Here is a 72,089-nt window from a genome sequence, read left to right on the forward strand (position 1 = left end):
CAAATCTTGGTCCGCTGGCGCCTACACACGGGCGGATTGTCCGGCACACTCTGGTCCGCCGGAAAGTCCGACCGTGTGTACGCGGCATAAGATTGCCCTGTATTTGGCTCCATCCATCTTCCCATCAACTCTGACCAGCTTCCCTGTCCCTGCTGAACAAAAGCATCCCCACAACATGATGCTGCCACCACCATGTTTCACGGTGTCAATGCTTTGTTCAGGGTGATGTGCAGTGTTAGTTTTCCCCCACACATAGCGTTTTGTTTTTAGGCCAAAAAGTTCAATTTTGGTCTCATCTGACCAGAGCACCTTCTTCCACATGTTTGCTGTGTCCCCCACATTGCTTATAGCAAACTGCAAACTGGACTTCTTATGTCTTTCTTTCACCAATGTCTTTCTTCTTGTCACTCTTCCATAAAGGGCAGATTTGTGGAGCACACGACTAATAGTTGTCCTGTGGACAGATTCTCCCACCTGAGCTGTAGATCTCTGGAGCTCCTCCAGAGTTACCATGAACCTCTTGGCTCTTCTCTGATGAATGCTCTCCTTGCCCGGCCTGTCAGTTTAGGTGGACGGCCATGTCTTGGTAGGTTTGCAGTTGTGCCATACTCTTTCCATTTTCCGATGATGGATTGACCAGAGCTCCGTGAGATGTTCAAAGCTTGGGAGATTTTTTTATAACCTAACCCTGCTTTAAACTTCTCCACAACTTTATCCCTGACCTGTCTGGTGTGTTCCTTGGCCTTCATGATGCTGTTTGTTCACTAAGAATCTCTAAAAAACCTCTGAGGACTTCACAGAACAGCTGTATTTATACTGAGATTAAATTACACACAGGTGGACTCGATTTCCTAATTAGGTGACTTCCTAAGGCAATTGGTTCCACTAGATTTTAGTTAGGGATATCAGAGTAAAGGGGGCTGAATACAAATGCACGCCACACTTTCAAATATTTGTAAAAAATGTTGAAAACCATTTATCATTTTCCTTCCTCTTCACAATTATGTGCCACTTTGTGTTGGTCTATCACATAAAATCCCAATAAATGACATTTATGTTTTTCGTTGCAACATGACAAAATGTGGAAAATTTCAAGGGGTATGAATACTTTTTCAAGGCACTGTATCTCCTGCCAGCATGCAACAGAGAAGGACCCCTTGCTCTCTGTGTGGAAGCAGTGGTCTCTCTACAGAAGTCTGGCACACCCCCTACTGAGTCAGATATATAGCGGGAGGTACTTTTGTCTCTGTGTGGAAGCAGTGCGCCCCTGCCCCCCAACCCCCCCCCCCCCCCCCCCCCCGCTAAATGACAGAAAACCAAGGTTGAGGGCAAATGACTTATTAGTCAGTAGAGAGTAATGCCCTAAATTAGAGTGGTGTCACTCTGGTCTCTATACTGCATATAAGCAAGAGATTTCCCCACTATTGCCGCATACACACGATCGGAATTTCGACCCGCAAAAGACCGATGAGAGTTTTTCGTCAGAAAATGCGACCGTGTGTACGCTCCATCGGACTTTTGCTGGATGAATTCTATCCAGCAAAATATTGAGAGCATGTTCTCAATTTTTTTTATATATTTATCTATCTATCTATCTATCTATCTATCTATCTATCTATCTATCTATCTATCTATCTATCTATCTATCTATGGATTTTAACTTGTAAGCAACAAATGTCAGAAATAGGTTTAGGCGTGAAAGGGTTAAAGACCTTCTAAAAGTAAAAAAAAAAACAAAAAAACTTTTCTTTGCATATGTTTTTTACAGAACCGAATCCAATGACTTATTTTAACCCGAGCTTGTGGAGAAAAGAGTATCTGTGGAAAATCTGGAGCATTTGATCTCCAAATCAGAAAAGAGAGATTCAGCGCCACCTGCTGTGAATCGGACTACTGCACACCACCCGCTCCTGTTTGTAAGTATACAGCTGCATTGACATCACCTACCCAGAGTATGACTGGTGTGTGGAGTGTATTATGTAGTATTTGCCCCTACATCTCTTACTGGTACAGGAACATCTAAGAAAATATGGGGCTGCCATTGCTCGACTCTTAGTTGAATAGCAATAAAACTAGTATTTTGAGATGGAGAAGTTAACAATGGCACCCTACATATTTCTTTCATGACAGTTTTTTTTTTTTTTTTTAAGTAAAAAGAATTATGGAGCAAACAAGCAATAGCATTGATAATCATAAAAGCTTGGTGCACAGTTCATACGTCCATGGGGGGGTAGCAGACTAGCTTGCTTGTCCTCAAAGCAGCTCCTTCGGCAGACAGAAGGATATCTGTAAGATAGTAAATGACCACCAGAGGGCGCATCTAAGTGCAGCAAGTTGAGTCATTTACTGATCAAACAGCAACACATAAACTCACAATTAGTAGAGCGAGGCTTTGTTCACACTGTAGGCCGATGCGGCTCACAGCAGGGGGTCTGATGCATCCTGGTTCATCGTTTCAGGTCCAATTTCAGCCCGAATTTTGGGCTGAATTTTCGGACTTGAAACGGACCAAAAGGGCTCCACATAGGATGCATTAAGGTGAAAAAACACGAGGGTTTACAACGCCTTTAACATATAAAAGCCTATATGAGATTTCAGTGATTGCGTTTTACTTATTCTTTCATGTTTTTTTTCTTCCATTCTAGTGCCATCTTTGCATTACAATGAGAACGGTAAAACCTGCCCATTCTGTGCCCCCAATGAAGGCTTGGACTGTAAAGCCACTGAGAACGTGTCCTGCACAGGGGATGAGAATAAGTGCGCGTTATACCTTGTAGAATTGTCAGGTAAAAATCAATTTAAATTTTTCCAATTTTTGTTAAGGCAGGTCAATAAGAAATATTACATATGGATTTTTAATACTTACATTTACAGCCATCAGGATAAGCTCTGTGTTCATTTTCCGTGTCTTTGCCGGTCTATTCTTAGCTGCTCTGCTGAAAATTGTCATCTTTTTACAGAGCTCAGTAGTTCAATCTCAAATTACACACAGAAAGCTGAACAGATCAGAGGAGTGGCTCAGTTAATCAAGCCTATTATCTTGTGGTTTTTGCTTTCCTTCCAGATGTGAGTTTAGGTTGTACCACCTCTCTATCTGTTTCTCATTCGCTCTTTCTCTTTCCTTTATCATTTGTTCCCTCTTTCTCTCTGTATATCTTTTATTTTTCTCCTCTCTCTCTCTCTTTCTGTCTCCCTCCCTTATTTTTTTTCCTTCTCCTGACTTTACATTTGTCCCCCCCCCCCCCTATTTTTCTCTCTCTCTCCTCCCCCTTTGTCCCCTCCCTCTCTCCACCTCCCATTTTCTCTGTCTCTCTTTTTTCTCCTCCCATCCCATCACCCCCTTCCCCCCCTTCTCACACCTTCTTTCAATCCCCACTTTCTCTCTCCATCTCCTCCTCCCACTGTTTATTTCCCTTTCTTTTTCTCTCCTTTCCCTAACCCTTCTCTTCTCTCTTTCTCCTTTGACCCCCTTTCCCTTTCTTCCCTTCTCATCCCCTTTTCTCCCTATGCCCACCTCTCTCCCTCCGTCTCTTCTTCTTCCATCTCTTCTCTATCTCTTCTTTTTCTCCTCTCTCTGTGTGCCCCCTTTTCTTTTTCTCTCCTCCCCCTATTGCCTGACCCTTTCCCTCTCCTTCTCCATTTTCTTTACCCCCCCCTCTTTCTGCTTCTTACTATCCTTTCTCCCTTTCCTCTTCTCCCTTCCCTTTCTCTTGTAGGCCTCTTCTGGGGGGTTATGACAAATGGCCCTCCCCAAACAGGACATTAGGTTAAACCTGTAGGTAAAAAAGGGAACAAGAACCTTCGCTAAGTGGAAGTGCACATTTAGCCAGGTGTATATATAGTTATTTATGGAGATATCTCCAGATAATGTTGCAGAAAAGTACAGTTGCAGGGGTCCATAAGGATAATCATGATGTGGCAAGAACAAGAACAGCGATGATGAGGAGATCCTCCAACCAGCCTGGAATGCAGCTTCTCACCAACATAAATGATGTAACTGTAACTCAGAATCAGCCTATCTACTCTGTGTCTTAGTCTCTATTAGCTTCTAATCTGCCATGGAACTGGACCTCTAACTACTTGAGGGCCATCAGATGCCTAACCTGGCTCTTCAATGAACAGGATCACCTCCTAATATACAGCAAGGTGACCACTGGTATACTGCATGTAAGATAGCAACAAAAGGATATATACTGTGTATATATATATATATATACACTATATTGCCAAAAGTATTGGGGCACCCCTCCAAATAATTGGATTCAGGTGTTCTAATCACCTCCATGGCCACAGGTGTATAAAATCGCGCACCTAGGCATACAGACTGCTTCTACAAACATTTGTGAAAGAATGGGTCGCTCTCAGGAGCTCAGTGAATTCAAGTGTGGTACGATGATAGGTTGCCACCTGTGCAATAAGTCCAATCTGTGAAATTTCCTTGCTACTAAATATTCCACAGACAACGTGTTCTCTGGAGTGACGAATCACGCTTCTCAATCAGATGAACGTGTCTGGCTTTGGCGGTTGCCAGGAGAACGGTACTTGCCTGACTGCATTGTGCCAAGTGTAAAGTTTGGTGGAGGGGGGGTTATGGTGTGGGGTTTTTTTCAGGGGTTGGGCTTGGCCCCTTAGTTCCAATGAAGGGAACTCTTAAGACATCGGTATCTCAAGACATTTTGGACAATTTCATGCTCACTACTTTGTGGGAACAGTTTTGTGGACGGCCCCTTCCTGTTCCAAAATGACTGCGCACCAGTGCACAAAACACGGTCCATAAAGACACGGATGAGCGAGTTTGGGGTGGAGGAACTTGACTGGCCCGCCCAGAGTCCTGACCTCAACCCAATAGAACACCTTTGGGATGAATTAGATCAGGGACTGCGAGCCAGGCCTTTTTCATCCAACATCAGTGTCTGACTTCACAAATGCGCTTCTGGAAGAATGGTCAAAGCCTCTCATAGAAACACACCTAAACCTTGTGGACAGCCTTCCCAGAAGAGTTGAAACTGCAAAGGGTAGGCCAACCCATTATGAACCCTACGGACTGACACTGGGATGCCATTAAAGTTAATGTGCGTGTAAATGCAGGCGTCCCAATAATTTTGGCAATATAGTACCAAATCATCAGTCACAGAACCTTTAAGTCCTGTAATTTGCTAGGTAGAACCTCCATGGACTGGACTTGTTTTTCCAGCACATCCCACAGATGCTTGATTGAATTGAGATCTGAAGAATTTGGAGGCCAAGTTTACACTTCGAACTTGTGTTCCTCAAAGCATTCTTGAATTCATCAGACCAGGTCATCTTGTTCCATTGCTTCATGGTCCAGTTCTTATGATCATGTGCCCATTGTAGGCACTTTTAGCTGTGGACAGGTGTCAGCATGGACAAACTGACCTGTCTGTGGCTATGAAGCCCCATACACATTCTGACACCTTTCTATTGAAACCAGCATTAACTTCTTTAGCAATATGAGCTACCATAGGTCTTCTATTGGATTGGACTACACAGCCCAGCCTTCACTTCACATGAGCCTTGGCTACCAATGACCCTGTTCCCAGTTCCTTCCTTGGACAACATTTGGTCGGTCCTGACCACTGCAGACCGGGAACATCCCACAAGAGCTGCATTTGTTGCTCCAACCCAGTCATCTAGCAATCAGGGCCGGACTGGCAATAAAAACCAGTCCTGGAAAAAATTTCACACCAGCCCCATAGTATTTTTATAGAAGCCCAACAGCATAACGTCATTATTTTCTTGTTCATAAAAGGGAAAACCATGCATTTTAATATTAATATATATATATATATATATATATATATATATATATATATATATATATAAGCAAATTTCAGTTAAAAGTGGTCAAAGTGGAGCAATCATCAAGGGGGGACCCCAGGAATGTGGGGGGGGGGGGACTCTGGTGACCAGGAAGAATACACTAAGGTAAGGAGGTGGGGTTACTGATATAAGGGGGAATCCTTTATATCAGTGCCCCCTACATTATTGTATTCACTCCCCCCTTACATCAGTGACCCCCCCCTCCCCTCAGACTGGCCTGGCAACGCTGTCACTGACCTCTCAGGTGCACCGTGCAGGAATCAGTCGCCTTCAGCTTGGTGGCACTGGTTTTATCCTATAGTCTCCTCTCCACAGTCCACACACGTCTGACTCCTTCCCATCCCGGCGGTACTCTCACTCCGCTCCAGACTCCCTCAGACACTGCAGACATGATGCAAGAGATGGTCAGAGACTGCAAACATGATACAAGAGATGGTCAGAGACTGCAGACATCATACAAGAGATGGTCAGAGACTGCAGACATGATACAAGAGATGGTCAGAGACTGTGGACATGATACAAGAGATGGTCAGAGACTGCAGACATGATACAAGAGCTGGTCAGAGACTGCAGACATGATATAAGAGATGGTCGGAGACTGTGGACATGATACAAGAGATGGTCAGAGACTGTGGACATAATACAAGAGATGATCAGAGACTGTGGACATGATACAACAGATGGTCAGAGACTGCAAACATGATACAAGAGATGGTCAGAGACTGCATACTTGATACAAGAGATGGTCAGAGACTGTGGACGTGATACGAGAGATGGTCAGAGACTGCAGACATGATACGAGAGATGGTCAGAGACTGCAGACATGGTACAAGAGATGGTCAGAGACTGTGGACATGATAGAAGAGATGGTCAGAGACTGCAGACATGATACAAGAGGTGGTCAGTGACTGTGGACATGATACAAGAGATGGTCAGAGACTGTGGACATGATACAAGAGATGGTCAGAGACTGGGGACATGATACAAGAGATGGTCAGAGACTGCAGACATGATAGAAGAGATGGTCAGAGACTGCGGACATGATACAAGAGATGGTCAGAGACTGTGGACATGATACAAGAGATGGTCAGAGACTGTGGACATGATACAAGAGATGGTCAGAGACTGGGGACATGATACAAGAGATGGTCAGAGACTGCAGACATGATAGAAGAGATGGTCAGAGACTGCAGACATGATACAAGAGATGGTCAATGACTTTGGACATGATACAAGAGATGGTCAGAGACTTTGGACATGATACAAGAGATGGTCAGAGACTGCGGACATGATACAAGAGATGGTCAGAGACTGAAAGTGGTCAAAGTGGAGCAATCATCAAGGGGGGACCCCAGGAATGTGGGGGGGGGGGACTCTGGTGACCAGGAAGAATACACTAAGGTAAGGAGGTGGGGTTACTGATATAAGGGGGAATCCTTTATATCAGTGCCCCCTACATTATTGTATTCACTCCCCCCTTACATCAGTGACCCCCCCTCCCCTCAGACTGGCCTGGCAACGCTGTCACTGACCTCTCAGGTGCACCGTGCAGGAATCAGTCGCCTTCAGCTTGGTGGCACTGGTTTTATCCTATAGTCTCCTCTCCACAGTCCACACACGTCTGACTCCTTCCCATCCCGGCGGTACTCTCACTCCGCTCCAGACTCCCTCAGACACTGCAGACATGATGCAAGAGATGGTCAGAGACTGCAAACATGATACAAGAGATGGTCAGAGACTGCAGACATGATACAAGAGATGGTCAGAGACTGCAGACATGATACAAGAGATGGTCAGAGACTGTGGACATGATACAAGAGATGGTCAGAGACTGCAGACATGATACAAGAGCTGGTCAGAGACTGCAGACATGATACAAGAGATGGTCGGAGACTGTGGACATGATACAAGAGATGGTCAGAGACTGTGGACATAATACAAGAGATTATCAGAGACTGTGGACATGATACAACAGATGGTCAGAGACTGCAAACATGATACAAGAGATGGTCAGAGACTGCATACTTGATACAAGAGATGGTCAGAGACTGCAGACATGATACGAGAGATGGTCAGAGACTGCAGACATGGTACAAGAGATGGTCAGAGACTGTGGACATGATAGAAGAGATGGTCAGAGACTGCAGACATGATACAAGAGGTGGTCAGTGACTGTGGACATGATACAAGAGATGGTCAGAGACTATGGACATGATACAAGAGATGGTCAGAGACTGGGGACATGATACAAGAGATGGTCAGAGACTGCAGACATGATAGAAGAGATGGTCAGAGACTGCGGACATGATACAAGAGATGGTCAGAGACTGTGGACATGATACAAGAGATGGTCAGAGACTGCAGACATGATACAAGAGATGGTCAGAGACTGTGGACATGATACAAGAGATGGTCAGAGACTGCAGACATGATACAGGAGAGGGTCAGAGACTGTGGACATTATACAAGAGATGGTCAGAGACTGCAGACATGATACAAGAGATGGTCAATGACTTTGGACATGATACAAGAGATGGTCAGAGACTTTGGACATGATACAAGAGATGGTCAGAGACTGCGGACATGATACAAGAGATGGTCAGAGACTGCGGAAATGATACAAGAGATGGTCAGAGACTGCGGACATGATACAAGAGATGGTCAGAGACTGCGGACATGATACAAGAGATGGTCAGAGACTGGGGACATGATACAGGAGATGGTCAGAGACTGCGGACATGATACAGGAGATGGTCAGAGACTACAGACATACAACAAGTAACACCAGCGCTAAAACATGGCCATCTGTGGATGGGGAGGAAAGGGCATGGTTAATGACATGGGATCTGAACCCAGTGCAGCTGAATGGCAGCCATCGCTGGAGAGTATGGCTAAACAGTGTACAACAAAACAAACGGACCAGCGCTCAGTGGGTTGAGGAGTAAACACAGTCTCACAGCAGTTAAACATGATTAGTACTAGTTTATTCTGTAATGCATGTAAAAGAACAATCCTGTTGTCAGACAGGAAGGGATATGAGGAGGGTAAAAAAGAAATCAACAGCTTACAGTTTCACAGAAGATCCATGGAGCAAAAAGGAGCTGACGGCATTGGGGTTTACAAAAAACCTCCTGCAGCATGGGGGGGGCGCCAATACCCCTGCTGCACTGCGGCCGAATGAGGAACACACTCACCAGCGTGTGGGGAAGGGCTGGATGTGGTGCAAGAGATGGTTTAGAGACTGCAACATGATGCAGGATATGGTCAAAGACTGCAGACATGATACAAGAGATCAATGCAGCCTCACTGTGCCCATCAATGCAGCCTCACTGTGCCCATCAATGCAACCTTTACTGTGCCCATCAATGCAGCCAAACTGTGCCAACAATGCAGCCTCACTGTGCCCATCTGCAGCCTCATCAGTGCAAACAATGCAGCTCACTGTGCCCATTTGCAGCCTCATCAGTGCCAACAATGCAGCCTCACTGTGCCCATCTGCAGCCTCACTGTGCCCATCTGCAGCCTTGTCAGTGCCCATCAATGCAGCCTCACTGTGCCCATCTGCAGCATCATCAGTGCCAACAATGTAGCCTCACTGTGCCCATTTGCAGCCTCATCAGTGCCAACAATGCAGCCTCACTGTGCCTATCCGCAGCCTCAGTGTGCCAACAATGCAGCCTCGTCAGTGCCCATCCATTCAGCCTATCTGTGCCCATCAATCCAGCTCACTGAGCCATCAATACAGCCTCACTGTGCCCATCTGCAGCCTCACTGTGCCAGCAAGGCAGCCTCACTGTGCCCATTTGTATCATCATCAGTGCCCATCTGCAGCCTCACTGTGCCAACAATGCAGCCTCACTGTGCCAACAATGCAGCCTCACTGTGCCCATCTGTATCATCAGTGCCCATCTGCAGCCTCACTGTGCCAACAATGCAGCCTCACTGTGCCCATCTGCAGCCTCACTGTGCCCATCTGTATCCTCATCAGTGCCCATCTGCAGCCTCACTTTTTTTCTATGTTCAACACGTCCACTTTAGGGACAACATGTTCACTTTCTGCCTACCCACTTTCAGATGCCATTGTAATGACTTACTCAATGTTATTCACTTTACCTGTCAGTGGTCATAATGGTCATGGTTCGGCTTATCGGTGTATATAATGTATGTAAGCTATGGTCAACAATATTAACCACTTCAATACCGGGCACTTTCCACCCTTCCTGCCTAGGACAATTTTCAGCTTTCGCACTTTGAATGACAATTGCGCGGTCATGTCACACTGTACCTAAACTACATTTTTATCATTTTCTTCCCACAAATAGAGATTTCTTTTGGTGGTATTTGATCACCTCTGCAGTTTTTAATTGTTGCGCAATAAACGAAAAAACACTGACAATTAAAAAAAACTGATGGGCACTGATAAGCGGCACTGGCTGTACTGACAGGTGGCACTGATGGCACTGATAGGTGGCACTGATGGGCACTGATAGGTGGCACTGCATAGGCAGCACTGATGAGGAGCTACTGACAGGCATAACTGAGTAGCACTGATTGGCACTTTGATGGGGCACTGACAGGCATTTCTGATGGGGCACTGATTGGCACTTTTTTTGGGAACTGTTGTGGGCACTGATTGGCGCTGACATCCGTTTATTATAGGGACAGGCTGGCAGGTGTTGGGCACTGATTGGCAGCTGATGGGCACCTTTTGATGGGGGCTGTGCTGATAATCAATGTGCTAATTATCAGCACAGACCCCCCCCCTCTGACAGGGAGAGTTACCGATTGGCTCTCCCTGTCAGCGTGAACCGAAGAGAGCCGTTTACCGGCACTTCCTGGTTCATGCGATGATCAGCTGGGATTAGTCACAGCTGATCACATGGTAAGAAGCCTCTGTCAGAGGCTTCATACCACGATCTAAGTTGCCGTGTGTCAGGCTGACACACAGCACCTTCGATCGCCATGCTGCCCCCCCCCCCCCCCGCTCTGTTATCCTAAACATGCTTGCCGGCTCTGTTATCCTAAACATGTCATATGGCGTCCGAACAGGATAACACAACCACTTTGCCGCCGTCATTCTGCTATATGGCGGCAAGTGGTTAAACTATTAACATAGGAACACTTGCCTAATAACCCTTGCTTCTGGTCTGAATCAGCTATATCTTCTCCATGGCAGGACATGTGGTCCCAGACTTCCTCTCTTTACTTGCAGTGCCTTAAAAAAGTGTTCATACCCCTTGAAATTTTCCACATTTTGTCACGTTACAACCAAAAACGTAAATGGTAAATGGTGGTCAAATTTTTTTTACAAATAAATAACTGAAAAGTGTGGCATGCATTTGTATTCAGCCCTTTACCCTGATACCTCCAACTAAAATCTAGTGGAACCAATTGCCTTTATAAGTCACCTAATAGTTAAGAATCCACCTGTGTGTAATTTATTCTCAGTATAAATACAGCTGTTCTTTGTGGCGGAAAACTAACACTGCACATCACCCTGAACACACCATCCCCACCGTGAAACATGGTGGTGGCAGCATCATGTTGTGGGGATGCTTTTGTTCAGCAGGGACAGGGAAGCTGGTCAGAGTTGATGGGAAGATGGATGGAGCCAAATACAGGGCAATCTTAGAAGAAAACCTGTTAGAATCTGCAAAAGACTTGAGACTGGGCCGGAGGTTCACCTTCCAGCAGGACAACGACCCGAAACATACAGCCAGAGCTACAATGGAATGGTTTATATCAAATCATATCCATGTGTTAGAATGGCCCAGTCAAATATATACTTTTTTCTTTCAAAATTGTAGGTTTTGTTTTTGTTTATAGCGCAAAAAAAAAAAAACTCAGAGGTGATCAAATACAACCAAAAGGGGAAAAAAAGGACATCAATTTTATTTGGGTACAGCGTTGCACGACCGTGCAACTGTCAGTTAAAATAACGCAGTGCAGTATCGCAAAAAAAAAACGGCCTGTTCATGAAGGGGGGGGGTAAATCTTCTAGAGCAAAGTGGTTAAAGGTGGTTGTTGCTTCCCCCTTTATGTTTTTTCATCAGTTTTTATTCTTGGATATTTCAGCTGGGGGAAGTAGGGAAGCATCTATGCGTGGTTGTGCCTCGAAAGGTTTCTGTGACCAGGGATCCTGGAAGATGGAATTGGAAGGCGTTACGAAGAAAGTGTCTGATAAATGCGATGCCAGCACAGCATTATACTCTGACATTAACTGATGTCAAATGTCTTGTAGGTTCCCTCTTGTTTTTTTTTTTTTTTTACGTCAGGTAGACCCTGCTCAAATATTGGATTTACAGGGGAGCCCAAAATTCAGCATTAAATAAATAACCTGGAATACTGTCCATGTGTCTCTCTCTCTTTTTTTTTTCTTTTTTTTTGATGCTCCTGTTGGGCGTCACTGGGGTGCAGGGCTTACGGGGGATATAGTAGGAGTACAGGAGTCTCCTTCAGCAGTGGGATGCTAATGTAGAGCTACCCCCATAGGGACCGCTGATGATAGCTGGTTCTCCCCAAATGTTACAGAGGCTGCCCACCACCACAACCACCAGCCCATACACACCAGCTCCAATAACTGAGTCTAGGGAGGGTTGCCGCCTCATCCCTTTAAACCCGAACACATATTAATTACACAGGTTCTGTGGCTGATTAAGGTGGTAGTTAAACTTACTTAGTGCCTTACCTGCATTCAATTAGCCACAGAACCTGTGTAATTCATATGTGTTTGGGTTTAAAGGGATGAGGTGGCAACTCTAAGTCTAGGGAATGTCTTTTTGAAATGTATTGCTCGAAAAACTTTAAACAGGAAAGAAGTGAGAGCGTGGGATACTCCAAACTGCTTTTAAAGTCAGGAGGACTCTCTTCTCAAGGCTTGCATACACAGGTTTCACCAGGGACACGGGACAATGGTCAGTACTCTGAGACCCTTTTCAGAACTTCTGTCTCAGTCCATAGCTTCCTCTGGCCCTTACTTTTCCTAAAGCACACAGTCACCAGGAACCACAATTCAGGGTCAGGGCTCACAAGCCCCCAGGACAGCTGAACACTTTTCAGCTTCCTCTGGACACGGCCCAGTGAGGTAGATCTCTTATGGTGAAGTGCCACAACCAGCTCCTCTGAAGACCACAGATGAGACCTCACAGAACAGCTACACAGTCCACAGGCTGCCTTCGGCGGTGGGGGTTGCGCAACAGCCCCAGAGGCTTTGGAACCCTCCCTGCCAAAGAAAGAACAGTCTGTTTAGACCACCTGCACATGTATCACTTCCTAAGCCACCTTCTGGACACACCTTCCCAGGGATTGGCTGGGGCATGGTTAACCTCTTGGCGCCTCCCAGCCCTTTAAGAGGTTTATGTCGCTGGAAAGCGTGGCGCGGCTTAAGATCACGTGACCGCCACAAGGAGCGATTGGGAGCTTTCGGTAAAGCGACGGTAATTGTGCCAGGAGCGTGCAGCGCGTGAGCTCTCAGCACAGGTGTATTGGGGGCAATTAGCGCCTGGTCCTCTGCGCAGGACCAGATGCCGAGGGGCTGCATATTTGCGCACAAAGGTAAACAACGGAAACTGAGGCACAAGGACCCTGGAGCTACTAGGGACAGGATGGAAGTCACTGCGAACACTGGGGTATGGCGAATACACTGGGAGACATTGCAAACTGTCACTAGAAACAAGGGCGGTCTGGTGCAGGATCATTAGGAGTCTCAGGGTCATAGGGAATATCTAAGAAATTAGGATACTGGGGGGCACTAGGAATCTTCTCCACTAGGAATACAGGGAACACTAGGAATCTTCTCCACTAGGAAACTTGGGGAACACTAGAAATGTTCTCCTCTAGGAAACATAGGGGACACTGGGAATCTTCTCCACTAGGAAATATAGGGAACACTGGGAATCTTCTCCACTAGGAAACATGGGGAATACTAGAAATCTTCTCCTCTAGGAAACATAGGGAACACTAGGAATCCTTCTCCACTAGGAAACATTGGGAGCACTAGGAATCTTGTCCACTATGAGACATAGGGAACACTAGAAATCTTCTCCTCTAGGAAACATAGGGAACACTAGGAATCCTTCTCCACTAGGAAACATTGGGAACACTAGGAATCTTGTCCACTATGAAACATAGGGAACACTAGGAATCTTCTCCTCTAGGAAACATAGGGAACATCAGGAATCCTTCTCCACTAGGAAACATTGGGAACACTAGGAATCTTGTCCACTATGAAACATAGGGAACACTAGAAATCTTCTCCTCTAGGAAACATAGGGAACACTAGGAATCCTTCTCCACTAGGAAACATTGGGAACACTAGGAATCTTGTCCACTATGAAACATAGGGAACACTAGGAATCTTGTACACTATGAAACATAGGGAACACTAGGAATCTTCTCCTCTAGGAAACATAGGGAACATTAGGAATCCTTCTCCACTAGGAAACATTGGGAGCACTAGGAATCTTGTCCACTATGAGACATAAGGAACACTAGGAATCTTGTCCACTATGAAACATAGGGAACACTAGAAATCTTCTCCTCTAGGAAACATAGGGAACACTAGGAATCCTTCTCCACTAGGAAACATTGGGAACACTAGGAATCTTGTCCACTATGAAACATTGGGAACACTAGGAATCTTATCCTTTATGAAACATAGGGAATACTAGGAATCTTGTCCACTAGGAAACATGGGGAACACTAGGAATCTTCTCCACTAGCAAACATAGGGAACACTGGGAATCTTCTCCACTAGAAAACATAGGGAACACTAGGAATCTTCTCCACTAGCAAACATAGGGAACACTGGGAATCTTCTCCACTAGAAAACATAGGGAACACTAGGAATCTTCTCCACTAGGAACCATAGTGAACACTGGGAATCTTGTCCACTAGGAAACATAGGGAACACTGGGAATCTTGTTCACTAGGAAACATAGGGAACACTGGGAATATTCTCCACTAGGAAACATGAACACTAGAAATCTTCTCCTCTAGGAAACATAGGGAACACTAGGAATCTTCTCCACTAGGAAACATAGGGGACACTAGGAATCTTCTCCTCTAGGAAACATAGGGAACACTAGGAATCTTCTCCACTAAGAAACATAGGGAACACTAGGAATCTTCTCCTCTAGGAAGCACTAGGAATCCTTCTCCACTATGAAACATAGGGAACACTAGGAATCTTGTCCACTATGAAACATGGGGAACACTAGAAATCTTCTCCTCTAGGAAACATAGGGAACACTAGGAATCCTTCTCCACTAGGAAACATAGGGAACACTAGGAATCTTCTCCTCTAGGAAACATAGGGAACACTAGGAATCTTCTCCACTAGGAAACATAGGGAACACTAGGAATCTTCTCCTCTAGGAAACACTAGGAATCCTTCTCCACTATGAAACATAGGGAACACTAGGAATCTTGTCCACTGTGAAACATAGGGAACACTAGGAATCTTCTCCACTAGGAAACATGAGGAACACTAGAAATGTTCTCCTCTAGGAAATATAGGGAACACTAGGAATCCTTCTCCACTAGGAAACATTGGGAAGTGTTCCCTATGTTTCATAGTGGACAAGATTCCTAGTGTTCCCAATGTTTCCTAGTGGAGAAGGATTCCTAGTGTTCCCTATGTTTCCTAGAGGAGAACATTTCTAGTGTTCCCCAAGTTTCCTAGTGGAGAAGATTCCTAGTGTTCCCTGTATTCCTAGTGGAGAAGACTCCTAGTGTTCCCCACATTTCCTAGTTGAGAAGATTCCTAGTGCCCCCCAGTGTCCTAATTTTTTAGATATTCCTTATGACCCTGAGACTCCTAATGATCCTGCACCAGACCGCCCTTGTTTCTAGTGACAGTTTGCAATGTCTCCCAGTGTATTTGCCATACCCCAGTGTTCGCAGTGACTTCCATCCTGTCCCTAGTAACTCTTTGTGCAACTCTTTGTGTTCTTCCCGCAACCTGTATGCTTGTATCTGTTGTATCTTCTGAGCATTCCAGGGTCCTTGTGCCTCAGTTTCCCTTGTTTACCTTTGTGCGCAAATATGCAGCCCCTCGGCGCCTGGTCCTGCGCAGAGGACCAGGCGCTAATTGCGTTAATTGCCCCCAATACACCTGTGCTGAGAGCTGGTGCTTGGTACTTGGGTGTTCAGAACATCATAACCTGAAATCCTTCTATTTTTAGCCTTAGTCTTTGTTCCCTCTAAGCTCAGTCTTTGAAATATAAAGTATGTCTAAAGTCAAAACCTTTTTTTTTTTTTTTTTTGGATAGAGTCAGGAAGAGTTAGAACCCCAGTCAGAGCTTTTATTTTATTTTTTGTGTCCTCTTGGGGAAAATACCTTCACTTCCGGTCCTGGAGACACAACGGGAAGCAAGAGAAAATCAAAGAGAAATCCCTTCTAAGTTTTCCCAGGACCTTATTCCCCTTAAAGCGGTAGTAAGCTGCACCATTTTTTTTTTAAACCCTGCAAGGTAAAGGCGTAATGTGCTAATATGATAGGAGTTCAGCTTTAACCTGATCCCCTCCATTGGCAGTGTCATATAATCACACACAAGTGGGCAGGATGGGTCCATTTACTGGCAGCTAACTTACAGTGCCTTGAAAAAATATTCATACCCCTTGAAATTTTCCCCATTTTGTCATGTTACGACCAAAAACATAAATGTAATTTATTGAGAATTTATTTGATAGACCAACAGAAAGTGGCACATAATTGTGAAGTGGAAGGAAAATGATAAATGGTTTTCCAAGATTTTTACAAATAAATAAGTGTGGTGTGCATTTGTATTTAGCCCCCTTTACTCTGATACCCCTAACTAAAATCTAGTGGAATCAATCACCTCCAGAAGTCACCTAATTAATAAATAGAGACCACCTGTGTGTAATTTAATCTCAGTATAAATACAGCTGTTCTGTAAAGCCCTCAGAGGTTTGTTAGAGAACCTTAGTGAACAAATAACATCATGAAGGCCAAGGAACACACCAGAGATACAATTGTGGAGAAGTATAAAGCAGGGTTAGGTTATAACAAAATCTCCCAAGCTTTGAACATCTCACGGAGCTCTGTTTAATCCATCATCCGAAAATGGAAAGAGTATGGCACAACTGCAAACCTACCAAGACATGGCCGTCCACCTAAACTGACCGGCCGGGCAAGGAGAACATTCATCAGAGAAGAGCCAAGAGGTCCATGGTAACTCTGGAGGAGCTGCAGAGATCCACAGCTCAGGTGGGAGAATCTGTCCACAGGACAACTATTAGTCGTGTTCTCCACAAATCTGACCTTTATGAAAGGGTGACAAGAAGAAAGACATAAGAAGTCCTGTTTGTAGTTTGTGAGAAGCCATGTGGAGGACACAGCAAACATGTGGAAGAAGGTGCTCTGGTCAGATGAGACCAAAATTGAATTTTTTGGCCTAAAAGCAAAACGCTATGTGTGGTGGAAAACTAACACTGCACATCACCCTGAACACACCATCCCCACCGTGAAACATGGTGGTGGCAGCATCATGTTGTGGGGAGGCTTTTCTTCAGCAGGGACAAGAAAGCTGGTCAGAGTTGATGAGAAGATGGATGGAGCCAAATACAGGACAATCTTAGAAGAAAACCTTTTAGAGTCTGCAAAAGACTTGAGACTGGGGCGGAGGTTCACCTTCCAGCAGGACAACGACCCGAAACATACAGCCAGAGCTACAATGGAATGGTTTAGATCAAAGCATATTCATGTGTTAGAATGGCCCAGTCAAAGTCCCGACCTAAATCCAACTGAGAATCTGTGGCAAGACTTGAAAATTGCTGTTCACAGACGCTCTCCATCCAATTTGACAGAACTTGAGATATTCTGCAAAGAAGAATGGGCAAAAATGTCCCTCTCTAGATGTGCAAAGCTGGTAGAGACATCCCCAAAAAGACTTGTGGCTGTAATTGCAGTGAAAGGCGGTTCTACAAAATATTGACTCCGGGGGGCGCCATACAAATGTACCCCACACTTTTCACATATTTATGTGTAAAGAAAATTGGAAAACCATTTATAATTTTCCTTCTATCTCACATATATGTGTGACTTTGTGTTGGTCTATCACATAAAATACATTTAGGTTTTTTGGTTGTAACATGACAAAATGTGAAAAACTTCAAGGGGTATGAATACTTTTTCAAGGCACTGTATTTTTTAGTCCAGTCTGACAGCAGACGGGTCTCTGGCTCTCATCTGTGTTTTTCTAATTATACACATTACAATCGTCGCCTGCTGCAGTGTTTTCCTCGTTCGTCACATGAACAACCACGACTGTCAGACAAGCAGATGTCGCCCTCCGGCTGGGGGTGGGGGGGCATGGGGGGGGGCTTGCTGTAACCGTCCGCCTCCTCTCTGCCTCTCTCCCTGCCAGGGGACGTATCTGGAAGCTCTGCAACTGGCAAAAACGAACAGACAGGTGACCGGCGTGCCACACAGCGACCGACTAACGGCAGAAAACGACACGGCTCTTCCCCGCTGAAGTCATGGGATCCCTCTTCCCTCTCCTCTGTCTGTCTGCCCTCCTTTCCCTGGGTGAGTAACATAAAAATAAAAAACTTCCACAGCTAACCACCAATCACAGCCTTGGTTTTTTTTTTTAAAGCGACAGTTATTTTTAGATGAGGCCGATAAGATTTATTACAGTCACACAGCAGGAAATAAAGAGCCTTATCCTTCTGTAATGCCGGCCATACACCGGTAGAATTTCATTCAAACGTTCGTACGGAAATTTATATCGATCAAAAAGATCCTGACTTCTCTGATCCTCCCCTTTTTTCCTCTGTCCCCAATCCATCTCCTGATAGAACAGAGCCTTGGGGGGCACTCTGCACATGCTCAGTTTGGGGTGTATTGCTAGAAAGTTTTTTTTTCTTGGGAGGGTGCATGTCATCAGCATATAGACATGTGCAGAACCAAAAAACGTGTTTAGTTTCGTTTCGCTATTTACATAAATTTGTTTAGTTAAATTCGTTTCATTCATTTAATTTGTTTTCGGAATTTGTTTCATTTTCAAATTGATTCAAATTTTTCGAATTCGGATCAATTCGAAAAGTTTTCAAATCAATTTCAAATAATTTTCGAATTTTCAAACAGTTTTTAAATTGCTAAAAATGTTCTACTTTGAAAAGTTTTCGAATTCGAATATTTTTGCAATTTCCAAAGAGAATAAAATAGAATAGAAAATAAAGGAATAGACTAGAAAAAAATAATTTCTATTCTATTCCTTTATTTTCTATTCTATTTTATTCTCTTTGGAAATTGGAAAACTATTCGAATTCGAATTTCGTCCGAATTTTTTTTTCCGTTATTTCAGATTCGTTTAAATTTGGTACTATTCTAATTCGGAAATTCGGATACATCCGAAAAACGAAAATTCAGCCAAATTTTAATTTGGAACGAAACGAACGTCAGCACTGTCCAGACAGAGGGTCAGGGGTCATGCATTCTCATAGGACAGTCAGAGGTGAATGAAAACTCCTCCTACAAGCTTTAACCAGACACTGATAGAAGTCACAAGACTGCTATATACTGCTGATGAAAAAAGGTATTTAGCAGTTTATATTTACTAAAATAATTGTATTTACATGTTCTGTGTACAGTAGGAGACCAGATATAGTGAATGCAGGGTCCTGGGTTTAGTAACACTTTAATTGTGTGTGAATAAATTCTATTGTATATGGATTATTGTTTGTTTATTCTTATTCTAGATAGCAATTCTATGTTAGCACCTTTTTTGCTCCTGAGGAAGCAGCATGCACGAAACATGTCAAGCTTTTTTTTTGAAGGGATGGTGAAACCCTCTACCATTTGAACGTTGTATCAGTTTTCAATACTGTATTAGTCTATAGCACCACTTGCTGCCAAATCTCGTACCTGTACGTCACAGGTGTCAAACACAAGGCCCGCGGGCCAAATCAGGCCCTCCAGGCCATTTCATGTGGCCCTCGCACCTCTCCTGCAGCTGCAGGAAAGCTCCAGCTCCCCTCCAGACCCTTACTTTCTGCTTTCAAGCAATGCATCCAGCTTCTTCCCAGCAGCAGCATAAGGAAAGGTCGGTGCACTGTGATGTAAGGGAGAGTGGGGGGGCTCAACTTCTGATGGAGGGGTGGCTCTTGACATCTAATCTTACAGATACAACCGCCCCTTTTGAGGGCAATCATAATGCTGATGTGACCCACAATGAAACCCCTGCTGTACGTCATTTGACTTCAAGTGGTTGCACCGGAGTGATGCCTGCAGCTGCACCCCGGTACCATTTTTTTTTAGAGCTGACGGTCGGCTCTCTTGTAATGACAACTGATGCAGCTAAGCAGCCAATCAATTGTTAATACAAGCAGAGGGAGGGGACATCTCCCCCCCCCCACCACTTTCCACCGCTCACCTGGGCTCTCCTGTCCCACCGGTACATCCGCCGGCTGGCTGGAGACCCAAACAAAGCAGGAATCAGCTTTGATCGGGTCTCGGCTATGGTAACCCGGAAGCGACATAATGACATCACTTCCGGTTTACTCAGGATCCAACGGCGTCCGTTTTAAAAAATCGAAAGTATTCAAAAACGCAGATCTTGGCGTCTTAAGGGCAGAGGAGGGATTTTATAGACCCCAGATTCCTCCATAAAGAGTACCTGTCATGTGACTATTACTGTCACAAGAGATGTTTACATTCCTTGTGACAGCAATAAAAGTGATACAAAAAATAAATAAAAGGACAGTGTAAAAAATAAATAAAATAAATAAGAAAAAAAAAAAAAAAAATTTAGGCTGCCCCATCTCTCCGAGCTTGTAAGCAGAAGCGAACACATACGTAAGTGGCACGCACATATCTAACCAGTGTTAAAACCACACATGTGAGGTATGACTAGATGGAGCTGATGATCCTAGTAAGTAAATGTCTTGCACATCAGCTCCATCTAGTGGCCATAATAGAATATTTTGCTGATTCATACATTCTGTTTGAATAGAAAACATTCAACCTGGAGAGAAAATATCCGAGTAACCTTCGTTTTTGCTGAATGCTAATGCAGTCTCACAAAATGAATAGCTCTTCTAATTTTTATTTTTTTTTTAATACATCCCTTGGTATTTGATTTATAATAAATCACCGTTATGGTTTTAAGGGGGAGTACTAATTTTATGCGTAATTGTTTTAAGGGGGAGTACTAATTTTATGAGTCCACTAGGTGGCTCTGCTTTGCTCTTTTGTAAAGCTGCATGCCTGTCTTTCACTTCACCAGGCGGGATTCACTTGTAGCCATAGGGGTGTGTTTATAATAAAAAATCGCAGAGCTATCCATTTTTGTGAAACTGCATGTATATTCTTTATGTGTGAATTGGGGGGAAAAAACAAATGTTATTAGGCTATTTTCTCTCCAGGACGAATGTTTTTCATTCATAAGAGTATAAGCGAGTGAATCAGGATTCAGCCCTGGTTCACAATGCTGTGGCTTCTCATGCGACTTGCTGCGACGTTCGACACAGAAAGTCGCAAAACTTGCTACTCCAGTATTACAAGCTTTGCTCTCGTTTATAGTTTCTGTACTTGCGGTGCGCTGTGATTCATTCTGCTCTGATTGTACGCTGTTAATGACCGCACCTCTGAGTTTGGTATCATTATTTTCTTCTTGTAACATTTCTTGTCTTACAAGACAATAAAAATATGTAACTTAATTAAAAAAAAAAAAAAAAAAGAAAGTTGCAAAAAACACATTCATTTAAATGGGTGCCATCCTAATTGCTGAGACTCAAGTCGCATCGACAAAAAAAAAAGTCTCTGCACTACTTTTCCGTTTCTTCCCTGTGACATGAGTTCCATAGACCGCAATGTAAAAAAACACAAAAGTCGCAAAGAAGTCACTTTCTTTGTCTTATCTTTGGGGCTTTGGTTTGCGACTTCAGAGGGTTCCGTAAGTTTAACACAATGTGTCACGCTCTCCGTCGTTATGATTTTTCCAAAGCCAAAGTCGCAGGAAAGTTGGTTTGACGTTGCAATGCAAAGTCGCACTGGAAGTCGCAGGCCTTTGGGTGCCGCGGCAGTGTGAATCGAGCCTTAGCCATGACAGAGCAGGCAATACAAACAAGGTTTAGCATTAGCAGGAAGCCGGTCCAAAGCAAGGATATTCAGACGAGGCAGGAGGGTTCATGTAGACGGGAAGTGGCCGAAAAAAGACTGGAGGAGATCAGCAGCACTGCTTTGAGAAAAAAAAAAATGATGAAAAAAAAGCTATTTGTCTTATTAGCCACTTGCCCTCTGGACAGTTTATGACCTTCAAGCAGGGGTCCACCTATCTATCGTTTTTTTTTTTTTTTAGTTCATTCACAAACTTTTCTTCTCAGCATTACATACTCACATATTGTGTGTAATATGTCCGCCTGTGTCAGATTTAGTCGGAAAGAATAACTTATATTATTCACTGCAGGCGGTTTCCATCTTCATTGTGGGCATTTGAAGCCCACAAGCATTTATTTCCTGGATGTGGTGAATGCTGTGCTCCCAGCATTCACCGCTCGTTCCCGCACATGCTCAGTGGCATCCTGGGAAGCCTGAGACTAGCTCCCAGGAGTCTGGGAGAGGCTAGAAACACGCCTACTCCCACGGGAGGAGAACCAGGAAGTGCAAAGAAGAATAGAAAAATAAAAGGTAATTACAGCGATTTAAATTTTTTTAAACGGCATGTCAGCATCTAGGCAAGGAAGAGAATACATACAGATATTGTTCAAAATTTGGGTGGAACCCCGCTTTCATGACCAGGCCATTTTTTTTTTTTTGCGATACAGCACTGCATTATTTTAACTGACAATTGCAAGGTCATGTGACGCTGTACCCAAATAAAATTAATGGCTTTTTTTCCCCCCACAAATAGAGCTTTCTTTTGGTGGTATTTGATCACCTCTGCGGCTTTTTTTTTTTTTGTGTTATAAACAAAAAAAAAGATCGACAGTTTTGAGAAAAACAAAAATATTTTTTACTTTCTGCTATAAAACACACCCAATAAAAAAATGTAAAAAATTTAATTTCTTCATTAATTTAGGCCAATATGTATTCTGCTACACATTTTTGGTTAAAAACTCCCATTGATTAATTTGCGCAAAAAATTATAGTGTCTATATATATTTTTTTTTTCATTATTTATTAATTTTTTTACTAGTAAATTTTTTATTATTTCTATTTATTTCTTTCCTTACATTTTTTTAAATATTTCTTTTTTTTTTCTTTTTTAATTTATTTTTAAATGTAAAAAAACCTAATTTCTTCATCAATTTAGGCCAATATGTATTCTGCTACACGTTTTTGGTTAAAAAAATCCCGTTGATTGGTTTGCGCAAAAAATGATAGCGTCTACAAACTATGAGATATATATATTTTTTTTCATTATTATTATTTTTTTTTTACTAGTAAATTTTTGTATTATTTCTATTTATTTTTTCCTTACATTTTTTTTTTTTTAATATTTGTTTTTTTTTTCTTTTATAATTTATTTTCATAAAATGTAAAAAATCAAATTTTCTTCATCAGTTTAGGCCAATATGTATTCTGCTACACGTTTTTGGTTAAAAAAATCCCATTGATTGGTTTGTGCAAAAAAAATTATAGCGTCTACAAACTATGAGATATATTTTTTGTCGCGGCGGACAAATCGGACACTAAAGCCTCATACATACGATCGGATTTTCTGACAGGAAATGTGTGATGACAGGCTGTTGGCAGAAAATCCGACCGTTTGTACACTCCATCGGACAAATGTTGTCGGAAAACAAATAAAATTAGACATGCTATCTGCCAATAGAACCTAACAAAAAAGTGCATTCTATGCATCCAAAAATATAGAAAATATACCAAATCAAATCATTATTATTCAACCAAAAAATAAAATAAAAGCCTCATGCATGTGTCCTGCTTCTTAATATAGGTGGTCAACAATGCCAAGAGTTGGTGAAAGCAGGAGGTCCGTCATCCGGAGATAATTCCGAAAATCATCCGGATTATTCTCCTGGAGCTCCCGCAGCAAAGGCATATGACATAATTGGACACGATTAATAAAGCAACCAATTTTTGGTCCAAGAAATCCTCCTCCTCCTCCTGTTCCTGGACTGGACTTGGGTCAAAGCAATAACTCCAAGGCCAATAATAAATAACACGTTATCTCCTCTGATTCCCGCAACATGGCTGATTGTCGAACGACCGCTCAGGAACGAACTGAAAATCGCGAAATGAAAAGTGCGAAATGAAAAGTGCGAATCAACACTCACCAAACTTCTACTAACAGGAAATTAGCAGAAGGAGCCCAAAGGGTGGCGCTAAAGAGCTGAAAAACCACGTAGTACGTCACTACGTTCGTGTTTATTGGCCAACAATTCCTTGCCGTTTGCATGCAAGACAAAATCAAGGCACGCGCCTTCGGGCAAAAGCGGGCAAAAAGAGGTTTTATGGAAAATCCGATCGTGTGTACGAGGCTTTACTGACGCTTTTTGGGGACCAGTGACACTAATACAGTGATCAGTGCTAAAAATATGCACTGTCACTGTACCAATGACACTGGCTGGGAAGGGGGTTAACATCAGGAGCGATCAAAGGGTTAACTGTGTGCCTAGGGAGTGATTACTAACTGTGAGGGAGGTGCTTGTACTGTGGGAAGGCAGAGATCTGTGTTCTTGCTTAGCAGAAACACAGGATCACTGCCTTGCTTTGTCGCAGAACAGCGATCTGCCTCGTTTACATAGGCAGACCGTCGTTCTGCCTGTCTCCCGAACGATTGGCGGGTCCCATCCAATTTACAGCGGGAGTGGGTCGCCCCAGATCACGTACCTAGTATGTGATCTGGTGCAGGGCGGCCACCTTGCCGCAGTATATCTGCGTGGGGCAGTCAGGAAAAGGTTAAGCTTTGAGAATAAAACGTGGAAGCTGATTGGTTTCTAGGCAGAGCAGCACCAGATTGTGAACTAAAATCTGTTGCAAACTTTAGTGTCGTGAACATTTCTGATTGGCTGCTGTAGTAAACCGATTGCTGCTTCTTGTCTTATTAATTGAAAGTCTATTTTTATTTACTTTTATTTGTTTTTTTTTTTCTTTCTTTTTATTTCTTTTCTTTTCTTTTTTTTATTAATTGTATGTATTTTCTTATTATTTTTATTTTGTTTATTTTTGTTATTTATTTTTATTTTGTATTATTTTTGTTATTTATTTTTATTTTGTCATCATTTAAATAGGACAGCCCAGGAAAGGTCTAGAACAGTGGCTGGGCAATTTCCTGACCTTTAATGTCTTTCAATGGGAAGAATAAAAAAAAATGAAGTGTCCCTTGTACATAGTGTCTGGCTCGTCGGGAAATGGGTTGAGCAATTTTTTTGGCTTCATGCTGGAGAACAGTCTTGCATCTTTAAAAGATTTTACTGCTGGAAGCTGCATCACTGTCAGGACCCTCCCTCCACCCAACATCACTGCACCGTGTGCTCCTCACTGCATCACACCGACACACTGCCCAGCCCTGCTCCGCTCTGCACTCCTCACCATGGGCACCCTGGTAGCACTCACCTGCATCCTCTCCACCCTCATCACCGGGGGTAAGTTCTATGCTCTAGAGGGGAGGCCATGACTTTAATTAAATTGCTATAATGCAGGATTGCCTCTAATAAGTCCCTTAAAATGTATGACGTCATAGGTGCTGTCTTTATATCCTGCATCACACCCCCCCTTGTCAGGTAGACGGGTGTATTCGGTAAGGCAGTGCAGGGATCAGTGGTGTTGTGTAACCAATAGCAGACGCCCTTCTGCCTGGCTACAGCAATAAGAAGCTATAAGGGTTCATTTCTGATTGGATGCTGTGGGAAATCAATTGCAGTCATTTGTCTTATTACTTAATAGTCCATTTTATTTATTTGTATTTATTTTTTATTATTTGTATTTATTTTTCTTTTAATTTTCTTATTGTTTTTATTATTTTTATTTCTTTTTCTTATTTATTTTTATTTTGCTCTTTTAATTTTCATTATTATTGTTATTTCTTGAATTTTTGATAGTCATATTTATTTTTACATTTGTATTTATTTATTTTTTTATTTTTTATTATTTCTATTTATTTTTTGATAGTTATATTTATTTTTACATTTGTATTTATTTTTTTTATTTTTTATTATTTCTATTCATTTTTTGATAGTCATATTTATTTTTACATTTGTATTTATTTATTTTTTATTTTTTATTATTTCCATTTATTTTTTGATAGTTATATTTATTTTTACATTTTGTATTTTTTTTTTTTTTAATATTTCTATTTATTTTTTGATAGTTATATTTATTTTTACATTTGCATTTATTTTTTTTTATTTTTTATTATTTCTATTTATTTTTTTCCTTTCATTTTTTTTTTCAATTTTTTTTAAATGATTTCTATTTATTTTTATTTTTTATTTTCAATTATTTTTGTTTTTCACTACGTTTATTCAATGTCTGTTTTGAGAAATCTTTGCTTTCCTAAAGATTGCATGGTGTATAACACGAAGACAACCTTGATCGGTTGCAGCGAGCCTTTCATCAGTCCTTCTAGTTGCAGGCGGAGGATTTGCATTCTCTTTTCTCTTCCCGGGGATGCTCTGGATCTGTGTTGTATTTTTAGCCTGTGCTGAGTGATGGGGATTCTGCTCATGGCGGTCCCCCCTCTGCAGATGTACGGTGCTCTGCATAGGTGACGGGCTGCAGTCTGCTAAACAGCCCAGACTGCACCAATCACTGCCGGGAAAAGGGAAGGGCTCCGACACCAAACCTGAAATACACCCAGCAAGTCCCAACACCGAGACACACATAGATCGATCATTAGGATTGGCTGGATGCCGGGTCTGGGTGACTTGTGATGGGAAATTATAATTAAAAAAAAGTCATGCATGAAAGTGTGCATGAGACAATCATATAAACATGAGAGAGAGAGAGAGAGAGAGGGAAGGAAGGCAGGAACAGAGAAAGAGAGAGAGAGAAGGGAGGAAGAGAGGGAGAGAGGGAGGGGAAGAATGAAGAGAGAGAGAGAGTAGGGAGGGAGAGAGGGAGGGAAGAAAGGAAAAGAAAAAGAGGATAGAGTAGGAAGGAAGAGAGGGAGGGAAGAAAGGAAGGGAGAGAGAGAGAGAGAGAGGGATAGAAAAGAGAGGGAGGGAGGGACGGAAGGAAGGAAGAGAGAGAGAAGGGAGGGAGGAAAGGAAGAGAGGGAGAGGGAGAAGGATAAAGAAGGGAGGGAGGAAACAAAAGAAGAAAGAGAGAGAGAGGGGAGTAAGAGAGGGAGAGAGGAGGAAGAGAGAGAGAGAGGAAAAGAAGGAAGAGAGAAAAAAAGAGAGAGAGAAGGGAGGAAGAGAGAGAGGGAGGAAAGGAAGGGAGAGAGAGAAGGATAGAGAAGAGAGGGAAGGACGGAAGCAAGGAAGGAAGAGAGAGAGAAGGTAGGAAGAGAGGGATGGATGGAAGGAAGAGAGAGAGAAGGGAGGAAGAGAGGGAGGAAAGGAAGAGACGGAGAAGGATAGAGAAGAGAGGGAGGGAGGGAGGAAGAAAGAGAGAGAGAAGGGAGTAAGAGAGGGAGGGAAGGAAGGAAGGAAGGAAGAGAGAGGGGGAAGAGAGAGAGGGAGGAAAAGAAGGAAGAAAAAAAGAGAGAGAGAGAAGGGAGGAAGAGAGGGAGGGAGGAAAGGAGGAGAGAGAGGAAGAGAGGGAGGTAGGAAAGGAAGCAAGAGAGAGAGGGAAGGATAGAGAGGGAGGGAGGGAGGGAAGGAAGGAGGAAAGAGAGAGAGAGAGAAGGGAGGAAGAGAGGGAAGGAAGAGAGAGAGGAGGAAGGGAGGGAGGAAAGGAAGAAAGAGAGGGAGGGAAGGATAGAGAGGGAGGGAGGGAAGAAAGGAATGAAGGAGCAAAGGGAGAGAGAGAGAGAGAAGGGTGGAAGAGAGGGAGGTAGGGAAGAGAGGGAGAGAAGGAGAAAGATAGAGAAGAGAGGGAGGAAATGGAGGAAGAAAGAGAGAGAGAAGGGAGGAAGAGAGGGAGGGAAGGGAGGAAGGAAGGAAGAGAGAGGGGGAAGAGAAGGAGAGAGGGAGGGAAAGAATGAAGAGAGAGAGAGTAGGGAGGGAGAGGGGGAGGGAAGAAAGGAAAAGAAAGAGAGAAGGAGAGAGAGTAGGAAGGAAGAGAGGGAGGGCGGGAAGGAAGGGAGAGAGAGAGAAGGATAGAAAAGAGGGGGAGGGAGGGACGGAAGGAAGGAAGAGAGAGAAGGGAGGAAGAGAGGGAGGAAAGGAAGAGAGGGAGAGAGTGAAGGATAAAGAAGGGAGGGAGGGAGGAAATGAAAGAAGAGAGAGAGAGAGAGAGAGAGAGAGAGAGAGGGGAGTAAGAGAGAGAGAGGAAAATAAGGAAGAGAGAAATAAAGAAAGAAAGAGAGAGAGCAGGGAGGAAGAGAGGGAGGGAGGAAAGGAAGGGAGAGAGAAGGATAGAGAAGAGAGGGAGGGACAGAAGCAAGAAAGGAAGAGAGAGAGAGAGAAGGGAGGAAGAGAGGGATGAATGGAAGGAAGAGAGAGAGAAGGGAGGAAGAGAGGGATGGATGGAAGGAAGAGAGATAGAAGGGAGGAAGAGAGGGATGGAAGGAAGGAAGGAAGGAAGGAAGGGAGGGAGAGGGGGGAGAGAGAGAGGGAGAGAGAGGGAGGAAAAGAAGGAAGAGTAAAAGAGAGAGAGAATAGAGAGAGAGAGAGAAGGGAGAAAGAGAGGGAGGAAGGGAGGAGAGAGGGGATGAGAGGGAGGTAGGAAAGGAAGCAAGAGAGAGAGAGGGAAGGATAGAGAGGGGGGAGGGAGGGAGGGAGGGAAGAAAGGAGGAAAGGGAGAGAGAGAGAGAGAGAGAGAGAAGGGAGGAAGAGAGGGGAGGAAGAGAGGGAAGGAAGAGAGAGAGGAGGAAGGGAGGGAGGAAAGGAGGCAAGAGAGAGAGGGAAGGATAGAGAGGAAAGGATAGAGAGGAAGGGAGGGAAGAAAGGAATGAAGGAGGAAAGGGAGAGAGAGAGAGAGAGAGAGAGAGAGAGCGAGAAGGGAGGAAGAGAGGGAGGGAGGGAAGAGAGGGAGAGAAGGAGTAAGATAGAGAAGGGAGGGAGGAAATGGAGGAAGAAAGAGAGAGATAAGGGAGTAAGAGAGGGAGGGAAGGGAGGAAGGAAGGAAGGAAGGAAGGAAGGAAGGAAGGAAGGAAGGAAGGAAGGAAGGAAGGAAGGAAGGAAGGAAGGAAGAGAGAGGGGGAAGAGAGAGAGGGAGGAAAAGAAGGAAGAGAAAAAGAGAGAGAGAGAGAGAAGGGAGGAAGAAAGGGAGGGAGGAAAGGAGGAGAGAGAGGAAGAGAGGGAGGAAAGGAAGCAAGAGTGAGAGGGAGGGAGGGAGGAAGTAGTAAAGGGAGAGAGAGAGAGAGAGAGAGAGAGAGAGAGAGAGAGAGAAGGGAGGAATAGAGGGAGGGAGGGAGGAAATGAAGGAAGAGAGAGAGAGGAGGAAGGGAGGGAGAGAGAAAGAAAAAGAGAGAGAGAGAAGGCTAGAGAGGGGAGGAAGAGAGGGAGGGAGGAATGGAAGAGAGGGCGAGAGAAGGGTAGAGAAGGGAGGAAGAGAAGGAGGGAGGAAGGGTGGGAAAGGAAGAAAAGAGAGAGAAAGAAAGAGAGAGAGAAGGATAGAGAAGGAAAATAGAGAATGAAAGGGATAGAGATAGATAGATAGATAGATAGATAGATAGATAGATAGATAGATAGATAGATAGATAGATAGATAGATAGATAGATAGATAGATAGATAGATAGATAGATTCTTTATCCCTTAAAGAAATATTTTATTACTATTATATGTCATGCAGTTTCATTGTCTTTACCCTATTTAAAAAAAATATTTCTATGCAGCATTTAGATTTTTTTATGAATCTTAGGACACAACCCACCTCACCATCCTAGTCTGCTGATTGGTGTATACATTTCTGCCTATGGCCACACCCATTTTATGACCATGGAGTTCTCATAGTGGTATTGCAGGCTTCATTATGACTCAGGAATCTACTCTGATGGTCAGTGGTAATGTCTGCACTATTGCATTAAAGTAGGAATGTTCTATATCCTTCTGGGCTGGGACTTTCCTACTTAAAGTAGAACTTTGCCCATAACAACGTGATAAAAAATAATGTTCCTTAGCAAGGAAAATACATTCCACAATGATAATTATGCTACCGACATTAGTGTGTGCTGTAAATTGCCTCCAGCATTGCTCCTCTTGCTGCAGGCTGCCATTTTGCTGAAGCCCAGGGCCCTTGAGCAGCAGTAAATCTTTAGGCTGTCAGCAGGTCGGCCTCTAAATATTTTGGCAGGGTGAGACAGTGTATTCAAAATAATAAACCAAAGTCAGCGCTAGTCGCTAGAGAGAACTAATGGCAGTTAGCATTAAAAGGTCAATATATAAACCCCAAAAGGAACAGCATAAAAATGCAGCGAGTGTAAGTGGTTCAAAAAAATGTGCACTTACATGTTCACAAAATAATGATAAATCAAGCAAAAAAATAACAATAACTAAAAGTGTTAAAGGGAAAGTCCACAATGAAACAGTCTTACATAGAATCTTCTAATAAAATTCTTACATCTAAAGAAGAATGGTGTCTTGGTCCTTGAATATCCACCACCAAAACCATGTGCAGCACCCTGAGTATCCTCTATACCCAGCACCACTGCACCACTATCCACTCACCAGATGATACTCTACACAACGCAGCTAACCACACATGTGCATAGAGGATCACTCAACTCCTCCAATGCTGACAAGACATAATCTTCCACCACATAAGGAGTTAACCCCGGCGAGGCGTTCTAGGGCACAAAGTGGGGAGCGTCGCTCACACAATGGAGCCGCAAAGTGAAAGCTCATATATAGTCTAGTGCAGGGCTACCAGCCAGGTCTTAAGAGTTACTCCCCACCAGTTGCCCCCCCCCTCCTTCCGATGCGGCGGCACACTCGCCATCAGCTTATTTCCACTTGCCTAATGCGGGCGAATGTGACTATTTTACTATTTTATAGAGGTGTATATAGAGTATATATAGAGTGTATATAGCATATAGAGGTGTATATAGTATACAGAGGTTTATAAAGAGGTGTATAGAGTATATAGAGGTGTGTATAGAGTATATATTACGTGTTTATAGTATATAGAGGTGTATATAGATGTATACAGAGGTGTATATAGTATATAGAGGTGTGTATAGAGCATATATTAAGTGTATATAGTATATAAAGGTGTATATAGATGTATACAGAGGTGTATATAGAGGTGTGTATGTAGTAGTGTATATAGAATATAGATGTATATAGAGTGTATATAGAGGTGTATATAGTATATAGATGTCTATAGAGGCGTATATAGTATATAGAGGTGTATATAGAGTGTATATAGTTTATAGAGTTGTATAGAGTATATATATGTCTATAGAGGTGTATATAGAGTGTATATAGCATATAGAGGTTTTTTTCATAGTATATAGAGGTGTATAAAGAGGTGTGTATATAGTATATAGAGGTGTGTATAGAGTATATATTAAGTGTGTATAGTATATAGAGTTGTAAATAGATGTATACAGAGGTGTATATTGAGGTGTGTATGTAGTAGTGTATATAGAATATAGATGTATATAGAGTGTATATAGTATATAGAGGTGTATAGAGTATATAGATCTCTATAGACGTGTATATAGAGTGTATATAGCATATAGAGGTGTATACAGTGTATATATGTCTATAGAGGTGTATATAAAGTGTATATAGCATATAGAGGTTTATATAGTTTATAGTGGTGTATAAAGAGGTGTATATAGTATATAGAGGTGTGTATAGAGTATATATTAACTGTGTATAGTATATAGAGGTGTATATAGATGTATACAGAGGTGTATATAGAGGTGTGTGTATATAGTAGTGTATATAGAATATAGATGTATATAGAGTGTATATAGTATATAGAGGTTTATATAGTATATAGAGGTGTATAAAGAGGTGTATATAGTATATAGAGGTGTGTATAGAGTATATAGATGTCTATAGAGGTGTATATAGAGTGTATATAGCATATAGAGGTTTATATAGTATATAGAGGTATATAAAGAGGTGTATATAGTATATAGAGGTGTGTATAGAGTATATATTAAGTGTATATAGTATATAGAGGTGTATAAAGATGTATACAGAGGAATATATAGAGGTGTGTATGTAGTATTGTATATAGAATATAGATGCCTATAGAGTGTATATAGTATATAGAGGTGTATAGAGTATATAGATGTCTGTAGAGGTGTATATAGTATATAGAGGTGTATATAGAGTGTATATACTATATATAGGTGTATAGGCGGAGCACAGATCACACAATCACGGATACTATAGTATGGATACTTGATTGTTATACAGATGGAGGGATCGACCCTTCCCTCCGATACAGCTCCACATACTCATTCCCAGCTTATTTCCCCTAGCAATATGCGAGCAGACTAGTGGAAATTTTAAGGGCTGGTGTAGTATCTTAATTAAAAGAGGGCAATAAAGCTGGGTATAAATAGAAACGAATCAGTTTTGCACTACATTCCACTTCGATAGTAGTAAAATCACATTAGTTTTGCTCTAGGAGCGGTCAAACACTAAAAACTGTGCAACAAACACTTACAAAGATGGAATAACATAGAAGGAGAGAAATTGGGACTTTTAAAGCCCATGCATATACAAAATTTAGAAAAATAGAAAATATTTATTGAATTAAAAATACACATGTGAAAAAAAGGTAAAACCACAGTACATCAGTAACAAATATCAACAGAAGTAAATTGTCTCTCTACATGTTTCGCCGTTCACGGCTTCTTCAGGAGATTCTGTTACAATAAACTCTGTGTGTATAGACTGATCACTATAATAGAGAAATATATAAATTTAAAAAACACAATTTGGAAAAAAGAACATACAAAAACAAAACAGCAAACAACAAAGATGGCTCAATCCTCTGAGGATGTGCCTTTGCACGAAACACGTTGGGGCGGAGCTAGGTGTTGAAGTCACATTAGTTTTGCTCTAGGAGCGGTCAAACAATAAAAATTGTGCAACAAACACTTACAAAGATGACTCAATCCTCTGAGGATGTGCCTTTGCACGAAACACGTTGGGGTGGAGCTAGGTGTTGAGGTCACGCTGCCCCCTTCCTTTTCTGGAACCTGCGGCCATATTTGGAAGTGTTTGTTATGCAAATTTTATTGTTAGATCCCTTCTGGAGAAAAACCGATGTGATTTTACCACTGTTGAAGTGGAATATTATGGAAAATTGGTTAGTTTTTAGGGTGCTGATTTTATATTCTGCACAGACCAGTCTAGTGACTTTGCCTGGGCTAACATGACTTTCAAAAACTTCTACTTGAACTCGTAACTTTCTCTTTTTTGTTTTCTCCCTCAGGTCATGCTATTCATTGCACAGTCTGCAGGGCTGAAGGGGGAGACTTTGCTTGTACTGGGGAAGACAAAGAATGTGGAAGAGATAATGTGTGTGCCGCTACCAGCTCAATAACCATGATGGGTATCGTATAACATCTCTTGTGTTCGGTTGGGTTCTCATTATGGCAGATGGTATGAAAGGGCCAGTCCACCCGCAAAGGAAAAATTTCAGCGTTCGACGGATGCTGCAAAGCTAAACTGATGGGCGGAACTCCGCTTTAAAATTTGATATAATGTTTGGGGGTTCTAAGTGGTTTTCTAGCAAAAAAATTATATTACTTTACATGTAGGGGAGGAGTGTCAGAATTGGCCCAGACTCTTAGTGGTTTGGGTTTGCAAAGACATTTAGTGCACACAAAGAAGATTTATATCCTTTAAAGGAACATACTATAGTGAAAATGTCTTCTTCATCTTGTTCATAACCTCTTGCTTTGTTTTCTGTCATCCTGTAGAGGGACACAGTACAAAATCTTTCTCCCGGTACTGCGCAAGACGAAGTAACTGCGGAGCTTCTGGGAGCATTGTGTTCCAGGGAGGATATTTTAAAACAACCACCTCCTGTTGTACCACGGATTACTGCTCCCCCACCACTCCTACGTGTAAGTTAACACTAAGCTGACTCTAGCTGCCATAAAAGGTATTGGGGGTCCTACTAGCCCAGGAGTCCATAGCTTAGGACAGTGTTTCTCAATTCCAGTCCTCAAGGCGCACCAACAGGTCATGTTTTCAGGATTTCCCTCAGATAAAACGGCTGTGGTAATTACTAAGACAGTGAAACTGATCAAATCACATGTGCAAAATAAGGGAAAGCCTGAAAACATGACCTGTTGGTGCGCCTTGAGGACTGGAGTTGAGAAACACTGGCTTAGGAGACCATCCAACCCGAACCTACCCATTGCCTCCTATCCCTATCTAGTCAGTCTTCTTCTTTCTTTTTCTTCATCTTCTTCCTACTTCTACTTCTTCATCCTTCTTCATTCTTCTTCTTCATCCTTCTTCTTCTTCTCTTTTATCTTTTTCTTCATCCTTCTTTCTAGTTTCGTCCTTCTTCTTTCTTTCTTCCTTCTTCTTCTTCTCTTCACTCAGGAATCTTCTATGTGATTCTATGTGATTTTTTCCCCATTCATATCGCTTGATGAAACCATCTAACTGGCTTTTTAAACCCTACTAGATATTCATAGCTGTTGTATAATTCGCTATCTTTCCTCATTTACTGTATACTCTATGGCCAAAATGTTGTGGATTTTGGAGTGTGTTTGTGGGAACCTTTGCACATTAAGCCAAAAGAGCATAGCCAGGTACTGATGCTGGTGAAGACCTCACTCATCCAATTCATCCCAAAGGTGTTCAGTAGGGTTGAGGTTAGTGTTCTGTGTAGGATACTTGAGTTAGTCTACACCAAATTGATCAAACCATGTCTTTATGGAGATGTTGGATAAGAAGATCTGGCATGTTTTAATGATCCCAAAGGTGTCAAGTTGGGTTGAGATCAGGGCTTTGTGCAGAACACTCCAGTTCCTCCACACCAAACTGGTCAAACCATGTCTTTATGGAGCTGGCTTTGTATACAAACTGGTCAAACCATGTCTTTATGGAGCTGGCTTTGTATACAGAGGCACAGTCATGGTGGAACAGAGAAGGACCTTCCCCAAACTGTATGATGTAGCATTAACAGTGCTCTTCATTGGAAACACCGAAGCTCCATCATTTTGAGCCATCATTTTGAGGGGTGTCTAAATACTTGGGGCATATAGTGGTAGATGTGATGGTCAGGTATCCACAAACCCTTGGCTATAGAGTGCATGTGATAAAGGTCTTTAGCCAAATAACATCTCTTTTTTAGACAGCAACTTTTTGTAGACTCACTGTAAACAGCAACAGAGTATTCTGCAACTTCATCATTCAACTATGATTTCATATAGCCATCCCTCTAGTGCAGGGGTCTCCAAACTTTCTAAACAGGGGGCCAGTTTACTGTTCTTCAGACTTTAGGGGGCCAGACTGTGGCCAGTGGTAGTAGAAAATGTCCCGACGTCAGCAAGAAAAAACAATGTCCCTTCTCAGTGTCAGTGGGTGGGATTGTGCCCATCGTTGGTGTCATTGAGAGGATTCATGCCCCATCATTGGTGTCATTGGGCCCAATTGTTGGTGTCATTGGGGGGGAATTGTGCCCCATTGTTGGTGTCATTGGGAGGAATTGTGCCCCTTCACTGGTGTTAATGGGGAGGGGATTATACTCCATTATTGGTATCAGTGGATGAAATAGTGCCCCAAGGGCAGGATAAAAGCAAGCGATGGGCTGCATCTGGCCCCCGGGCCGCAGTTTGGAGACCACTGCTCTAGTGTGTCCATTGTTTAGTGATAAGTCAATGGGGTTGATTTACTAAAGGCATATAGCCTGTTCAGTTTACACATTGCCAAGGAATTTTCCCCAGAGATTAGTGAATGTGGTGAAATTTTACAAAGAATACCCAATCACATGCAAAGAAAATATAAAAAAATTGTATTTTTGTTTGCACATGATTGGATGATGGAAGTCAGAGCTTCGGCTCATTCACTAAGCTCTGAGGAAAATTCCCTTGCAAAGTTAAAATTCTTTTGAATGACTGACAAAGCCCACATCTCTTGCTCACAGTGCCTCAAGATGCCATTCGCCGTAATGGACTGACTTGTGGAAGCTGTACGGCCCTTGACTCTGATTGGTGTCACACTAAGGAAAGAATAGATTGCACCGGAGAGGAAAAAAGATGTATCCTGCAGAGAGATGTGTACTCAGGTACTTTTGTTATTGAAATGAATGTTTTTTTTTTCTTTTTGCTACAGTTAAAAGCAGAGAGCCGGAGACTGACAGCCCCCAGCTCTCTGCTCAGGGAGCTCTAAGAACCGAGCGATCTGTGGTGATTGATCGCTCGTTTCTAAGTCTTAGAGCCGGCGGGGGGACAGATGCAGCATCTACCTAGGTAAGTATGATTAAAAAAAAAAAAACTCAACTCTAATACTTCTCTTTTAACCACTTGCGGACGGCCCACTGTAGATATACTGCGGCAGGGCAGCCGCTCTGCACCAGATCACGTATCCTAGTATGTGATTAGACACTTCCGGGCCTGGGGCACGCCGTCGGCGGCCTGCTCCCACTGTGATTATAGGAAGGCAGGGTGACCCCTGGAAGTAGCACATCTATGGTGTCCTGCTGCAATGAATGGAGTAGCAACCTCAGCCTGGACTCCAACCAGGCCACGATACCAACGCGTTTCAATCTGCCCCCCCGGAGCTTAGTCATGGGGATAGGGAACTCATGCGTACCAGGAGTAACAAGCCTGATCCCTGATAAATGCGTTCCCCTCGTACAAGCATCTCTCCCGCAGTAAGAAAAACACCAGCTAGGCACAGAGTTAACCCTTTGATTTTTTTTTAGCTCTGATCACTGTATTAGTGTCACTGGTCCCCAAAAAAGTGTCAAAAGTGTCAGTTAGGTGTCCGATTTGTCCGCTGTAATATCCATTGTAAGTCGCTGATCGCTGCCAGTACTAGTAAAAAAAATAATTAAATAAAATATCCCACAGTTTGTAGACGCTATAACTTTTTTGCGCAAACCAATCAATATACGCTTATTGGGATTTTTTTTTATCAAAAATATTTTTAAATTTTTTTTATTGGATAAAAAATTAGTTTTTTTTTCAAAACTGTCTTTTTTGTTTATAACGCTAAAAACAAAAACCGCAGAAGGGATCAAATACCACCAAAAAAAAGCTCTATTTGTGGGGGGAAAAAAAGGACATAAATGTTATTTGGGTACAGCATCGGACGACCGCACAATTGTCAATACTTTTTGTAATATAGTGTATCAGGAATATAAAGTGTTGGGGTAACAAACGCTTTAATTGTTCTTGCTGCTGAGCACCCATATGCTGGGTTTCCTTGGTGCCCCCACCTCCTCTGCAGGGTGCACCTATGTCATGTAAAGTGCCCTATATGATATAGTTGTACTGGCAGTCATGTAACATGGCGTTCTATATAACTGGTTACATAGGCCATGAAAGCCTTTGTTTTTTTTTTTTGCATTAAACCTCATGGGCTGCTAGACCTTTTGGCCAAGACCAGGGCAATTCTTGTTATAAGACCACAAGGCCTAGCCAATTTTGCATATTTATTTAGATCTCCACATGTGTATCACCTGCGCTTATATATGTGTTCCCTTTCCATTCTGATTGTAGGATGTAGGTACTTTGGCCTAGCCTGAGGTCTAGGGGGAGGAAGAGTGGCCATTAGGTCCCTTTAACCCATGCCTTGGAGAACCCCCCTCCCACTTAGTACTTGTTGGTTGGCATCGGCTGACCATGAGGAGAGGGGTCCACTGGGCCTTTTTGGCTAGATGGACCTGAATGTGCCTTACCCCTGTCAGAAGCCTTGTGAACCCTCGGGTCAGGGAGTCATCCTTCCTCTTCAGGGGGGGGGATCAGGGACATACTCTAAATGCACTTTTTTGCGTGCGTTCACATACACTTTTTTGGTTCACTTACTGGTGTTTACGTATTCGGCACCCTCCGTAGGCTAAAAAAAACAAACAAAAAAAGAACATAGGTGGATATTTATTAAGGTAATATTAACAACAATGTTTTTATTTTTATCTAAATAAAAAACATGTTATACTTACCTGCTCTGTGCAGAAGTTTTGCACAGAGTAACCCTGATCCTCCTCTTCTGGGGTCCCCGTGGTGGCGTACCGGGCCCCTCCCTCCCGCCGAGTCCCCCAGCGCAAGCAGCTTTCTCTGGGGGACACCCAAGCAGGCTCGCTCCCAAGCCGCTGCTCTGCGTGTCCATTCACACACAGAGCCGCGGCTTGGCCCTGCCCCCTCTCTCTCCTCATTGGCTCACTGGCTGTGATTGGCAGCAGTGGAAGCCAATAGATCCTGCTGCTTTTGTCAACCCAAAGAGCAATGAGTGTCCCTGGAAAGACGAGGCTCTTGTGCACATCGCTGGATCACGATGGGGCTCAGGTAAGTATTGGGGGCTGGGGGGGGGGGGGGGAGCTGCTGCTGAAGGCATTAAGGTAAAAAAAGAAAACTTCTGCCTTTAGAACAGGGGTCTCAAACTATTGGCCCTCCAGCTGTTGCGAAACTACAATTCCCATCATGCCTCTGCCTGAGGGAGTCATGCTTATAACTGTCAGTCTTGCAATGCTTCATGGGACTTGTAGTTTTGCAACAGCTGGAGGGCCGCCAGTTTGAGACCCCTGCTTTAGAACCACTTTAAGCTGTAACTTTAGGTAGACCCTTGCACGAAATAGTAGTTGTCAAAAGAGGTTGTGTAGAGTTTATACATGTGTTCTCCCTGAATATGCTGAATTTCCTTTTGAAAAACGTTCTCAAAGGTTCCTTTTGATCTTCTGCAGGAAAAAAGTATGCCAAGATAGCTATGCGGGGATGTGGCACCAAGACACTCTGTGACCTCGGAAGCCAAAACTTTAACTACGGAGGCGTTAGCATGAGAAGAGATATCACCTGCACAGACCATGGTCTCAACCTTCATGCCAACATGTTGCTGGTTGCAATAGCTGCTTTGTTTGCACACAGACTAATGCTCTAGGCCCCATCTTCTGATCATCAACCGTATAGTGTGCCACTGTTTTCAACAGAATGCCCTACGTGTAAATACTAGGAGCACAACTTTAGTTGGCGTATGGCATTTTTTTTTTTCTGTTTCTGAATGTCTGGCACCCTGGTGCATGCATCAAATATCAAACTGCTGCGCATGAAACATGCTTTCATCACAACTTACTTGGAAAAATGTATATCAAATGGCTGTCACCTGACACTCAAATGTCGCTTTTAGTTTCTTATTTTCTTCAAATAATTAATGGCACTTATACCACTTTGTACTTGCCAAAGTTCCACCTCAAAATCCTGGGGCAAGGTCAGGCCTGACCTATGGGATGAGGTTGAGCCACAATTATCTGATTTTTGGGACTATATCAGGCCATGGCTATCTGCTTTTCTGGACTGAATTTGGGTCACAAAGTCCTATGTAAGTCCTGAGATAAGACTGTCTCACGAGTTGGACTATGCCTATCTACTTCCTGGAATGAGGTCAGGTCTCATCTAAATTTCTTTCTGGGACCAGGTTTGGCCATACCTATCTGCTTCCAGTGATGATGTTGGGCCCTGCCTATCTGGTCCTTGGGACTAGATGGGGCATGCCTATCTGTTCCTTGGGACTAGGTTGGGCCATGCCTTATCTGCTTTCTGGGCTAAACTGGGGTAATACCTACTTCGGGGATTAGGTTGAGTCACGCCTAACTGCTTTATGGGATGACGTTGGGCCTTACCTATCTGCTTCCTGGTACGAAGTTGGGCTCATCTATCTGCTTACTGAGATGAGGTTGGACCTCATCTATCTACTTACTGAGATGAGGTTGGACCTCCCCTATCTGCTTCCTAAGATAAGGTTGGGACTAACTTATCTGCTTCCTCTGAGAAGTTGGGCCTCGCCTACCTGTTCCCTGGGATAACGTTGGGACTAACTTATCTGCTTTCTAGTATGAAGTCAGGCCTTACTTATCTGCTTCCTCTGAGAAGTTAGGCCTCACCTACCTGCTTCCTGGGATGGGGTTGGGCCTCATTTATCGGCTTCAATGATGACCGGTCTGACCTGCTCCACCTTTAACTTCACCCAATATTAAGAAAGAGGCCAGCCCCCTTGGTCAAACAGAGCAAGGCAAATCCTGACCCTCTAGCAAGTGTGGCAATTAGCATTTTTGATTTAACATTACCCAAATGTATTCAGTCATATTTTATAGATAAGCCATTGAATATCAATTTAAAGATGAGGTTGTCAACCCAGGGAGCTAGGTACATACATCCAATGCGTTTTATGGTTCCCCAATGATTTGCATTAACATTTCGGTCAAGGAACTTTTTTGTTTTAAATAAATAGTCAAGTATTTGAAATAATAATTAAGTAAATAAATGGCAAAGAAAAAACAGTATTGGTCTTCGCAACATACCAGCCTTTTAGGTGGGGTAGTTTTAGACCTAAACTTGATATATATTTTGTAGCCTGTGAATAAGTTAACCAAAAAACAGGGAAGACCGGTCTGAATTTGGCCTAACTGAAAATATTTGAAAGCTAACAAAACAAGCCAAGGAAAATAAAACATTTTGGGCAAATCTCAGAGCTGCCGGATTACCATTCTGGGCCTCCTTTATTTCCTAGACTCACAGCCCTCATTATGTAACTGTCAAGCAGACAGCTGATTAATTGATCCCATTCGAGGGCAAAACATTAACTCCGAGCTTTTTTGCCAAATCTATTGTCTGCAGAATAGTTATGCCATCAATTTCCAGCTTGGAATCGTTCCCGCTTATTTTCAAAACAACATGTGCCTTCCCATAATTGCTCTTGTTGTAATGACCTTTTTCATACTAGTCATTGCACTTTACCATACGTTTGTATTATTCCTTAAAGTGATATTTCATATGTTGAAAACCTTTGTCATTGGGTGGCAGAGCAAAAACAAACATCCTACTTGATACTTATAAGTTTGTTTGAATTTCTTGTAGGTGTATCAATAGGTAGTGTTCTTCTAGTACAACATCAGACATTACATTGAGGTTGTACTAATTCGATCAGTATTTATATCCATGGGTATGTGTTGGCTTACACCATCTTGGGGTTCCTTGTGTCACCTTGCATGTCCTCCCATTCTACCTTGTGTCTGTTCACCTTTTCCTATGAACAATTTGTGGGATTATGTCACCAGACATAGATAGTGTTGTAAAGTCACAATAGTCATTGCTTTGTACCAGTGCCAGAGACTTGCTCTTGGTGCCGATCAATGTCATCTTTATGTTTCTCTAGAATCGACAGGCACTTACTTAGTCCCGTAACCCCATTGTTCATCAAAATCACAAACAGTGCATTTGCTAATGCCGGTTTTCACTACTAACTGTCTGCAATTAGTGTTTCTTCTCACTCAGCATGCTATACGTAGACACAGGATAGTTTTCACAATACTTCACACAAACAGATAAGCTGTGAGAGTTGGGTAGAGTTGTAGAGTAGGGGCACAGAAGTGCTTGGTGTAGTTCCCCAAATAGGCCAGTAGATGTCACCATAGTTAGGGTTAAGAACCCTGCAGGGGAAGGGCTGGTACTTCCTCACTATCTATTGTACACCCCACTCACTACTCTGGGGTCCTCTAGTGGCTACTTAGGTAGTAGGCAGTGTAAGTGCCTAAGTAGCCAATATAGGGAAGCAGCCCATACCTCTAGGGGCTTGCCAAAGTTCTACACCCCGTATCTAAGGGAAGTGAGTAGTCCTATTATCCAGCACCTCACCTGCTTTGCTCCCCTCCAAAGGGGAAGCTTTTAATGACCAAATGACCACCAACAGACTCCTTCCAAATTATTTATATAGAACCTTTATATCCACTTCCTCACTATCTATAGCACACCCCACTTAATAGTATACTCTGGGGGCCACTAGTGCCTACTTAATCAGTAGGCAGTATACGTGCCTAAGTAGCTGAGTCGAGAAGCAATCCACCTCTTTAGGAGCTTGGAAGCTTTCTACATCCCATACCTAAGGTATGTAAGTAGTCCAATGTGTCTGGCATTTCTCTTTCCTTGCTTCCCCATAAGAGGATGCTTCCAGAAGCTAGATCCTCAAATATTACTTCTTCATTGCCTTGGTCCTTGCAGTGCTTCCAATGACCAACTGACCACCAGCAGACTCCTACCAAAACTATTCATACAGGACCAGCTTACCCAAGATGACCCACACTGGCAGGGTCAGGCTGGCACTTCCTCATTATCTATTGTACACCCCACTCACTACTCTGGGGACCTTTAGCAGCTACCTAGGCAGTAGGTAGTGTACATGCCTAAGTAGTTGAATTGAGGAGCCGTCCATATTTTTAGGGGATTGCCAGTGTTCTACATCTCACACTTAAGGGAAGAGAGTAGGTCCATAAGTCTGGCAACTCTCCTTCCTTTTTTCTTCCTAAGGGGGGGGGGATCTTCCAGAAGCTAGGTTCTCAAATATAACTTTTTTGCTGCCTTGGTACTTGCCCTGCTTTCAGTGACCAACTGACCACTGGTAGACTCCCACCATACTATTTATACAGAACGCGCTTACCCGAAACGCCGCTTACTGGCAGGGGCAGGGTTGGCAATTTCTCACTATCTTTGGCACACCCCACTCAATACTCTGGGGACTTCTAGTGGCTACTTAGGCAGTAAAAGGGCCTACGTTGCCAAGTTAAGGAGCATCTCATACCTTTAGGGATTTGTCAATGTTCTACATCTCATACCTTAGGGATGTGAGTAGTCCTATAAGTCTGGCACCTCTCCTTCCTTGCTTCTCCACTAAGAGGAAGCTTCCAGAAGCTATGTTCTCATATATTACTTTTTTTGCTGTCTTGGTCCTTGCCCTGTTTCCAATGAGCAACTGACCAATGGTAGACTCCCACCAACCTATTTATATGGAACCTGCTTGCCCAAAATGCCCCTTACTGGCATAGGCAGGGCTGGCACATTATCACTATCTATAGTACACACTACTCTGGGGACCTTTAGGGACTACTTAGGTGGTAAGCAGTGTACGTGCCTAAGTAGCCAATTCAAGAGAAAGCCCATACCTCTAGGGGCTTGCCAAACTTTTGCATCCTAAGCCGAAGGGATGTGAGTAGTCTCATAAGTCCAGCACCTTTCTTCCTTGATTCCCCCCAAGGGATAGCTTACAGAAGCTAGATCCTTAAATACTACTTCTTTGCTGTTTTGATCTTTTCATGGCTATCCGATGCCCAAATCACAACCGGCAGACTTCCACCAACACTATTTATACAGAAGTCGCTTACCTAAGACCCATACCATACCCATACCCAGACCCATACCATACCATACCCATAACCCATACTGGCAGGGGATAGACTGGCGCTTCCTCACTATGTATGGTACACCTCATTCACTACTCTGGGGACCTCTATTGGCTACTTTGGTAGCCTGCTGTACACTACAGGATTCCCAACCCTAACTATGGCAACATCTAGTGGCCATTATGGGGAACTACACCCATCACAGTAATCCTACCCTACATAAGTAGTTTTAGGGAGTGTTAGTGAATTGGGTCAGAGTCGGGAAAATAAACCAGAAGATACAGGGTCAGTTATAAGAAAATAAACCGAAAGATACAGGAATAGATACAGAAACAGGAACAGGAATACAGGGACAGAGCTAGGACATTCATGACTTGTTTGCTCCTTGTCAATTGTAGAGGAGAATGGCGCTAAAGTAATTTAGATAACACAGAGTGGAACGGAAGGAAACCTAAATTTCGAGAGGAAGGGATTTTTCTAGGAAACGATCCTGTTACCTGTTTTGTAGCCCTTTCTCACAGTCTGAAAGATTCAGGGCAAGTCAACTGGATGGAAATCCAAGGAGTAGTAATGGCAGGTTTTTCTCACATTGCTGGATGGCATATTCATAGCTGTTTCTAGTGATTGTTAAGGTTTAGTTGTGGCCATTCAGGCTTACATTGGAAACTTCAACTATCATATGTAATATGAAATGTTCTCCTGGAAATAGAAGGACAGTGGATACCAGTGAAACAACTCTACTCCTTCTCACCATCATCAATATATTTTCCCTTTCCTAAAACTTAAACTGCTTTATTGACTTTGTGTGTTCATGGCGTCCTTCCTTCTTCTTACAAACAAGACCGCAGTGTTGGCTCCAGACAGTAATGATGTCAGAGGGACGGAAGACAGAAGAACAAACACAGTGGCTAGCCTACAACACATAGCCAGTCTCACCAACAGTAGCAAAATCCAGACCTCACTCACAGCAGCAAAGACCAGTCTCGCTTACAGCAGCAAAGTCCTAATCCAACTACACTATTGCCAAAAGTATTGGGACGCCTGCCTTTACACGCACATGAACTTTAATGGCATCCCAGTCTTAGTCCGTAGGGTTCAATATTGAGTTGGCCCACCCTTTGCAGCTATAACAGCTTCAGCTCCTCTGGGAAGGCCGTCCACAAGGTATAGGAGTGTGTCTATGGGAATGTTTGACCATTCTTCCAGAAGAGCGTTTGTGAGGTCAGGCACTGATGTTGGATAAGAAGGCCTGGCTCGCAGTCTCTGCTCTAATTCATCCCCAGCTATGATTAGGCGCCATTAATGGTGCGAAACACATCACCTATCATCTGGACCTGTGTCTCTGATTGATGTGTGGATTAAGCTTCATTCGATAAAGGCATTATTTTGGAGTGCGGCCATCCTTTCTCTATTTTCTGTCATCCCAAAGGTGTTCTATCAGATTGAGGTCAGGACTCTGTGTAGGCCAGTCAAGTTCCTCCACCCCAAACTCGCTCATCCACACTATATTGCCAAAAGTATTGGGTCACCCCTTCATATTATTTGGTGGTGGAGGGGGGATTATGGTGTGGGGTTGTTTTTCAGGGGTTGGGCTTGGTCCCTTAGTTCCAGTGAAGGGAACTCGTAAGGTGTCAGCATACCAAGACATTTTGGATAATTTGTGCTCCCAACTTTGTGGGAACAGTATGGGGGTGGCCCCTTCCTGTTCCAACATGACTGCCCACCAGTGCACAAAGCAAGGTCCATAAAAACATGAATGAGCAAGTTTGGGGTAGAGGATTTTGACTGACCTCAACCCAATAGAACACCTTTGAGATGAATTAGAGCGGAGACTGTGAGCCAGGCCTTCTCGTCCACATCAGTGCCTGACCTCACAAATGCGCTTCTGGAAGAATGGTCAAACATAGACACACTCCTAAACCTTGTGGACGGCCTTCCCAGAAGAGTTGAAGCTGTTATAACTACAAAGGGTGGGCCAACTCAATATTGAACCCTACGGACTAAGACTGGGAGGCCATTAAAGTTCATGTGCGTGTAAACGCAGGCGTCCCAATACTTTTGGCAATATAGTGTATTTCACCATAGAAAGGATGATAAGTGATCTTTTTAAAATATTTTCACACAAGATTCATAAGGCTTTCACTCAGGATTCACATACTTTTTTAATTGAATCCAACTAGAAAATGTGAGGATCTTGTGTGGAAATTGTTTTAAGCGTTGTTTGAAAGGATTTTTTAGTCCCCATGCACACAGGGCGCTTTTACAGCGTCAAACTTTTTTTTTTGCAGCTGGGTCTATTTAATGTCAATATTTTAAGCGTTCATCATTAATTCAACAGAATGGTAGAGATGAACAAGTTTGAGCAAAGTGGTGAATAATTAGAAATTACAATTCTGGTAAGTCTTCTCTGGAGACTTGAAATGTTATTGGGCTCTTTGATGAAATCAAGATTTCAGGATTGTGGTTTATTATAATGTCTATAACTAAAAAGCTGTTTGGAACCATTATAATTAATCGGCCAATTGAAGTGTACATCCAGCCACAACCTTTTTTTATGGTTTTGGATGAAGGGGGTGAAGGCTTAGAAACCCTTCTGAGTTAATACTGATATCTGAGGCTCCATTACAGAGATTTCCCCTCACTTCCTGTCCTGGTGACAATGCTTTCACCAGTGGCGTCGCTAGGGGGTGGCTTTTGGGGCTATAGCCCCAAATCTGGGGCCTATAGCCCAGAGTCTCTGCAGGGGTCTCCAACCACAGGACTGCGGCCCATTACTGGGCTGTGGCCTCTCTGCAGCTGGGCCGCAAGTGCGGCAGCACCGGAGAGCCAGAGAACAGGCAGGCAGCATGGAAGAGCCGGGGGGGCGGGCCAGAGAGATAACATCATCTCTCACTGCCCGCCCTGCATCCCGTTGTTCCGCCCTTACTGTGCAGCCATGGGCAGCAAAGAGATTACATCAGCTCTCACTGCCCGCCCTCTCTCTGGGGACCCTGATGTAAAGGGGAGGCTCTCTGGGGACTCTGATGTAAAGGGGAGACTCTCTGGTGACTCTGATGTAAGGGGGAGGCTCTCTGGGGACCCTGATGTAAGTGGGAGGCTCTCTGGGGATTCTAATGTAAGGAGGTGGCTCTCTGGGGACCCTGATGTAAGGGGGATGTTCTCTGGGGACTCTGATGTAAGAGGGGGCTCTCTGGGGACTCTGATGTAAGGAGGTGGCTCTCTGGGGACTCTGATGTAAGGAGGTGGCTCTCTGGGGACTCTGATGTAAGAGGGGGCTCTCTGTGGACTCTGATGTAAGAGGTGGCTCTCTGGGGACCCTGATGTAAGGAGGTGGCTCTCTGTGGACTCTGATGTAAGAGGTGGCTCTCTGGGGACTCTGATCTAAGGAGGTGGCTCTCTGGGGACTCTGATGTAAGGAGGTGGCTCTCTGGGGACTCTGATGTAAGAGGGGGCTCTCTGGGGACTCTGATGTAAGAGGGGGCTCTCTGGGGACTCTGATGTAAGGGGGATGCTCTCTGGGGACTCTGATGTAAGAGGGGGCTCTCTGGGGACTCTGATGTAAGAGGGGGCTCTCTGGGGACCCTAATGTAAGGGGGATGCTCTCTGGGGACTCTGATGTAAAGAGGTGGCTCTCTGGGGACTCTGATGTAAGGGGAGGCTCTCTGGGGACTCTGATGTAAGGAGGTGGCTCTCTGGGGACTCTGATGTAAGAGGAGGCTCTCTGGGGACTCTGATGTAAGGAGGTGGCTCTCTGGGGACCCTGATGTAAGGGGGAGGCTCTCTGGGGACCCTGATGTAAGTGGGCTCTCTGGGGACTCTGATGTAAGAGGGGGCTCTCTGGGGACTCTGATGTAAGGAGGTTGCTCTCTGGGGATCCTGATGTAAGGGGGAGGCTCTCTGGGGACCCTGATGTAAGTGGGCTCTCTGGGGACTCTGATGTAAGTGGGGGCTCTCTGGGGACTCTGATGTAAGTGGGCTCTCTGGGGACTCTGATGTAAGTGGGGGCTCTCTGGGGACTCTGATGTAAGTGGGCTCTCTGGGGATCCTGATGTAAGGGGGAGGCTCTCTGGGGACCCTGATGTAAGTGGGCTCTCTGGGGACCCTGATGTAAGTGGGGGCTCTCTGGGGACTCTGATGTAAGAGGGGGCTCTCTGGGGACCCTGATGTAAGTGGGCTCTCTGGGGACCCTGATGTAAGTGGGGGCTCTCTGGGGACTCTGATGTAAGGAGGTGGCTCTCTGGGGACTCTGATGTAAGGAGGTGGCTCTCTGGGGACCCTGATGTAAGGGGGAGGCTCTCTGGGGACCCTGATATAAGTGGGGGCTCTCTTGGGACCCTGATGTAAGGAGGTGGCTCTCTGGGGACCCTGATGTAAGGGGGATGCTCTCTGGGGACTGTGATGTAAGAGGGGGCTCTCTGTGGACTCTGATGTAAGGGGGAGGCTCTCTGGGGACCCTGATGTAAGTGGGCTCTCTGGGGGCTCTGATGTAAGTGGGCTCTCTGGGGGCTCTGATGTAATGATAATATGTAATATATATATATATATATATATATATATATATATATATTATACATACATACACACATGTATAGAATATACATGTGTATGCCCGCCCAAGCGTATGACTTTCTTTACTTCGCTGCTATGGGCTCTAGCCCCAGATCTTTTGTAGACCTACCAACGCCCCCGGCTTTCACCATACAGTAAATGATGGTAAATCTCCAAGAGAGGAAAAAAAAAAACAGGAATAAAACCTATTTTTTAAGTAGATTAGGGAAAGGCTAGAAGACCCCACCAAGTTTTCATTGCTATCTATTTCCCTGTTGCTGATGTTCCCCTATTTTCTGGCTGCTAAAGCCATTGTCATTCATTGGGATAGAACAAGAGGAAAAATCTCTGTAACAGAACCTTTTGATAGCAGTAAAAAAAATTTCTAATGCTCTATTCAAAACTAAAAAGATAGCAACTGTATATGTTGAGAAGGACGGCATTCCGGAATCTGAGATCCTGGAGATGATCTTAAAACGAGCCAATACACAATATGAAGGTTCAGTACAAATAATAGGATTCTATTTATTTAAAAAAAAAAAAAAAAAAATGTTGCATTTCCTATTATCGGCAGCCCCATCTAGTGGCCATAATGGGGTATTTTCCTGAAATGCTGCAATCAGGAAATTACCACTTTATTTTCACTAGATGGAGCAGACAAGCATAGGAAATACATAGAAAATGACATTTCACACATATTACAATATCATAGGGATTATTTACAGCGTGTGTGAGAAACTGGAGCATTTTTGACTTGACCTTATTGCACGTTACAGAGAGACATATGCAAAATACAGGATGGGGATCCTCCCCTCCGCTGGTCTTCCAAGCCCCTCCCCCTCAATACTGCAAGGACTGTAACACCCAATGGGGACTTTGCTGCACATTTCTTATGGCTCATTCCATGAATTCAGTCTCCGCTCAAGTCGGTATTCTTCTCTGGCTAAATATTGCAATCATAACATTATCTTCTATTATTATTATTATTTTTTTTTTTTTCATATGAATTCAATGTAGACATTGTCTAAATAAAAACAAATATAAAACAATGACGTTGTCCTGAGATTTTTTTTTTTTTTTTTTAAATAAAGTGACCCTGTCATCAGCTAACACATTACAGGCTGGACATATAATGAAAATCTATGAAAGCAGCACTATTGCTTTTCGGTCATACACTATATTGTCAAAAGTATTGGGACACCAATCTCTTTCTTTTGCAGGGCTCTGGTTACTTGGCATTTGAGGATCTATTGGGAATCCCAGACTTTCTCTTCCAAGGTAGGACAGCATGGAAGGGTTCCCGTCTATACCTCCCACCCAACTGTCACTCACCACATCTCCATATACACGATCTTGTCAAAAGTATTGGGACGCCTGCCTTTACACACACGTGAACTTTAATGACATCCCAGTCCTATGCCCCGTACACACGATCCGACTTTCCGCCAACAAAACCGTGGATTTTTGTTGGAAGGTTGTTGGCTCCAACTTGTCTTGCGTACACACGGTCACACAAATGTTGGCCAACAATTCCGAACGTGGGAACGCGGTGATGTACAAGACGCACGACGAGCCGAGAAAAAGGAAGTTCAATAGCCAGTGCGGCTCTGCTTGATTCCGAGCATGCGTGGAACTTTTGTGCGTTGGACTTGTGTACACACGATCGGATATTCAAACAACAAAGTTTTGTTGGCGGAAAATTTGAGAACCTGCTAGCCAACATTTGTTGGCGGAAAGTCAAATGTTCGATGGAGCGTACACACGGTCGGACTTTCAGCCAACAAGCTCACATCCAACATCCACATCCCAAATCCGTACGGGGCATTAGTCCGTAGGGTTCAATACTGAGTTGGCCCACCCTTTGCAGCTATAACAGCTTCAACTCTTCTGGGAAGGCCGTCCACAAGGTTTAGGAGGGTGTCTATGGAAATGTTTGACCATTCTTCCAGAAGAGCATTTGTGAGGTCAGGTGCTGATGGCTCACAGTTTCCGCTCTAATTCATCCTTAAGGTGTTCTATCGGTTTGAGCTCAGGACTCTGTGCAGGCCAGTCAAGTTTCTCCACCCCAAACTCGCTCATCCATGTCTTGATGGACCTTGCTTTGTGCACTGGTTCGCAATCATGTTGGAACAGGAAGGGGCCATCCCCAAACTGTTCCCACAATGTTGGGAGCATGAAATTGTCCAAAATGTCTTGGTATGCTGACGCCTTAAGTGTTCCCTTCACTGGAACTAAGGGGCCAATCCAACCCCTGAAAAACAACCCCCCCACCATAATCCCCCATCCACCAAATGATTTGGACCAGTGAGCAAAGCAAGGTCCATAAAGACATGGATGGGCGAGTTTGGGTACCGGAAGATTTTCCCCCTTAAAGCGGGGTTCCCGCGACCATTCCTATTTTTTTTTTTTTTTAGTATTCATTCAGACACATGTACAATCCTAAATTGACACTCGCTGTTTCGGTATTTTTAAGCTGCTGCTGTCCGTTTTCGTTTTCAATAAATATTTATAAAAAATCGATCGTGGCCGTTCCCATCTTGCTTGTGGGCATGTGAAGCCCACAAGCATGGATTTCCGGGATACGGTGAATGCTGAGCTCCCAGCATTCACCGCTATTTCCCGCGCATGCTCAGTGTTTACTGTGAGCAGCGCCGTAAACTTCAGGGTTGCCATCACAACGGACGGGCGGCGTGGTCGAAATCCCGCGAGAACTGGCGGCAGGCCTCCGCAATGGCTCCTGGGAATAAAGACAGGAGCTCCCAGGAGACATTGCAGGTAAAAAGGAAATGGGCGTAATACCCGCGGTTGACCCGCCCATATCCGCAGATAACTAAGACAGGAAGCAGAGAAGGAAGCAGAAAAACACAAGTACAAAAGAAAAAAAAAAGAAAAAATATCCGTTTATAACTAAATACATTCATGGCATGTGATTGAGCAAAACATGCAAAATAGGGTGGAGCTCCGCGTTAATGACCAGGCCATTAAAGCACTGCGTCGCTTTAACTGACAATTGCACGGTCGTGCGACATTGTACCCAAATAAAATTGACGTCCTTTTTTTCCCCCACAAATAGAGCTTTCTTTTGGTGGTATTTGATCACCTCTGCGTTTTTTTTTTTTTTTGTTTTTTTTTTATAAACAAAAAAAGAACGACAATTTTGAAAAAAAAAAACAATATTTTTTTACTTTTTGCTATAAGAAATTTTCAAAAAATAAAAATAAAAAAACGAATTTCTTCATCGGTTTAGGCCGATATGTATTCTTCTACATATTTTTGGTTTAAAAAAATCGCAATAAGCGTATATTGATTGGTTTGCGCAAAAGTTATAGTGTCTACAAAATAAGGGATAGATTCATGGCATTTTTATTATTTTTTTTTTTTTACTAGTAATGGCGATCTGTAATTTTTAGCGGGACTGCGGCATTGCGGTGGACAGATCGGACACCTCACTGACATTTTTGACACTTTTTTGGGAACCAGTGACATTATTACAGTAGTCGGTGCTAAAAACATGCACTGACACTGTACTAATGACACTGGCAGGGAAGGGGCTAACATCAGGGGCGATCAAAGGGTTTAATGTGTTCCCTGGGTGTGTTTACCAACTGTATGGGGGATGGGCTGCCTGGGGAAACACACGGATCCATCCTCTTGCATAGCAGAAAGACAGGATCTGTGTGATCTCCCCCCTGTCAGAACAGAGATCTGCTTTGTTTACATAGGCAGATCCCCGTTCCGTCACTGCAGGGAATGATTGCGGGCGACCAGGGAACATCAAGTCCGCCCAACCTGCTGATTGGCTCCACCACTATCCAGTGCGTGCGTCCATAAATCGCCGCGTACGAGCCAACGTACAATGGCGCCGATTCATGGCACAACTGCAGCTGCTGGTCCTTAAGTAGTTAAGTGACTTTGAACCTGGCATGGTTGTTGGTGCCAGAAAGGCTGGTCTGAGTATTTCAAAAACTGCTGATCCGCTGGGATTTTTTACGCATGACCATCTCTTGGGGTTTACAGAGAATGGTGGGAAAAAGAGAAAATATCCAGTGAGCGGCAGTTGTGTGGAGGAAAATGCCTTGTTGATGTCAGAGGTCAGAGGAGAATGGGCAGACTGGTTCCAGATGATAGAAAGGCAACAGTAGCTCAAATAATCACGCATTACAACCAATGTGGGCAGAAGACCATCTCCGAACGCACAACACATGGAACCTTGAAGCAGATGTACCACAGCAGCAGAAGACAACACCGGGTGCAACTCCTGTCAGCTAAGGACAGAAAACTGAGGCTACAATTCACACAGGATCACCAAAATTGGACAATAGAAGATTGAAAAAACGTTGTCTGGTCTGATGAGTCTCGATTTCAGCTGCGACATTCAGATGGTCGGGTCAGAATTTGACATAAACAACATGAAAGCATGGATCCATCCTGCCTTGTATCACCGGTTCAGGCTGGTGGTGGGGTTGTAATGGTGGGGGGGATATTTTCTTGACACACTTTGGGCCCCTTAGTACCAATTGAGCATTGTTTAAAGGCCACGACCAACCTGAGTATTGTTGCTGACCATGTCCATTCCTTTATGACTACAGTGTCCCCATCTTCTGATGGCTCCTTCCAGCAGGATAATGCACCATGTCACAAAGCTCCAATCATCTCACCACTGGACAATGAGGTCCCTGTACTCCAATGGCCTCCACACTCACCACATCTCCATCCAATAGAGCACCTTTGGGATGTGGTGGAGATTGGCATCATGGACGTGCAGCCAACAAATCTGCAGCAACTGCGTGATGTTATCATGTCACTATGGACCAAAATCTCTGAGGAACATCTCCAACACCTTGTTGTATCTATGCCACCAAGAATGAAGGCCAAAGGGGGTCCAACCCGGTACTAGCAAGGTGGACCTAATAAAGTGGCCGGTGAGTGTATATTACTGAAGAGATATTCTAAATTTTTTATTTTTATTTTTTTGCATATGTAACTTTATAAATGATATGTGTCACTTTAAGGAGAGACTGAACGCGCTCCACTATTTGAATTTTTATATTGTGGATACGGTGTAGTGATAGCACAGCTGGGTGGTAGTTGCTTTCTCTATTTATATTTATATTTATATGTATTTTGGTCTTTTTAGTAGCGCAGGGATTTCTTCTGTATTTATTTCTAGTTGGCATTAATGTTACTCCTCTGAAGAGCAATGTACTGTATTATATGCCCAGAGTTACAGTACAAAAATGAAACTCTTAAACTGGTATTTTACAGGAACTCGCAGTGTTAAGCGAGGAAACGAAACTTCTCATTCTGTGTATACTGCGCTCAGCTCAGAGGTTGAATACAGGCTGCCAGCTCTGGTTTCCTTTCATTTCCTCCTCCTTCCCTTCAGGAACAATGGCGGCTGCTGATCTGAGAGACGAGCTGAAATGCTCCATCTGCCTGAACGTGTATGAAGACCCTCTCATGCTGAGATGTGGACACAACTTCTGTTCCGCTTGTATGGTAAATTTATTTTCCTCACAAGAAGGATCTGGAGGTTATTCCTGTCCGCAATGCAGGATGCGGTTTATGAAGCGACCTGAACTACAGAGAAATATCGCTTTAAAGAACATTGCAGAGCGTTTCCAGTCTACTCATCCCGAGGAGGAACCTGGGGCAATCTTGTGTACTTACTGCATTAACTCTTCAGTACCCGCTGTCAAAACCTGCGTCCATTGTGAGGCTTCTCTGTGCGAAGGTCACGTGAAAGTGCACAAAAAATCACCAGAACATGTGTTGATTGAGCCCACCACTTACTTGGAGAACAGAAAGTGCTCCAAACACAAGAAGATCTTGGAGTACTATTGCTGTGAAGACTCTGTCTGCATCTGTATGTCCTGTAGGTTGGATGGAACCCATAAGGGGCACCAGGTTGAGTCGGTTGATGATGCCTTTGAGAAGAAGAGAGAAAAGTTGAGGAATGTTCTTGGGGATTTGTCCTCACGGAAAAAGAAGGCCACACGTAGGATCCAGACTCTTCTGGGTCACAAGGATAAAGTGAAGAGGAAAGCAGCTACTTTTAAGAAGACAGTCACAAACTTGTTCAGGGACGTCCATAAAAAGTTGGATGCTCTTGAGGTGCGGATCCTCCACGAGGGTCACAGGCAAAAAGAGGAAGCTACAAACTCTGTAACTGACCTCATCCAGCATCTGGAAGCTGAAATAGATGAATTCTCCAATAAGATAACAATGGCTGAGAAGCTGTACAACATAAAGGACCCGCTAAGCCTTTTAGAAGACAATGGAACAAACAAAGAGGTTTATGAAGGCTTGAAGGGAACAACAAGAGAGGGAAACGATGTCAGAGATCTCCACGAAGGACCAACTTTCAAATCATTGCTGAAGGGTTTGTTTGATATTGTAAATCGAGTGAGGTTGGATACAATGCAGACTGATCTAGAACTAGATGCAGATACAGCTGGGAAGAGCATGCGTGTTTCTGAAGACTTAAAAACTGTCACTTCCACCGAAATAAGCAATAATTACCCAACAACTCCAAGGAGATTTAGTATTAATCAGGTTTTATGTAAAACTAGTTTTTCATCAGGACGCCATTACTGGGAAGTGGAGACCAGTAAAACAGGTAACTGGAGGATAGGGGTCACTTATGCGAGTATAGACACCAAAGGAGACCAGAGTGCCATCGGAAATAACAGGAAGTCCTGGTGTCTGAGAAGGTATAAAAACAAATATTCTGTTATGCATGGTGAGAATGAAATTAATGTTACGCAAACATTTTCCAACCACAATTTTGGGGTATATCTGGATTATGAGGGTGGCCGGCTCTCCTTTTATGAATGGAGTGATCCGGTGGGACACATACACACCTTTCACACCACTTTCACAGAACCCCTTCATGCTGCATTTCTAGTAACTGATGGTTTTGTGAAAATCATGACCATGCCATACTGAAAACTATCAAAGAGATCATTTCCAAAATACTATTGCAAGTCTATTGATATTTTAAGGGGGCACACATAGACAACTGCCAATAAGAGATGAGCTTGGATTCAGTCCAAACTTTGAAGGAAGCTGTCACTACGGGTCCAATAAGCTGTGGCTGGGACATTCCCTACCCCAGAGTTGCATATACACAAAAAAAGCTTGGATGCTGGAGTTTTTTTGCCTTCCTCTGGATCAACTGTGGGTATAGGATTGTGTATATGGGATTGTATGATTTTTTTTTTTAAGTTTTTTTTATTTTATTGGTTAAACTAGATGGACTTGTGTCTTTTTTCAGCCTGACTAACCATGCTACTATGTAAAGGAAAGAAGGGTGACACCTGGTAGACTCACATCTATGGTGACCTACTACGGTGAATGGCGTGGCAACCTCAGCCTGAACTCTGACTAGGGGTGGCCTGGTCGGAGTCCAGGCTGAGGTTGCCACTCCATTCACCGTAGTAGGACACCATAGATGTATGACTTCGGGGGGGTCAGTCTTCTTTCCTTGAACTCTTGCAGGAACCAGGGCGGGCTCCATCTCCTGACGCACTGTCTACATACCCCCTCCCTATCGAGCCTGAGCGGCACACACACTTTCCCCAGGTCACAGTATGTAACTATGGATGCTCCTGACATCATTGACCTGAAATTTCCATATTGGGCGATTGTATGATCATACAGTCTAAGTTTTTTTATTTTATTGGGATAAACTAGATGGACTTGTGTGTTTTTTTTAGGCTGACCAACTATGCTACTATGTAAAAGAAAAGAAGGGTGACCCTTGGTAGTCGCACATCTATGGTTTCCTACTACGATGAATAGAGTGGCAACCTCAGCCTGGACTCTGACTAGGGGTGGCCTGGTCGGAGTCCAGGCTGAGGTTGCCACTCCATTCATCGTAGTAGGACACCATAGATGTATGACTTCCAGGGGGTCACACTCCATTCATCGTAGCAGGACACCACAGATGTATGACTTCGGGGGGGTCACTCTTCTTTCCGTGAACTCTTGCAGGAACCAAGGTGGGCTCCATCCCCTGATGCACTGTCTACATACCCCCCCCCCCCTATCGAGCCTGAGCGGCACACACACTTTCCCCAGGTCACAGTATGTAACTATAGATGCTCCTGACATCATTGACCTAAAATTTCCATATTGGGCCATCACTAACAGCTTCCTTTTGTGGTTCAGCCAAAAAAGGGTTCAGACCAAACCCAAGCTTATTTCTACTGCCAGTGCAGGGTAAAGCAACAGGTCCCCTTAACTGCATGCCGACCGCTCCTCGTGCACATTTACTGCGGGGAAGGATCCTCTGAGCAGAATCACGTACACGACACCGGCAACCCACTCCTGCTGTTATTGGACACAGCCAGAGTCAATCAGTGGGTCCGGCAGACCCCGATGTCCGCTGGGACCCGCCGATCCTTCCCGTCAGAGGCAGAACGGTGGTCTGCTTATGTAAACAAGGAAGATTGCTGTTCTGTTAGTGGGGAAGACAGAGATCTTGTGTTTCTGCTAAGCAGGAACACGGATCTCTGTCTTCCCACAGTTAAAGCACCTCCCCCCACACACATTTAGAAAGCACCCCCCTAGGAACACAGTCAACCCTTTGATCGCCCCCTGATGTTAACCCCCTTCCCTGTCAGTGTCATTAGTACAGTGACAGTGCATATTTTTTTAGCCCTGATCACTGTATTGGTGTCTCTGTTCCCCAAAAAAGTATCAAAAGTGGGTTGATTTACTAAAACTGGAGAGTGCAAAATCTGGTGCAGCTCTGCATAGTAACCAATCGGCTTCTAACTTCAGCTTGTTCAATAAAGTCTCCACCAATAAAACTTGGAAGCTGATTACAACCCACTTTTTCTAATTTTTTTTTTTTAGCAATGTCCTCTCTCTTTTGATTGGGTTTCCAGGACAGGAAGTGAAAATAATCTAGCCAATAAAAAACAAAATGTATCCAAAACTTTAAAAAAAAAAAAGACATATTTCATTTACATAAATCATTTTTAGGACAAACAAGGCTTTATTGGTGTCTATTGTCTTGCAAATATTATTTTAATCGTTTATGTGAGCCATAGAAATAATTGTAAACATTTATAAATGCAGATTATTCTACTTTGATTATAGTTAGTTAAAAAAAAAAATTGTTACTGCAGATAAAATGTATAAATGTTATTCTATAGTTTAAAATCACACTAAAGTTATCATTCTGGTACAAATCATTGTAAAGTTACAATATTTCCAAATGAAATAAAGGATTTACTTTCAATTGTGTGCATTCTTTATTATGACACAAAAAATGAACAAAATGAATAAAAGAAAAAAAAAGTTTAAATATTAATGGTTGATAAGATAGAAAAAATATCATCAGGAAAACAATCGCTAATAGGAGGAGTTTAATAAATTAATTAGGAGTGATTGGTGTAATGATGAGTCAATAAGGGCCACATTTTATTTCAAGAAAACAAAAACTTTTTTTGTTTTTTTTTTGTTTTACTAGTTATGTTGCTTTACTGTAACTGACATCATCTGTAGTTGAAATCTCATCCCTTTTATCTGCAGATTAATGAAACAATAAATACAAAAGTAACAATTCTACATCTCATGTCTCTATATCATCTACATCTCTATCTCAAGTCTGAACATCATGTCAGGTGGTCCTTCTCTATCTCATGTCTGAACAGTGTTTATAAACATCATGCCAGGTGGTCCATTTGTATCTCATGTCTGAACAGTGTTTATAAACATCGTGCCAGGTGGTCCATTTATATCTCATGTCTGAACAGTGTTTATAAACATTGTGGCAGGTTGTCCTTTTCTATCTCATGTCTGAACAGTGGTTATAAACATTGTGCCAGGTGGTCCAGTTCTATCTCATGTCTGAACAGTGTTTATAAACATTGTGCCAGATGGCACTTTTCGATCTTGTGTCTGAACAGTGTTTATAAACATTGTGTCAGGTTGTCCTTTTCTATCTCATGTCTGAACCATGTTTATAAACATCTTGCCATGTGGTCCCTTACTATCTCATGTCTGAGCAGTGTTTATAAACATTGTGTCAGGTGTTCCTTTTCGTGTTTATAAACATTGTGCCCTTTGCTATTTCATGTCTGAACAGTGTTTATAAACATTGTGTCCAATGCTCCTTTTCTATCTCATGTCTAAACAGTGGTTATAAACATTGTGCAACGTGGTCCTTTTCTATCTTGTGCCTGAACCATGTTTATAAACATCTTGCCATGTGGTCCTTTTCTATCTCATGTCTGAGCAGTGTTTATAAACATTGTGTCCAATGCTCCTTTTCTATCTCATGTCTAAACAGTGTTTATAAACATTGTGCAACATGGTCCTTTTCTATCTTGAGCCTGAACGGTGTTTATAAACATTGTGCCATGTGGTCCTTTCCTATATCATGTCTAAACAGTCTGTATAAACATTGTACCACATGGTCCTTTTCTGTCTCATGCCTGAACAGTGTTTATAAACATTGTGTCAGGTGGTCCTTTTCTTTTTTACAGTTTGCTGTACTTGCACAGCAACTTCTTTAAAGTGAAAGGTAATCCTTTTCTAATTATAGATAGAACGGAGAAGAGTTTGATGCTTTCTCAGGTGTAATGGCTTCCTGTGTCCCCACAAAGAGAGTTCTCTGTACTCCGTTGTCTTCTCTGGGCACAGCAGCCGGGGAAAGTCACCACAGAATCTGTACATGAAGTTATATACTTACTATGTAGGGAAGATCAGCAAACGGACGCTCGCTCCTCTCCCTCCCCTCTACCCAGGGAAACCCACCATGCAGATCTTGTGTGCTCAGGGGGGACCCAGATAAAAAGAGATGAAGAAAAAATGCCACTGAGGATGACAGCAATAATACTGTAGTGTTAATGACATCACCCTTCCATCTCTTGTAACTGGACATCATCTCTGACGAAATGCGTAGGGCGGCGCAACGCGCTGAAGTTCAAGGAGTGTGGAGAACGGGGCGCTCCGGATAACAAGGAGACTTTAACAAACAGTACATGATTGGCTCTTGAAATGTGATTAATGCGCCACAGCAGCACTTCAGAAGAGGGAAGCACACCCTATCCAGTGATATGCAATTAGCGGACCTCCAGCTGTTGCAAAACTACAAGTCCCATCATGCCTCTGCCTCTGGGTGTCATGCTTGTGGCTGTCAGAGTCTTGCTATGCCTCATGGGACTTGTAGTTCTGCAACAGCTGGAGTAATAATACACTTTAACCCTTTCATGCCTCAGCCTCTTTCTGACATTTGTTGCTTACAAGTTGAGTTACAAGTTACCATATTTTTTTGCTAGAAAATGACTTAGGACCCCCAAACATTATATATATATATAATTTTTTTAGCAGAGACCTTAGAGAATAAAATGGCGATCGTTGGTATTTTATATCACATGGTATTTGCGCAGTGGTCTTTCAAGCGCAATTTTTTTGGGAAAAAAGACACTTTCATGAGTTAAAAAAAACCAAAACAGTAAAGTTAGCCCAACATGTCGCGCTTTCAAATCGCGCGCACTCATGGAATGGCGACAAACTACGGTACTTAAAAATCTCCATAGGCGACGCTTTAAAAATGTTAAGACAACAGTAAAGTTAGCCCAATTTTTTTTTATATTGTGAAAGATGATGTTACGCCGAGTAAATTGATACCCAACATGTCACGCTTCAAAATTGCGCCCGCTTGTGGAATGGCGACAAACTTTTACCCTTAAAAATCTCCATAGGGGACGTTTAAAAAATTCTACAGGTTGCATGTTTTGAGTCACAGAGGAGGTCTAGGGCTAGAATTATTGCTCTCACTCTACCGATCGCCGCGATACCTCACATGTGCGGTTTGAACACCGTTTACATTTGCAGGTGTGACTTAAGTGTATGCGTTGGCTTCTGCAGGCGAGCGCTGAGGAACGGGGCGCTTTAAATTATTTAAATTTTTTTTTCCTATTTATTTTATTTATTTATTTACACTGTCTCTTTAAAATCATTATTTGAAATCAAATTTCTGATCATTTTTATTGCTGTCACAAGTAATATACCGTAAAACATTCCCTTATGACAGTAAGGCCCCTTTCATACTGGGGCGGTGGGGGCGTTGGCGGTAAAATGGCGCTATTTTTAGCGCCGTTTTACCGGCGGTATTCGGCCGCTAGCGGTTTTAACCCCCGCTGGCGGCCGAAAAAGGGTTAAAACCGCTCGCATAGTGCCACTACAGCCACGGTATAGCCGCGCTGCCCCATTGATTTTAATGGGCAGGAGCGGTTTGGGAGCAGTGAATACACCACTCCTTCACCACTCCAAAGATGCTGTTTGCAGGAGTTTTTTTCCTCTCCTGCCAGCGCACTGCTTTCGGAAACAGCAGCGGCAGTTTTAGGTCGGTTTGCATGCGCTATTTTTAGCGCAACAACGCCTGCAAACCGCCCCAGTGTGAAAGGGGCCTAATAGGCGGTGACAGGTACTCTTTAGGCTGCTTTCACACTGGGGCGGCGGGTCCGCTAGCGGTAAAGCGTCACTAGTTTTAGTGGTGCTTTACTGCTGTTTAAGGCGGCCCGTGTTGCATCGCTTCCGAAACGCTTTTCAGCCCCTCCCCCTAATGAAGACATGTGAGCCTGTGTCAAACACGCGTAGGGGAGGGGTCAGGACAGAGCACGGAGTCTTCTCTGTTGTGATGCAACGCACACTTTACCTTGTTTGACACTTGTATCTTGGAGGCTACTGTTAGGTTGGTGCACTGACGCACCCTGAACTTGTGAGTACCCCATTGTGGGGAATGTTTTTTACTGGAATAAACTTTTAAAAACGTTATCACACCATCCAGTTTTTTCTTCTCATTCTCTTGCACTGTAGAACCATTAGGCCCCATGCACACGAGATGCTGTTAAACTCGCGCTCAGAGGCAGCTGGACACTTTTTTCAACTGCCCCTGAACCCATCCAATGTTATCCTATGTGTCCATGTACACAGTCTAGTTTTTTGGCGTTTTCAGGCAGTTGTGTTTAACCTCGTTTTTCCAGAAGCAAAAAAATGGGTTCAGACGCAAAAGTTTTCCACGTTTCAGACGCCAAACGCGGCTAAACGCAGCTAAACGCGGCTAAACGTAGGTACCGCGTTTAGCCGCGCTTGCGTTTATAAGTGTTTTTAAAGGTACATTTTACAACCCGACTTTGGGGCCCCATATCTCTTGCTGGAAACCCAGCAAGGTGTGCAAACACAGTGGACTTAGCACTACAACATATCCAAATTTGGGATTCCTAGCACCAAGTGGCCCCGAGATACGGGGCCCCAAATTTGGGTCACAAAATGTCATTCTCTGCTGCAGAAAAGTGCTTGACATTTTGTGACCCGATTTTGGGGCCCCATATCTTGGGGCCACTTGGTGCAAGGAACCCCAAATTTGGTATATTAACACAGCTGGACTAACACTATAACATATCCAAATTTGGGGTTCCTAGCACCACGTGGCCCTGATATATGGGGCCCAAAAGTCGAGTCACAAAATGTAATTCTCTGCTGCAGAAAAGTGCTTGACTATTTGTGACCCGATTTTGGGGCCCCGTATCTCGGGACCACTTGGTGCTAGAAACCCCAAATTTGGTGTGCTAACACAGTTGGACTAACACTATAACATATCCAAATTTGTGGCCCCAAAGTCAGGTCGGAAAATGTCATTCTCTGCTGCAGAAGTGCTTGACATTTTGCGACCCGACTTTGCGGCATGCAAATGCCGCAAAGCGGGCGGTTCTAAACGCCGGTTTCAGCTTTTAAAAACGTGTTCAGCAGAGTTTGCACCGGCGTCTCGTGTGCATGAGGCCTTACCTACGCTGTACACCTGGATACCATTACTGAGCCGTGTTTTGACTTATGCCCCGTACACACGGTCGGATTTTCCGATGGAAAATGTCCGATCGGAGCGTGTTGTCGGAAATTCCGACCGTGTGTGGGCTCCATCGGACATTTTCCATCGGATTTTCCGACACACAAAGTTGGAGAGCAGGCTATAAAATTTTTTGTCGGAAATTCCGATCGTGTGTACACAAATCCGACGGACAAAGTGCCACGCATGCTCAGAATAAATAAAGAGATGAAAGCTATTGGCCACTGCCCCGTTTATAGTCCCGACGTACGTGTTTTACGTCACCGCGTTTAGAACGATCGGATTTTCCGACAACTTTGTGTGACCGTGTGTATGCAAGACAAGTTTGAGCCAACATCCTAGGATTTTGTTGTCGGAATGTCCGATCAATGTCCAACTGTGTGGCATTAGTGTCACAGCTGAGTTACACGCTCTGAGGTGAGCGGCTCTCCCTGGGGGGGGTCACTGGATGTACACCGGAGCATGGTTTACTGAGCACAAATTACCTGGAGCATGCTGGATTTTTATGGACATTTTTTATATATTATTTAACACGGATCATTTAGCAATACTTTTAATATTGTTATATTTCACTATTGTGTGGCACTTGGCACCTATTTATATATTGCACACATTATATCTACTGCTGTAGATTCACTGCACATGGCACTTTGTATTTATTGATTTAGTTATATATGCTACTGACATCTGTTTGTTTTATATTTTGTTTTGATGTTGCAGAAGCATCTATTCATTTACATGCCAGTTGCACTGATTTAATGAAACAACTTTAGAGTATTTGTATCATATCACATCAATAGTATTAGGATGTGGTGATAATACCACGGAGCCATACATTACCTATATATTTTTTTCAGTATATTTTTTCTATTTATTTTGTTTGGATTTATAAGTTTCTTTATTGATGATAGTATATTTATACCTTTAGCGCAGCGTATTTTATTTTTCTTTCTAGTGGTGCACGGTGTACGAAACGTGTTCTACGCAGGCAGCTTGGTGTTTGTTTTCTTTCTCTATTATTGAGGCAATATATCATTGTGGCTCGCAAGGTTTTCCTTTTACTAGAGGGAGTAAACGAACTAGCATAGGCCTGCGCAAATTGGGTGCCAGGTGTGTCTGGGCACACCTTAATAACCCTATACTGTGCAGATTCCCTCTGCTGCCTGGCTGCAGAGAAAGGGACTGGGGAATCTCTGTCCTCAGTCCTATTCTCTGTCTCCACAGTGAGCCATTGGGGGTCTGCTTAGACCCCTGATATTTCACCGAAGCCCCCCAACAGGGCTCCTTAAAAAAAAAACTGTAGTAAAATAATAAAAAATAATTTTGTAAAAAATAATAGAAAAAAAAAAATTGTAAAAAACAAAATAAAATAAAAATAAACTACTGACACTACTATCTGCTCTACTGACACTGTCCACTGCCATATATATACATGCATGTGTGTTTGAGATTTGGGGTGCACACCCTAATGCTATGCAGACCTAACTAGTCAATGGCAGCTGCACTGAGTACAGTGAGCAACTAAATTTACCTAATGAAGCGATTGCAGCCATACGGACTACAGTGTGACAAGCTAAATGTACCTATCAAAAACACAGCTTTACAAAACACAGTGAGCCAACACTAAATCTATGTATCAAATCATATCACCTATCTAGGAGGGTGCTACGTAACATTTGATTTTCCCCCATTGAGGCTCAATTCACATCTATGCATGTTGCTTTTGAGTGTTTCTGCAGTGCCTTTTGCTGTGCTTTCTGAGTTTTTTGGACGCAAGTGTTTGATGGGTTTTGCATTTTTGATTCTTTTTTTCTTTTTATTTGGCCAATTTGTTGTTGGACAGATTAAATAATGCTAAATGCGAAACGCGTCAAACACTTGTCAAACATGCCCTCAAAACACACTAAATGCCTTTCTGCAGCGTCTCCATTGAAGTCTGCTGAACCAAAAAAAGCAAATAAAAAAAAAAAAAAAGCAGCGTTTTGCTTTTAAAAAAGTCCCTGACCCTTTCCAGAAATACAGAGGCTCGAAAATGCATTGATGTGAATGCGTCAAATAGGAACCAATGTTAAAAAAACATGTCCTGCATTTCTGCAAAAAACACTAAAAATGCAGTGGTGTGAACCAAGCCTAATACAGAGCAAAAGTACATGCGGCTTGGCCAAATGCAGTGCCTTGCAAAAGTGTTCACCCCCCTTGGCATTTTTTGTGTTTTGTTGCCTGACAACCTGGAATTGACATGGATTGTTTGAGGATTTGCATCATTTAATTTACAGAACATGACCGCAACTTTGAAGATTTTTTTTTTATTGTGAAGCAAACAACAAATAGAACAAAATAACAGAAAAAGTCAATCTGCAGAACTATTCACCCCCCTAAAGCCATTGCTTTGTAGAACCACCTTTTGATGCTATCACAGCTCCAAGTCGCTTTGGATAAGTCTCTATGAACTTGTCACATTTTACCGCTGGAATTTTTGCCCATTCCTCCTTGCAAAACTGCTCCAGCTCCTTAAAGTTGGATGATTTGCGCTTGTGAACAGCAATCTTTAAGTCTGACCACAGATTTTCTATTGGATTGAGGTCTGGGCTTTGACTTGGCCATTCCAACACATTTCCATGTTTCCCCTTAAACCACTCAAGTGTTGCATTAGCAGTGTGTTTGGGGTCATTGTCCTGCTGGAAGGTGAACCTCCATCCTAGCCTCAAATCACACACAGAGTGGTACAGGTTTTGCTCAAGAATATCCCTGTATTTAGCACCGTCCATCTTTCCCTCAACTCAGTTTCCCAGTCCCGACTGCTGAAAACATCCCCACAGCATGATGCTGCCACCACCATGTTTCACAGTGGGGATGGTGTTCTTTGGGTGATGTGATGTGTTGGGTTTGCTCCAGACATAGCGTTTTCTTTGATGGCCAAAAAGTTCCATTTTAGTCTCATCAGACCAGAGCACCTTCCTCCATACATTTTGGGAGTCTCCCACATGCCTTTTCACAAACTCAAAACGTGCCATTTTGTTTTTGCTGAAAGTAATGGCTTTCTTCTGGCCACTCTGCCATAAAGCCCAACTCTATGGAGCGTACGGCTTATTGTCGTCCTATGTACAGATACTCCAGTCTCTGCTGTGGAACTCTGCAGCTCCTCCAGGGTTACCTTAGGTCTCTGTGCTGCCTCTCTTATTAAAGTGGAGTTCCACCCAAAAGTGGAACTTCCACTCATTAGATTCCTCCCCCCCTCCGGTGACACAGTTGGCACCTTTCAGGGGGGAGGGGGGTACAGATACCTGTATATTACAGGTATCTGTACCCACTTCCGGCATAGATAGCCGCAGAATCTGCGGGTATTTACGCCACATCCTGTTCCCCCCCCCCGCTGCCTGCTGGGAAACACACGGGTCCCAGAGGCAGCAGGGACCATCCGTATTGCGCTGCGCGACTTGCGCATGCGCAGTAGGGAACCAGGAAGTGAAGCTGCACGGCTTCACTTCCTGATTCCCTTACCGAAGATGGAGGCGGCAGCACCCGAGGACGGAGAGACGCTTCGGCCTCGGGGGACCGACATCGCGGGCGCCCTGGACAGGTAAGTGTCCATGTTTTAAAAGTCAGCAGCTGCAGTGTTTGTAGCTGCTGACTTTTAAAAAAAAAATTTTCGGTGGCGCTCCGCTTTAATGCCCTCCTTGCCCGGTCTGTGAGTTTTGGTGTGCGGCCGTCTCTTGGCGGGTTTGCTGTTGTGCCATGTTCTTTCCATTTGGTTATGATAGATTTGATGGTGCTCCTAGGGATCATCAAAGATTTGGATATTTTTTTATAACCCTGACTTGTACTTCTCAACAACATTGTCCCTTACTTGTTTGGAGAGTTCCTTGGTCTTCATGGCAGTGTTTGGTTAGTGGTGCCTCTTGCTTAGGTGTTGCAGCCTCTGGGGCCTTTCAAAAAGGTGTGTATATGTAATGACAGATCATGTGATACTTAGATTGCACACAGGTGGACATCATCTCACTAATTATGTATATATAGATGACTCCCGCACTGTCTGAAACCTAGTCTAAGGGGCACTGCTGCAAAAACCTGTGAATCTGATCCAAACAGAAAAATAGATAAGTGATAAAATGATGGTTTGCGCTGTGTGAATAAAAAATGAAGGAAAGTGAGGTGCTGCAAAGAAATGTAGGTGATATGTGGAGGGTAAAAAAAATGTGGAATAGCAGAAATCATATACATGTAGTCACCAAAATAATCCTAAACTTCAAATAATCCTGGCTTCACACGGATGTCTTCCATTATATCATATTACTACATGGACTTTCTGTCACTATAATATATTTTAAAAAAAATATTTTTTTTTGGATTTATTTTTGTGTATATTTATACATGAGCATTCATTTAGCTCTATGTGGTATATATTTTTTGATATGTTCCTCATATGTTTACCTTTTGGATTGTGTGATTACACGGCACAAGTCATTATTTGATGCACTAGATTTTTTAAATACTAGGATTATTTTGGTGACTGCATGTATATGATTTCTGCTATTCCACATTTTTTTACCCTCCACATATCACCTACATTTCTTTGCAGCACCTGACTTTCCTTCATTTTTTATTCACACAGTGCAAACGCTAGCATTTTATCATTTCACTAATTATGTGACTTCTGAAGGTAATTGGTTGCACCAGAGCTTTTTAATGGGCTTTATAACAAAGGGGGTGAATACATACGCACATGCCAATTATCAGTTTTTTATTTCTGAAAAATAGTTTTATGTATATATTTTTCTAATTTTACTTCACAAACTTAGACTATTATGTTCTGATCCATCACATATAATTCAGATTAAAAAAACATTGAACTAAAGGGGGCTTCCAGATTCCGATAAGCCCCCCGCCCGCATACCCCCACAACCACCGGGCAAGGGTTGTGGGGATGAGGCCCTTGTCCCCATCAATAAGGGGACAAGGTGCTTTGGGATCAGACCCCAAAGCGCCCTCCCCATGTTGAGGGCAAGTGGCCTGGTACGGTTCGTCCCCTGTCTCTTCCTGCAGCCTACCAGGTTGCATGCTCGGATAAGGGTCTGGTATGGATTTTGAGGGGGACCAATGCGCCATTTTTTTTTATTTTGACGCAGGGTTCCCCTTAAAATCAACACCAGATCTGGAGGTCTGGTATGGATTTTGGGGGGGACTCCTACACCATTTTTTTTAATTTGGTGCAGGGTTCCCCTTAATTTCCATTCCAGACCTGAAGGGCCTGGTATGGATTTTAGGCCCCCCCCCCCCGCAATTTTTTTTTTTAATTTTGGTTCGGGGTTCCCCTTAATATTCATACCAGACCCAAAGGGCCTGGTAATGGACTGGGGGGGGGGACCCATGCTCTTTTTTTCAATGAGTTTTATCTACATTGCCGAGACCCGACAATTAATTACAGCCGCAATCAGTTTTAAATGACAATTTTTCCTTTAGAAATGTCATTTTGCTGTGGTACTGATCTAAACATGGGAAAAATGCCCCACTTTACAGGCATACTATAGACACCCAATTATAATGTAATGCAGTACTCCACGCTGCCCGAATATTAGCAGCTAACACATTAAACACAAATTTTGCTCAGATCCGAAAAAGTGCATAAGTGTAGCGCTGAAATGCTGAGCTTGGTTAACACAGCTCTAACATGAGCATAAACAGAAAAATGAAATAAATAAACCACAGTGAACTTATATATATAAATATAGATAACACAAGTGACATGGAGCATGTATGTGAAAAATCAAAACCTAGTGCAAAGAAGGTAATATAGTCCATAGAGAATCTCAAAGATTCACAATGTCCAGTAAATGATTGCAGTCCATATTGAAATAGGATGGTCTCGATCACCACACACAAAGGCATTAAGGTAGGTGGGATGTAGAAACACCAATGTGATGAGGCCACCACCAGAATAAATGCAGGCTTACCAGAAGGTTTGAACTCGAAAGAACATACGTTCTATGAGTCAAACAGGCTTATATAGTCAGCCGACAATGGGGATGAAACCTTGGGGGTCCTCCGTGGTTAGGGCCTGGAGTTTCTTAGACCTTCAGACTTTACAGGAGGAAAACTCTAGATCTCCTCTGCTACAACTTCCAGTAACGTCTCCTGAGGGGACGTTACTGGAAGTTGTAGCAGAGGAGATCTAGAATTTTCCTCCTGTGAAGTCTGGAGATCATATGACCATCACATTGCCTCCACCTCCCTCCCTGATAGAATAGAGAAATACAAAGATTCTAGAAGTCACCAGAGAGATCATCGAGGAGAGGCTATCCTCTCCTGACGTGTAACCACCTGTATGGAGACGTTTTTTTTAAGAAAGTCTAAGAAACTCCAGGCCCTAACCACGGAGGACCCCCAAGGTTTCATCTCCATTGTCGGCTGACAATATAAGCCTGTTTGACTCATAGAACGTATGTTCTTTTGAGTTCAAACCTTCTGGTAAGCCTGCATTTATTCTGGTGGTGGCCTCATCACATTGGTGTTTCTACTTCCCACCTACCTTATTGCCTTTGTGTGTGGTGATCGAGACCATCCTATTTCAATATCGACTGCAATCATTTACTGCACATTGTGGATCTTTGAGATTCTCTATGGACTATATTACCTTCTTTGCACTTGGTTTTGATTTTTTGACAATAACTTGCATATAAGCCTTTAAAATTAGCACTTTTGATTTTTCATGTTCTTGTCCCATAGACTTTAATAGTGTTCCGGCAGCATTCGAATTTGCTGCGAACACCACATATTGTTCGCTGTTCGGCGAACAGGCGAACACCCGATGTTCAAGTCGAACTTACGTTCGACTCGAACATCGGCTCATCCCTAGTAACTATCAAATCTGTTAGACTGTCCTAAACCTCCTATACAACCCCTGCATTGATGCATATTGTTATTATGGGAAATTCTATGTACGTTTAACCAATTATTTTTTGTGCATTCAGTCTCTGTGTCTCTGGGGGAGTGGCAGTGGGTGTGTCACCTGTCTATATACTGTTTGCTAAAGGTGTCACACCTCGTCATCTCAGAAGGTTGGGAGGTGGAGTTAAGCCAGGAATCGAAACTGCTCATTCTGTGTATACTCCGCTCAGCTCAGAGGTTGAATACAGGCTGATAGCTCTGGTTTCCTTTCATTATCTCCTCCTTTCCTTCAACAATGGCTGTTTCTGAACTGAGGAACGAGCTGAACTGCTCCATCTGCCTGAATGTGTATGAAGACCCTGTAATTCTGAGATGTGGTCACAACTTCTGTTCCACCTGTATAGGAAATGTATTGACCTCACAAGAAGGATCTGGAGGTTATTCCTGTCCGGAATGCAGGATGCAGTTTGAGGAGCGACCTGAACTACAGAGAAATATCGTTTTAAAGAACATTGCAGAGCGTTTCCAGTCTACTCATCCCGAGGAGGAACCTGGTGGAATCTTATGTACTTACTGCATTAACTCCTCAGTACCCGCTGTCAAGACCTGCGTCCATTGTGAGGCTTCTTTGTGCGAGGGTCACGTCAAGATGCACAATAAATCATCGGAACATGTGTTGATTGAGCCCACCTCTTATTTGGAGAACAGAAAATGCTCCCAACACAAGAAGATCTTGGAGTACTATTGCTGTGAGGACTCTGTCTGTATCTGTGTGTCCTGTAGATTGGATGGAACACATAAGGGGCACCAGGTTGAGTTGATCGAGGATGCCTTTGAGAAGAAGAGAGAAAAGTTGAGGAATGTTCTTGGGGAGTTGTCCTCACAGAAAGCGGAGGCCAGAAGTAGGATCCAGACCCTTCTGGGTCACAAGGATAAAGTGAAGAGGAAAGCAGCTACTTTTAACAAAACAGTCATAAACTTGTTCAGGGACATCCATAAAAAGTTGGATGCTCTTGAGAAGCAGATCCTCAACGAGGGTCGTAGGCAAGAAGAGGAAGCTACGAACTCGGTAACTGACCTCATCCAGCATCTGGAAGCTGAAATAGATGAATTCTCCAATAAGATAATAATGGCTGAGAAGCTGTACAACATAACAGAGCCGCTAAATGTTTTAGAAGAGGATATAAAGGGTCATGAAGACTTGAAGGGGACAACAATAGAGGGAAACGATGTGAAAGATCTCCATGAAGGACCAACTTTCAAATCATTGCTGAAGGGTTTGTTTGATATTGTAAATCAAGTGAGGTTGGATACATTGCAGGCTATTTCAGACATTGTACTAGATGCAGATACAGCTGGGAACAGTGTGAATGTTTCTAAAGACTTAAAAACTGTGTCTTACACAGAAAGTTGTACTTACCCAACATCTCCAAGGAGATTTATTATTAATCAGATTTTAAGTAAAACTAGTTTTTCATCAGGACAACATTACTGGGAAGTGGAGACAAGTAAAGCAGGTAGCTGGAGGATAGGGGTTGCCTATGCAAGTATAGATACCAAAGATCGTTGTACTATTGGAAATAATAATAAAGCCTGGAGTTTGCGAAGGAAAGATGACAAGTATTCTGTTGTTCATGATGACAATGAAATGGGTTTAATGCAAACATTTTCTAGCCTCGGTTTTGGTGTATATCTGGATTATGAGGGTGGCCGGCTCTCCTTTTATGAACTGTGTGATTCGGTCAGACACATACACACCTTTCGTACCAATTTCACAGAACCCCTTCATGCTGCATTTCTAGTATATAACAGTTCTGTGACAATTATGAACGTGGCACATTGAAAACTATCTAAGGGATCATTTCCAAAATACTATTGCAGGTCTACTGCTATTTCAAGGGGGGAAATGTAGATGAAGGCCAATAAGGGATGAGCTTGGGTTCGGTAAGAAAGCTGTCAGTGTGGCTGGGACATTCCCCACCCCAAGCTGCACATTGGAGCTTGTGCCATCATTAACTAAATATGACCATAATAGGCCGACACTGACAACTTCCTTCCAAGTTCAACCAAACCCAAGCTCATCCCTTCTACCAGACTCAATCCAAAAAAATAAATAAAAAATGTGTCTATACAAAAACCTTAACCTTGCCTGATCCAACTGCTTAATATAACCTTCTGTGCCTTCCGATGCAGTAACATTCATCAACTTAAGCAAACTAAGATAAGCTGAGATTGGGTTTACATCTAATTTAAATTTTCCAGTTCCGGAACATTTGAAAATGATCCCTTGTGCCTCTGTGTCTTCATTATAGGTAGGGAAGGGTTTAAACCCCTGTGGGTTTATTTTTTGCTTTGTCCCACTGGGGAGATTTTCCCTTATTTCTTGTCCCAGAGACTCAACAGGAAGTGAGAGGAAATCTCTACAAAGTAAAGAGAAATTCCATCTTAGACAGGTGTCACCAGAAGTGATGTCCCCATTTGAAAACCACTTGTTCTGGTTGCAACTCAATTTTGGATTTCCCATCAATTTCTGTTTTAGTGACGATGGTCACCAGGACAAATAGAGCCTTCACAGGGGGGGAAACAGACATCAAAAATATTGTGATATACATACACTTTACATCTGTATACTTACAACTTATTTTTGATACTTCCTTATGTATAGCAAACCCAGACACATAAAAAGAAAAAAAAATGAAATGCCCTAGGCCAGTGATGGTGAACCTTGGCACCCCAGATGTTTTGGAACTACATTTCCCATGATGCTCATGCACTCTGCATTGTAGCCGAGCATTATGGGAAATGTAGTTCCAAAACATCTGGGGTGCCAAGGTTCACCATCACTGCCCTATTCCCACTTATGTGCAATGTACTAATGCCCCAGAATTTGGATGTGAAATTAAATATTTTTTTCCGAATGTACTATATATAAAGAATGTTATAGAGGCATTCAAATGCAAATAACATGATTGCTTTACTTTATATTGTGGATAAAATATGTTGGTTAAGTGATTTATTTTCCCATAATACAGTACAGTTTGTTATAGTACAGGTATAGTATCCATTTCAATACTGGGCACTTTCACCACCTTCCTGCCCAGGCCAATTATCAGCTTACATTGCTTTTGCACTGTGAATGACAATTGCGTGGTCATGCAACACTGTACCCAAACAAAATTTGTATTATTTTTTTTTTTTTTCACATAAATAGAGCTTTCTTTTGGTGGTATTTAATCACCACTGGATTTTTTTGTCAAATAAACAAAAAAGACCAAACATTCTTAAAAAAACAAACAAACAAACAAAAAAAAACATGTTTTTCTTTGTTTCCTGTTATAAATTTTTTTGCAAATAAATAACCTTTCTTCATATATTTAGGTCAAAATGTATTCTGCTTCATTTTCTTGCTGATAATAGCCCAAAAGGGGGCCGAAAACTCCAGCATAGTACAAATATCCCCCGAATGACCCATTTTTGGAAAGTAGTCCAGTCCAAGGTATTTAGTAAGAGGCATGGTACGTTTTTAAAAGTTGCATTTTTTTGTCACAATTTTTTTGGAAAATGAAAAAAAAAATCACTTTTTTTTTTTTTTTTTTTTT

At 43.1% G+C, this 72,089-nt stretch overlaps 3 protein-coding genes across 4 annotated transcripts in view; all 3 read left to right on the top strand.

The window, feature by feature from the left end:
- The first annotated feature begins 18,216 nt into the window (after positions 1-18,216).
- LOC141110407 (phospholipase A2 inhibitor and Ly6/PLAUR domain-containing protein-like) lies at positions 18,217-48,790 on the top strand. 2 transcript variants are annotated; one of them, XM_073601744.1, is made up of 5 exons: positions 18,217-18,391; positions 33,282-33,401; positions 33,772-33,918; positions 35,955-36,095; positions 38,712-48,790. In XM_073601744.1, the coding sequence occupies exons 1-5, from the start codon at positions 18,343-18,345 to the stop codon at positions 38,903-38,905; spliced, it is 651 nt and encodes a 216-aa protein (XP_073457845.1). In that variant the 5' UTR covers positions 18,217-18,342; the 3' UTR covers positions 38,906-48,790. The 2 variants fall into 2 exon arrangements, with proteins under 2 accessions (XP_073457845.1, XP_073457844.1); XM_073601743.1 differs by lacking the exon at positions 18,217-18,391 and adding an exon at positions 25,194-25,416.
- A 4,273-nt stretch (positions 48,791-53,063) lies between these two features.
- On the top strand, positions 53,064-56,991 carry LOC141110408 (E3 ubiquitin/ISG15 ligase TRIM25-like). The gene has a single exon (XM_073601745.1). It carries the CDS (start codon positions 53,133-53,135, stop codon positions 54,687-54,689), a length of 1,557 nt encoding a protein of 518 aa, XP_073457846.1. The 5' UTR covers positions 53,064-53,132; the 3' UTR covers positions 54,690-56,991.
- An 11,690-nt stretch (positions 56,992-68,681) lies between these two features.
- The window catches only part of LOC141110409 (E3 ubiquitin/ISG15 ligase TRIM25-like), a 5,178-nt gene continuing 1,770 nt past the window's right edge, over positions 68,682-72,089 (top strand). The window contains exon 1 of the mRNA XM_073601746.1: positions 68,682-72,089. This exon is cut by the window's right edge and continues 1,770 nt beyond it. Within this exon, the coding sequence (XP_073457847.1) occupies positions 68,786-70,333 (1,548 nt within the window). The 5' untranslated portion in view covers positions 68,682-68,785 and the 3' untranslated portion in view covers positions 70,334-72,089.

Source organism: Aquarana catesbeiana, linkage group LG10, assembly GCF_042186555.1.
Source record: "Aquarana catesbeiana isolate 2022-GZ linkage group LG10, ASM4218655v1, whole genome shotgun sequence".
Lineage (NCBI taxonomy): Eukaryota > Metazoa > Chordata > Amphibia > Anura > Ranidae > Aquarana > Aquarana catesbeiana.

What these genes read in the sequence shown, in the direction of transcription:
- LOC141110408 (XM_073601745.1), top strand. Translation starts at nt 53,133, where the DNA reads ATGGCGGCTGCTGATCTGAGAGACGAGCTGAAATGCTCCATCTGCCTG.
- LOC141110407 (XM_073601743.1), top strand. Translation starts at nt 25,209, where the DNA reads ATGCTGGAGAACAGTCTTGCATCTTTAAAAGATTTTACTGCTGGAAGC. An exon ending in CTCCACCCTCATCACCGGGG is followed by an intron (nt 25,417 to 33,281) that starts GTAAGTTCTATG and finishes TTTCTCCCTCAG; the next exon opens with GTCATGCTATTCATTGCACA. An exon ending in GCAGAGAGATGTGTACTCAG is followed by an intron (nt 36,096 to 38,711) that starts GTACTTTTGTTA and finishes GATCTTCTGCAG; the next exon opens with GAAAAAAGTATGCCAAGATA.